A 72,089-nucleotide genomic window follows, 5' to 3' on the forward strand; every position below is an offset into this window, starting at 1 on the left:
AAATTCGCTCCTCCTGGGAATGAAGACAGATGATAGACATGGCAGAGTTCTGCCTGAAAATGCAGGGCTGGTGAGTGGCCCCAGACCCTTCTTAAACCACCCAAGACTCTTCTGACCCACGGTGATTGTCAAGTTCTCCAAGGAAGTGTTCCCACTCTAGCAGTTACCTGTAGCCTTTTATCCTTCCTTCCATCTTTCCTTCCTTCCTTCCCTCCCTCCTTCCTTTCCTCCTCTCTTCTCTCACTTAAATGTTTATTTACTGAACACCTGCTATGTGCCAAGTACTGTGCCAGGAGCTGGGAGATACAGCAGCAGACAGAACAGAGAAGGTCACTGTCCTTATGAATCTTAAGTTCATGTGAAGAACTAGATACTATACAAATAAATATACAAATACGCCTATCATTACTTGGTGCAAAAAATGCTATAAGGAAAAACACTGGGTCCCGTGAGAGCGTGTGACAGGAGGACATGGTTGGGAGTGGATCTGGGAAGGCTTCTCTGACAAGTCATAATTGAGACAAAGCCTGAAGGAAGGGTAGGAATTACCCAGGTAAAGAGCGAGGGAGAGAGGTTGGCCCAGTGGCGTAGTGGTTAAGTCCGTGCTCCGCTTCAGCAGCCTGGGGTTCACAGGTTCAGATCCCAAGCGCGGACATACACACCGCATGTCAAGCCATGCTGTGGAGATAAAGTGGAGGAAGATTGGCACAGATGTTAGCTCAGGGACAATCTTTCTCAAGCAAAAAGAGAAAAATTGGCAACAGATGTTAGCTCAGAGGCAATCTCCTTCACCAAAAAAAAAATGAATGAGGGAGAGCCTTCAAGGCGTATGCACCAGCATTTGCATAGACCCTGAGGTGGAAAAGCGTTCAACACCTTCCAGGCTCTAAAAGGAGGCGAGCATGGAGTCCAGAGACAAAGAGCAAGAGAAGCACCCAACAGGCTAAAGCATAACAGGAACTCGGTGATGCAGAGCCTTACATGCGTGTCAAAGACGTATTTTTCCATCTGTAGCCATTGAAAGGATTTACACAGGGAACAGATATGAGTGGATCTGAGTGTTACCATGACAACTCTGACTGTCCTGTGTAATATGGCTTGGAGGAAAAATCTGAGAAGTGAGGGTGTCAGATTGGGAGTTATTGAAGAAGTGGCAAGAGGTGATAGCAGCTAAATGGTGACAGTGAATGTGAAGATGTATTCTAGAGATAGATTTGCTGAATTTGCATAGTAGAAGAGAAAGGGAGTATTAAGTTTGTCTCCTGAGATTTCTGAAGGAGCGGCTTGGAAGGGGGAGGCAATTGTTACTGGGATAGACACCTTTAAGCAGGGATGACAGAATTTGGGAAGGGAACATTATGAGTTGTTTCACATATTAACTTTAAGCTACTTCTGGAATATTCACATGCAAATGAAAAGTAGATAATTAAATCTTTGAATCCAATGCTCAAAACTGGGCTAGAAACATTAGATTGGGGAGTCATAGGCATATAGATGGAAGATAAAGCCATAGTGAGAGCTGAGATCACCTGGCTAGGAGTGTTGGTGAAGAGAAGATGGCCTAGAACAGAGCCCTGCAGAACACCCATATTTGCAGGAGGAGCCAGCCAAGGAGAGCGTGATGGAGCAGCCGGAGAGAGGATCAAGTATAAAAGCTAAAGAGAGGAGAGTGTGTCAAGGAGGGATGGTATCTCTGTGGAATACCAGTGAGCGGTCTAGTTTGGATTTGCCAACATGGAGGTCTTACTGCAAGGGCAGTAGTAGCAGAAACCACTCCTGGGGGGCTAAAGAGAGAAAAGGAAGTGCCAAGTGTTCATTTGAGGGTGGTAAGCATAAATTTAAAGTAAAAGGAGCTTATTCAGTTATGCAATTTTTCTCTAGCAATGTTCAGTTGCTTGATGCAAGCATGGAAAAGATGGAGGGTTGGGTTTAGCCTGGCTTGGATTTCACCACACAAGCATGAGAGAGGGAAAGAAGAAAGAACAAGAGAGCTGAAAGAAGTAAAATGATGGGCCATGAAATCTAAGTTGGTCAAGGAAGGAAAGGAAGATAGGGGGCTGGTGGAGCTAAGGGATTGAAGGTCTTCAGGAGGTGAAACGGCTGTGTCAGAGAGCGCACTTGAGCAGGTGAGCTGGAAGTCCAAGAGATGGTAACCAGAGGAGAAAATCAGACTTTTGAGATTTCATAGTTTGTGTGATATCAAGTCCATGTAGTGACCATGGAAATCAGTGGCTAAAAAGAAGAGGTAGAGAGGGGCACTGGAGTTGAGGAAGACAAGGATCTGCAAAGTCAGAGAATAGAATGATGAGTTAATGTCAATGAGGTCAATGTCAATGCCTGGACATTGAAGTTGCTGAAAATTATTGGAGCAGAGATGAAGACAACTGTTAGGAACCCCTAATATCTTCACTGAATGAGAATGACCAGAAAGTCAGTAACACGGCAGAGAGCAGTTAGAGGGGATGGTATATGCCTCAAAGAAGAGGGATTTCTATTTAAGCGAGGTGAGTGGCAGTCTGGAAGCAACAGTGAAGAACAAGAATGCCTTTCATTGAGAGTAGGAGAGGAAATAGCCCAGGGAAAAGGTACTAATGCGGGGGACTTTATCCCTTTTGGAAAAGAACTCTGCAATCCTTTAGCAACATTTGCAACGGTAAGTGTCAGAAATGATAGTACCCATGCTAGGGATCTGCAATCACTGTCCTAAGATACTGTGTCCTGAAATTCAGGGGAGGCAGCATGGAGCAATGGGGAAAACTCTAGATCATATTGACAGCAGACTGCATTCAGGTCCAAAACCACCTCTCAAAGAAACAATAAAGTAAATGAAGACATAATTGAGCTGGAGGAGGCCAAAGAAGAATGGCTAAGATAACTGAGTAGGAAGGAGAGAAGTAGAGCACTACCAGGGGGCACCCAGACTAAATCAGGAAACTGAGGACCTTGGGCAGAGGTCGTTCCAAAAGTAAGTCATGGCATAAATACTGGCCCTAGTTGTGATGGGAAAAACAGTCCCACATGGAGGGGGAAAGACCTTCAGCCTGTGCACACAGCTGCCAGTAGAATATACCAGAGCTTCTTACTGCTCCTGGGGAAGGAAAAGGGAATGAGCTGGAAAGGGCACTGAAGGCAGAAGGGAGAGAAGGGGGGCTGTAGGTCATCTGTAAGCAATATAGCCTCCACAGCTATTAAGAATCTCTTAAACTCCCACTCAATTGAAAGACCCAGATCCATGTATACATATGAAAACAAAAATATATGTGCAACTACCTAGCACAGTAAGATAGTACAATGGACAATATGAAAGGCAGAGAAAAAACGTTTCAGTGACCAGAAAAAAAGAGAGACATTCATTCTAACTGGGTAGTCAGGGAAATCTATATAGCAGAAATGGACTTTCTTCTGGACTTGGAAGAATGCGGAGATTTTGAAAGCACAATTTTGAAAGGTCACATGGGTGGAGAAATGGCCCCAGGCCCCTCTGGTAGCACAAGCTACTGGAACAGGAGGTCCTGTGTGTCAGGACAGACCTCCTGCCTCCTAGGACCTCCATCCAGCCTCAACCAAGTCCCTCTGGGCCCCATTCTGACTCACCTGTTCTTTCCCTTTCCTCTCACCAGTTGCATAACCAATGAACGACTACCCACTGAAGGAGATGTCTGACTCTCACAGCAGCCCTCTCCTGGAAGAGCCTCTTTCCAGCAGATACAAATTCTACGAGTCAGAGTTTACCAGCCCTGGCAGTGCCTCAAGCCCCCAAGATACACACCCAGCCCTGCCCCTCCTGGAAATGCCTGAAGAAAAGGTGAGGAATGTCCCCAGGATGCTTCCTCCCGGGGGGGTGGGGGGAGGGTGGGAGGAAGGGTGGCAAAAGATGCTGTTTTCCCAGCTTCCCAATGCACATGTTACATAGTGCCATGGAAGGGCCACTGCCTGGGGAGATTCTGCCCTCAGTGAATACATGGTTACACCCATGATCAGTCCTACTTGGCCTTAGATAGAAAATGTGGCTCTGTACGCAACATAATTTGGAGGACAAGCAGGGAATGCACATACTCATGCACCAGTCTTCCAACCAGTCCCCTAGATTTTTCCCCTTAGACTTGCCCCAATGAAATATGCTATTGTCTCCAAAAGAAAGGCTTTTGTTCAAAGGAAGGCCCTTTAGCACTCCTTGAACACAGTTACGCAGAGGTAGCCTGGCTATAGCTCCTGAGACAGTGGAGAGGGATATAAGACTGCTAAGGTATTTTTAAATGAGATATAATTCACATACCATAAAATTCGCCCTTAAAAGTACATATTTCACCAGTTTTCAGCACTGTTCTTTCTTTAGTGTAAACTAAAAAACTCCGTTTTATCCACTTTGAGTTAATTTTTTTAATATGGTATTAGGTAGGAGTCTAACTTCAATCTTTTACAAGAGGATATCCAATTGTCCCAGAATCATTTGTTACAAAAACTATTCTTTCTCTATTGAATTGTCTTGACATTCTTATCAAAAATCAATTGACCATAGATGTATGGGTGTATTTCTGAGCTCTCAATTCTATTTAATTGTTTTATATGTTTATCCTTATGCTGGTACCACACCATCTTGATTACTGCAGCTTTGTAGTAAGTTGTGAAATCAAAAAGTGTGAGCCTTCCAACTTTCTTCTTTTTTATCAAGACCGTTTTATCTATTCTGAAACTCTTTTATTTGCATATGAATTTTAAGATCCAATTTTCAATTTCTGCAAAAAATGGCAACTAGGATTTTGATAGGGATTGTATTAACTCTGTAGATCAATTTGGAGAGTATTTCCATCTTAACAAGATTAAGTCTTCCAATCCTTTCCATTTATTTAGGTCTTTAATTTCTTTCAATGATGTTTTATAGTTTTTAGTGTACAAGTCTTATACCTCTTTTGTTAAATGTATTCTGAAATATTTTATGCTTTTTCATGCTATCAAATAGAATAATTTTCTTAATTTTATTTTTGTATTGTTCATTGCCAACATATATAAATAAAATTGATTTTTGTATATTGATCTTCTATCCTACAACCTTGCTGAACACATCCATTAGCTCTAATAGTTTCTTTGTGGATTCATTAAGGATTTCCTATATAAAATGATGTGCCATCTTCAAGTAGAGATAGTTTAAATTCTTTCTTTCCAGTCTGGGTCCCTTGTATTTCTTTTCCTTACCTGATTTCTCTGGCTAGAACTTCCAGTACAACGTTGAATAGAAGTGACAAGAGTAGACATCATTGTTTGTGCCTGATATTAAAGGGAAAGCATCCAGTCTTTCACCAGTAAGTATGAAATTTGCTGTGGGTTTTTAATGGATACTCTTTATTAGGTTGAGGAATTTCCCTTCTATTCCTAGTTTGTTGAGTGTTTTTATCAGGGAAGGTTGTTGAATTTTTCAAATGCTTTTTCTGTGTCTATTGAAATAATTATGTGGTTTTTTTCCTTTATTCTATTAATATTAATATACATAGATTGATTTTTATATGTTGAAACAGTCTTGAATTTCTGGAATACATCTCACTTGGTCATAATCCTTTTTATATGTTGCTGGCTTTGTTTTGCTAGTATTTTGTTAAGGATTTTTGCATCTATATTCATAAATCATATTGATCTGTACTTTTCTTTCTTGTGATGTCTTTGTATGTATCAGGGTAATACTAGCCTCATAGAATGCATTAAGTGGTGTTCCCTTCTCTTCTATTTTTTGGAAGAGATTGGTATTAACTCTTTAAATGTTTGGTATAATTCACCAGGGAAGCCATCTGGACTTGAGTTTTACTTTGTGGGAAGGTTTTTATTATTATTACTAATTCACTCTCTTAACTTGTTATAAATCAATCCAGATTTTCTATTTCTTCTTGAGTCAATTTTGGTAATTTCTGTCTTTCTAGGAATTGATCCAGTTCATCTAGATTATCTAATTTGTTAGCATACAATTCGTTTCCTTATAATCTTTTTTATTTCTTTAAGGTTGATAGTAATGTCTCTTCTTTCATTTCTGATTCTAGTAATTCCAATCTTCTCTTTTTGTTTCTTGGCCAATCTAGCTAAAAGTTTCTCAATTTTGATCTTTTCAAAGAACCAACTTTTAGGTTTGTTGATTTTATCTATTGTTTTTCTGTTGATTTTATCTATTGTTTTTCATTTATTTCCACTCTAATCTTTATATTTCCTTCCTTCTATTAGTTTTGGGTTTAGTTTGCTATTATTTTTCTATTTTCCTAAAGCAAAAGTTTAGGCTGTTGATTTGAGATGTTTCCCTCTTTTTTTTAACCTAGGCAATTACACCTATATAATTCCCTCTAAGCACTCTTTTAGCTGTATGCAATAAGTTTTGGTATGTTGTGTTGTTGTTTTCATTCATTTCAAAGTATTTTCTAATTTCTCTTCCTTTTTCCTACTTGATCCATTGATTACCTAGGAGTGTTTTGTTTAATTTCCACATATTTCCCAAATTTCCTTCTGTTTTTGATTTCTAATTTCACTCTATTGTGGTCAAAGAACATACTTTGTATGATTTCAATCCTTTTAGTTTTACTGATACTTTTTATCAATAAATTTTTTTAAATTATTTTATGGCCTAATATATAGTCTATACTAGAGAAGGTTCTATGTGCACTAAAAAAGAATATGTATTCTGCTATTGTTGGGTGGAGCATTCTATAAGTATCTACTAGGTCTAGTTTATAGTGTTGTTCAAGTCTTCTATTTCCTTGTGATCTTCTGTGTCATTATTTTATCCATTTTTGAAAGTGGAGTGTGGAATTATCCAATTATTATTATTGAATTGTCTTTTTCTCCCTTCAATTCTGCCAGTTTCTGCTTTATATATTTTGGGGCATATATTTGCTGTTAGGTATGTATATGTTTCTACTTGTTATATCTTCTTAATGAATTAATCCTTTTATCATTATAAATTGTCTTTCTTATTCTCTAGTAATTTTTGTCTTAAAGTCTATTTTGTATGTATGCCACTCCAGCTGTTTTTTTTCTTTTTTTTTGGTTACTGTTTGCATAGTATATCTTTTTCCATCTTTATAATTTATTTGTATATTTGAATATAAAGTGTGTTTCTTGAAGATAAGATATAGTTCAATAAGTTTTTTTATCCATTCTACCAATCTCTGTCTTTTAATTGGAGTGTGTAATCCATTTATATTTAATGTAGTTACTGATAAGGTAAGATTTATGCCTGCCATTTTGCTATGTTTTCTATCTGTCTTATGTCATCTCTGTTTCTCTATTATTCCATTATTGCCATCTTTTGTCTTAAATAGGTGTTTTATAGTGTATCATTTTAATTATCCTGTCATTGTTTTCTATATGTTTTTAATTATTTTCTGAGTAATTGCCCTAGAAATTATAATTAACCTCTAAATCTATAACAATCTAGTTTGGATTTAAACCAACTTAATTACAATAGTATTCAAAATCTTTGCTCCTATATACTTCTCTCCTTTATGCTGTTATTGTCATACAAATTACATCTTTATACATCGTATGCCCATCAACACAGACTTATAATTGTTTTATGCAGTCATCTTTTAAATCAGATAGGAGAAAAAAAGAGTTACAAAAAATACATTTATACTATTTTTTATATTTACCTATGTAGTTATCTGTACCAATGTCCTTTATTTCTTCATATGGATTTAAGATATTATCTAGTGTCCTTTCATATCAGCACAAAGGACTCCTTTCAGTGTTTCTTGTAAGTCTTCTAGCAACAAATTCTATCAGTTTTTGTTTACCTGAGAATGTCTTAATTTCTCCTTCATTTTTAAAGAATAATTTTGGTGGATGTAGAATAGATTGGCAGTCTTTCTTTCAGAGCTTTGAATATTTCATTCCACTGCCTTCTTACCTCTGTGGCTTCTGAAACCAGTTGTTAATCCTATTAAGGATTTCTAATACATGATGACTCGCTCCTCTCTTGCTGTTTTCAAGATTCTATATATAATTGATCTTTGTCTGTGACTTTTAACAGTTTGATTATGATGTGTCTAGGTGAGGATCTCTTTGAATTTATCCTATTGGATGTTTTGTGAGCTTCTTGGATGTGTGTATTACTGATTTTCATCAAATTTTGGAAGTTTTCAGTCACTATTTTTCAAATATTTTCTGCCTTTTTCTCTTTCCTCTCCTTCTGGAACTTCCATTATGCATATGTTGGTACACTTGATTGTGTTCCACAGGTCTCTGAGGCTATGTTCATTTTCATTATTCTGTGTTCTTTCTGTTCCTCAGGCTTGATAATCTCAACTGACTTGCCTTTAAGTTTTCTGATTTTTTTCTTCTGACTGCTCCAATCTGCTGTTGATCCCCTCTAGCAAGTTTCTTATTTCCATTATTGTACTTTTCAACTTCAGAATTTCTATTAGTTTCTTTTTTATAATTTCCTCTTTATTGGTATTCCCTATTTGGTGAGATATTGTTCTCATACTTTCCTTTAGTTTTTAGACATGGTTTTCTTTTGTTCCTTCATCATATTTAAGGTGATTAAAGTCTTTGTCTAATAAGTCCAATGTCTGGGCTTCCTCAAGGGCAGTTTCTATTGACTGCTTTATTTCCCTTGTTCCGTACTTTCTTGTTTCTTTGCATGTCTAGTAATTGTTTGTTAAAAACTGGATGTTTCAAACAATATAATGTGACAACTCTGGAAATCAGGTTCTCCTCTGTCCCCAGGGTTCATTGTCACTGGCTTGTTTGTTTGTTTAATGGCTTTTCTGAACTAATTCTGGAAAGTCTGTAGTCATTGTCATTTGACTCTCTGCTCTGTTAGCTTAGTGGTCAGCTAATGATTGGACAGAGATTTCCTTAGATGCCTGGGATTGATAGCCTCTCACTCTTTGCCAAGGAGATCTGTGTGCATGCTGGAGAATAGCTTCAACACTCACCCAGGCAGATTTCAACTCCACCTTAGGCTTTACTTCATGCTTGTATGGAGATTCAAACTCAGCCAGAGGTGAGAGCTTAGGGACTTCTCAAGTCTTTCTTGAGCATGCACATTGTCCTGGGCATGTGCCAGCCCTACACAGGCATAAGGCCTTCTAGATTCACAGGAATATGTCCAAGCTTTTTTTTTTTTCCTTTTTTTTTTTTTTTTGTGAGGAAGATTAGCCCAGAGCTAACTTCTGTTGCCAATCCTCCTCTTTTTTTCTGCTGAGAAAGACTGGGTCTGGGCTAACATCCGTGCCCATCTTCCTCTACTTTATATGTGGGATGCCTGCAACAGCATGGCCTGATAAGCAGTGTGTAGGATTGCCCCGGGATCCGAACTCGTGAACCCCATAGCCGCTGAAGCAGAGTGCGCAAACTTAACCACTACGCCACTGGGCTGGCCCCTGTCCAAGCTTTTTAAAGCCCCCTTTGGACATATCATTCCCCAGTTTTTCCTTTTAAGCTTTTTGATTAGCCTATTGTTTTTCCCAACTGTTATCTACCACCTCAGACACAATTTTTTCCAGTGTTTTCATTGCTTTTATGGAGGAGAGAATTTTTAAAGATCCTTATTCCACCGTTTTCACTGATATCCTCAAAACATTTAAGTTTTGATGCAGGGAGGAGGTTGGCGGAATCTGTAGACCAGCAGTGTACAATAGAAATATACTGTGAGCCACATATGTAAGTTTAAATTTTTTATTAACCACATTTTAAAAAGGTAAAAAGAAGCAAGTGAAATTAATTTTAGCCATACATTTTATTTAGCCTAATACATATAGGAATATATAATATTATTATTTCAATATGTAATCACTATAAAATATCATTGAGATATTTTACATTGTTTTTTCATACTAAGTTCTCAATATCCACTTAGAGCATGTCTCAATTCAGATTAGCCACATTTCAAGGGCTCAATAGCCACATGTCCTGTTGGCTACTGTACTGGACAGCATAGCTTTAAGGCAAGGAGTCCTGACCAAAGGGTCCACAGATAGAAATAAAGGGGATATGAACTTGGATGGGGAAAATAATTTATCTTTATTTCACTAACCTTCAATGAACTTTAGTCTTTACTTCAATTATAAATATAAACAATGAAGAACAGCCATATTAGTAGTACCTGAGATTTTTGTCACTGTCACAGATTGGGTTCTCCTAGAAAGCTGACTTTGAGATGGAGATTTCATGTAAGAAGCTTACTAGTGTGTGCCCTTGAGGTCAATATGTGTAGAGGAGTAAAAACAGCAGGATTAAAAGGAGTAAAAGGCAGAGGGAGAAGTTAGGCTGTGATGCAGTCACAGTAAAGGCCTTAGGTGATCCTGTGGCGAGTTCTGGAGCTGGGATGGCTCTATAGAGTTGTCCTGAGTTGGCGTGAGGAGGGCCCACATATTCGCTTATCACTATTTTGAAATTTATAATTGGTATTGGATCTGCTGCACCTATATGTATATTACAGTTTTTTTAAACATCGTGGTAACTACTTTTCAATATAATTGGTTTTCTTTGTAATCCTATTTATTTTATTTTAGCAAGCCTACAGGCTTGCCCAACTGCCAAAAGGGATCCAAGACACAGAAAGTTAGGAAACATTGCTGTGAAGAGAGTGTAGTTGTCCTGGGAGGAGCAAGCCTGCGTGGGACACTCTGAACAGCATTAGACAATGGACATGCGTCTTATGATACTTTATCTTCATCAAAAAACCTGATAATTTTCCCTTTCCCCAAATGCCTCTGCTCTCAAAAAGCTATATTAATTGATATTTTGTCATGACTTCTCCTGAAAGAATCTCCGGTCATCCAACGAAGATAGCCACATTGTGAAAATTGAAAAATCCATTGAAAGGAATAAAAGGAGAGAAAGCGAGGCAGCCCATCGGGGCTTTGCAGGCCGGGAGGGCATCAGCCTCTTCCAAGCAGTGGGCTACCTCACTGGTGAGATGAAGGAGTATAGGAGCTGGCTGAAAGGTAGGCAAATGCCTGGGGAAGAAGGAGCCAGGCCAGGCCAAGGAGACCTCTGGCTTGGACTGAGGAAACTGCTCCCTTACTCACCCATGACGAGGGCTTCCACAGTTGGGGTGCTCCAGCTCTGAGTTGACTCCAGTGGGCATAATGTACTCTGCTAATCTGGAATTCCCAGTTTCAAAATTAAATGCATTTCACTGATTTTGGTTGTTTGCAAATTCTTCACTCCTACATGGAAAGACATAGGATAATCACATTAGCAACATATAAGCCATTTCCCAAACAAGCTGAATGGTCATTCCTTCACTTGTTCCACAGCCATTTGCTATGTGCCAAGAAAATACTGGCTGCACCCTCCCCGGTGTTCCAGGGTTCTTTCCTTTTAACTTCTTTCTTCTCCTGGGTTCCCTAAACTGAATGCCGCAACAATCACCCCTAATCTCCCCACCTCCACTGGCCCGCTGTATAGGTTATCCTGGAAACTAAACTAGAGAATGAGGCAGGATGTATGGCTTCCCCTGGGTCCTGACTCATAACTTATTTCACAGCGGGGCTAAAATCATTTCTTTCTCAGCTTCCTATCTCCACACTACTTTCTTTGCAATTCAGATACCAGCCCTCAACTGTGTCGTACAGCACTATACAAAAAGTTTCCTTCGCTCCTCACCTCTTCCCTTGGACTAATAAATTTCCCCTGGAATGCCCCTGGGGCTTCCTTGCCAACCAAGCCAATGGCTGGAACAGCATTAAATTGGTCTCAGCACGGTGTCTCAGTCTATAGGGCAAAAACTAACAGCCACTGAGGACTAATTGCTGGGCCACTCAGAAGCGTGGGCTGGGCACGAGGCTGAATGAGGAGAAATGTCCTGGCTCATGCATCCTTGTTTGCCTTGGTTACCACGCCAACCAGTGGCCCAGCAGGGAAGCTCAGGCTGGCTCCTGCTGATGGCTCTGCCTGTCTCTTTCAGATAAATCCCTGGCCCTCCAGTTCGTGGACTGGGTCCTGAGGGGGACTGCTCAGGTGATGTTGGTGAACAACCCTCTCAGCGGGCTCATCATCTTCATAGGACTCCTGATCCAGAATCCCTGGTGGACGATTGCTGGGGGTCTGGGAACAGTGGTTTCGACCTTAACTGCCCTCATCTTGAGCCAAGACAGGTGGGTCCCTTTCTATGGGGGGTCTTGGGGTCTTGGGGCAGATAGGTGAAGAGGTGTTTACTTGAGTGATCAGCCAGCCTTATCCTAGTAACCAGCCCAAAGTTTCCTGAGTAGCAATTTTGAATAGGTCCCTGGAAGTCCTTACAGAATTAAACTACTTCTGTGCTTACAGCAAGTGACAGCACTAGGCTCCTTTTGACCATAGAGCCTTCTGGAAACACTCCCTCTGAGGCAGGTGCAAAGGAACACTTAAGCTGTTCTTCCCTCATGGAGCCTACCTTCTAGTTGAGGGAGACAAGACTAAGACAAGACAAGAAACGTCTCGGAATAATACAAGATAGTATTGGGCCGGCCCCGTGGCTTAGCGGTTAAGTGCGCACGCTCCACTCCTGGCAGCCCGGGTTCGGATCCCAGGCGCACACCGACGCACCGCTTGTCCGGCCATGCTGAGGCCTCGTCGCACATACAGCAACCAGAAGGATGTGCAACTATGACATACAACTATCTACTGGGGCTTTGGGGGAAAAAAGGAGGAGGATTGGCAATAGATGTTAGCTCAGAGCCGGTCTTCCTTAGCAAAAAGAGGAGGATTAGCATGAATGTTAGCTCAAGGCTGATCTTCCTCACAAAAAAAAAAAAAAAGACAATATACAATGTAGAGTTCAGAGAAGGCAGATAACACTAACTGTTGGAAAGATTACAGAGGGCAGTCTTTGAGCTGGAAACATTGGATAGGGGAGAGAGGAGGGTGGCGAGAGGAGGGGGAGGGCAGTGTGGGAGGCTGCATGCAGGAAAGGGAACAAACTTGAGCTCTGGGAGGCATAGAGCCTGGCCCAGGGGAGGGGCCAGCTCTGCTGCAAAGTTCAGTAATGATAACAACTAGCATTTTATAGAACTGGACCATTTCTTCACACTGTGCTGTGTGTTATTCCAATGGTTCCCAAACTTTCCAGATGGCCAGAATCAATCACCTAGGGTCATTGTTAATAAGTGTGGTTTCCCAGGCCCCCCACTCCTCCTCCCTCCCAGAGATAGTCCCATTCAGTGGATCTGGGGTGGGGGGGTTTAACAAGATACTCCCAAGCACTTTTGATGATCAGAGAAGTTTGGGAATGCCCACGTTCTAAGTGTTTTTCAATTCTAGGGTCACCAACCCATTTGTGGATCATGAATTAATTGCCAAAAGCATTTTTAAAAATTAAAACAGTAGAATAAAATAAAACATATTAGAGTAATCCATATGTAATACAGGTAAATTTTATTTTGTGAAATTTTTGTTTCATTCATGTTGAAGCGTGTGTGTGTGAGAAAGAGAGAGAACTGGGGCATACTATAAAATATATTCCTTCCTTGCCATTGGTTACTATCAAAAGATTGAAAAACACCATTGTGCCTTGTTTCATGTGCTTCTTACTGCCACTTCACAAGGCAGACAGCGAAGGTAATAGGGTCTACATTTTACAAGTGAGAGAAAGGAGACTGGGAGGGGGAAGGTGCTCACCCACTGTGCCACAGCCAGTGGGTGGCAGGGTTCGGGCTGGGTCTCATGACCTATACCTTCTAAGCTGAAGGTCACTGCTCTCCTCGTATGTGGACAGAGAAGACAGCGTGGCCAGAGGCCCCTTGGTGAGCCCAGAGCAGTGGGAGAAATTAGAGTTGGTTGTGTTGTAACCAACGTTGTACTTCCTCCAGGCCCACGTCACATTCCCACATTCCACCAAGGTAAATGCATGGGTTGGCTTGTCTCCATGAGAGGCTGCTCATGCACTTCTAAGATAGCCTTGGTGGACCACTCTGATTCGAGCAAGCCGGGAGGCCATTCAAGGTCAGATGGATGACAAAGTGAATTCTTTTGGGTGCAGGTCTGGTGGGTAAGATGAAAAATGGGCTCCAGCCAGGATTTTGTGTCTCTGTTTCAACCAGTGGGTTCCCTTTTCCTTGCTCCCATGTACCTATAGTCTCATGCGCAGCTGGCACAGAACTGGCCCCCTCACAGGATCAACTCTTGTCTTACTGCTTCATCACTGTTTGCTAAAACTCACCTGGGGTGAACTCTGTCCAGCCCTCCTTACCTTTGACTCCTCAGGCAAGCACTTCCCCGGTCGGCCCACTTGTCCTCATCTGTAAGATCTACGCTTCACCTCAGGTGAGCCAAGTTCCTTCCTGCTCTGACAGTCTGATTCTCTGATTTTCCTCCCGACCATAATCTACTGGTAAACTTGCCAATGCATTCAAACAGTCGCTTCGTGGACTTCAGTTTTACTAGAGAGACACAGCATGCCTGCCTAATCCTTCCAAACATTCTGATTAACAATTCAAGACAAATATGCACCCGATAAAAACACAACCCCTCAGCTCGTCTTCCAAAGCCTTCTCTGATGGGCCCCACCCTCACTCAGCATCACACTTAGCACTCTTGCTTCAGCCTATCTAATCCAACCATTCCTTCAAATCCCTCCTCCTCCAGGGAGCCACCCTTGATTGCCCCAGTGCACTCTGACCCCTCCTTTCTCTCTGAACAACCACAGAACATACTCAGTACTATATTGAATGGGTCTCTAATTGCTTTCTTTTTTTTTTTTTAATTATTTTTATTTTTTTTGTGAGGAAGATCAGCCCTGAGCTAACATCCGTGCTAATCCTCCTCTCTTTGCTGAGGAAGACCGGCTCTGAGCTAACATCTATTGCCAACCCTCCTCCTTTTTATTCCCCAAAGCCCCAGTAGATAGTTGTATGTCATAGATGCACATCCTTCTAGTTGCTGTATGTGGGACACGGCCTCAGCATGGCCGAACAAGCGGTGCGTCGGTGTGCGCCCGGGATCCTAACCCGGGCCACCAGTAGCGGAGCGCATGCACTTAACTGCTAAGCCACGGGGCCTGCCCTCTAATTGCTTTCTGAGTCTTCTCTCCCTGGCTATGTTCTAAGCGTGTTCAGGACAGGGAGTCCATTTCAAATGTTCCATATTCTACCACAGTGCTTAGAAAAGATGCGAGCTTCAGTGCTAATAGGTCAGTACCATGTTCTACACCATATGCTCAAAGCTCTAGGCACCCTATACGACATCCATCACATATGTTCTTCCATGGAGCCCCAACTTCACCACTGTCCCCAAGAAACCACTGACTTGGCTGCATGTCCTAGTCATAACCTCCACTAGTCCTACTCCCCTACCCCACGGCCCCTCCAGCACTCCTCTTCCCCCACTCCTATCCCTACTAGCCCAACCCCACCCCCGCTAGCCCGAAGACCATACTTTACAGATAGTAACTCAAGGTCGGCAACACTGAGGCTTCCAGTGTCCTGATGGAAGGTGGACCTAATGAAGATTTTTTGGGCATTGGGTTGAACCTAATTTTATATTTTTGATGGTCAGGGCAGAGATGTAAGGTAATAGGTTTCCTTTTGATAGCCAAGCCCAGAAACCACCAAAGTTTTGGTAGAGAAGGGTTCTGGGAGGGGACTCTCCATGGGGGGACAGCAATGGAGCAGCCCTTAAATGTCCCCCTAATTTTATCTCCCCTGGGTTCCCTTATTTTGAATCCTGCTACCCCTACTACACCCAGCCAGTGAGGCTGCAGGACCTCCCCCAGTATGGACCAACTGTCTTTGCTCAGTTCACCTGAAGCAACTGGTATTAAAACCAAAAAAAGTGCTAAATTCTAACACAAAACACAATGAGAAAATGCAGAGAAAATGCAAAACACTTAAAAATAATGATTTTCCCAAAACACAGGTTTCTGCTCCTCAGGCAGTTATTGTGAGGAGTCCTGAAGAGATTCGGAACCTCAGTGGTCTTCCCTGCAACCCCTGTTCCCTCCCAGCCCTCTGCCTGTCTCGAGCTGCCCCATACCTTCCTGGCCTCTGGAACAGCTAAAGACCCTGCTTGACCTGAGTCCAGTCCCTTCACAAGGGCCCCGTGTTCAGCTTTTCTTGTTGGAAACTGTCTAGAGACTCTGTCTCTCCCACCCTCTTCACTGCTCCCACTCTCCCTCATCCAGGTGAGCTGATCTCCTGGTCACTCCAGAGGTGAAATGTCCCTCCATTCCAGACCTAAGTCATGGCCTCTGCCAGGCAAGAGCCCTCCTTTAGCCATCCTTCATCCATCACAGGGCGCCCACACTTCTGAATGCTTCTGTAATGCAAGAACAGTCAAGATAGATAACAGTGATAAGATTTAGCATGCACACGCATTCATTCAACAACCACTCGCTGAGCGCCCTCCATGCACCAGACAGGCTTCTGCGTCATGCAACTTACAGTCAAGGGCAAGAGGACAGATCACGGCTCACAAAGCTCATTCTCTAGCAGGGGCTTTGCATTGGGATTTGCCCAGTCCCTCCTTCACACCACTCCTCTCTCCTCTCACTCAGCAGATCTATGGGAAAGGTCAAGGGTAAGGTTTCTTAGAATCAGGGAGAGAAGTTTAGGTGCACAGAGGCTTCCCTGAGCCCTAAGTCTGAGGCGATAGACTCAAGCTTGGATCCTACCACACCTCTGGGTGGCTCCCTACTGTGCTATGGGGAGGAGCACCTGCGCATCCACAGCTGAGTCAGCTCTTCCGTGCTGGGCAGACATCAGAGTGAGAAAAGGCCAATGTGCAGACAATTATAGACACTTGCATGTAATGCAGTCAGAACACACTCTCTGTCCTCCTCCTTATTCTCTCTCCCCTCTCCCTCCCTTCCTTCCTCCCCTCCTCCCAGTCTCTTTCACACACACACAAAACTTCAGATTTCTATTAGATTTCTGTCTATACCTAGCAGTCTCAGACTCCCCTGAAAAGCAGAGGAGAGGTTAGACATGGAGAAGGCAAAAGTGCATAATTAATTCTAGACCAGCAAGGGTAATCAATGGGGGTGTGTGTGTGTGTGTGTGTGCGCGCGTGATCTAGAAAGGTGCTGGCAGCCATGTGACTGCCCAACATTCCTCACGTAAACTGACTTGTTTCTGTGAGTACCAGGAGGGAGCGGCCCCATGAGCACCGCACAAACACCACCAAATTCAAATGCAAAGTAACTGTGTGTCACCCCCAGGTCCGCCATCACCTCAGGACTCCATGGGTACAACGGGATGCTGGTGGGACTGCTGATAGCCGTGTCCTCTGAGAAGTTAGATTATTACTGGTGGCTTCTGCTTCCTGTGACCTTCACAGCCATGGCCTGGTGAGGTGCCTCATTCTTTCTGCCCACGGACTCACAGGGCCTGAGGTGCTTGTGTCTTACGCTGGGTGGGGACATGCACTGTCGTGGGGCTGTGTCTTTCTGGTCAGGCTGGTTTGTCTCACAAGACCCATGAAAATCTACGAGTTCAGTTGCAACACAAGGAGTCATTTCTGAATTTGGGATAACAGGGACGCTTTAAAGCAGCAAAGGACTACATTTTTTTTAATTGTGCTGATAATCTTCCTTGAATGATAGCCTTCATAATAAAGACAAACATTTATTGAGTATTTCCTTCATGCCAGGCACAGTGCTAAGCAAGGCAGGGTTATTATTGTCCTCAATTTCCAGAAGGGAAGACCAAGGCCTGCAGAGGTTCAGTGACTTGCCCTTGGTCATATCTGTAAAAGTTTGTGGTGCTGGCATTCTGAACCCAGAGTCTGCACTATTAAACTCCAGGCTCCCGGGAATCATCCATCCTGTGGCCTAACCAGACCCAAAAGGAGAAGACTCGCTTGTGATAGAATCAGAGAGCTTTCTGGGAACAGAATGTCTACATTTAAAACACAGAATCTTTGAAAGAGAAGCATCCATTGAGATCTTGCTGTGCAATCACCTCTTTTTGCAAAGGAATAAAAAAGTCAAGATATTAGGAACAAATATTCATTGAGTGCAGGGGTGTGCTAGGCCTTTTACATATATGATCTTTAGTGCACTTGAATCTGCAGCAGGTCTGTAGAGTGTCCCAGGGGCAAGCAGCCTGAAGTGAACCCATGTCCCCCAACCCCTGTACCCCATGACTCTCAGACACACTGAATGATTTTTAACATCTCTGAGAAGAAATGTCTTTCTTTGGTTTCAAAGTTGGAGTCACTAAAACCAGTTAGTTTAATTTAGTCTAAGTACTGTTCCATTACTTTTTAGTAGCGCTTGCAAATAAATTACTACATTAAGCATTCTGGGCAATTTATGTTTCTTCTTAGGGTTTCTGTCTTTCTTAATCCGTTGGGACAAAAAGCTACAGCAGTCCGTTCTGTGGGGATTTCCTTAATGTCCCTTCATGCCACGCAGGAGGAGTGGGGGAACTTGTCTTCATTTGCATACATTTGGTTGATAACTAAATAGATTAAGGCCCTCTGCACAGCTCCTTAGCCTCATGGCTCTGGGTGGCAGTTTTTCTACAGTGCACCCACCCCCACCCTCACTTCCCAATTTAAAAGACAAAAAAACATCGATAACCTCACTGGGCTGAGCTCTGTGCTACCACTCCAGTAGTTCACTGTGCCATTCAGGTAATCTTTGGAATCCAGTCCATAAGGTAGGTATCAGTGGTGCCATTTTCCTGATTTATTGAACAAATAAGTATTTGCTGAGTGCCTGCTATGTGCAGGGACTATTCTAGATGCTAGATGCCGGGTATAGTTATGAACAAGAGAGGGTCTCCATGCTCGTGGAGCTTACATTCTTCTTGGCAAAGATAGAAATAAACTCATAAACTAATTAAAAAGGTCATTTTAAGATGTGATAAGTGCTTTTAGGAAAGCAAAAGGGGACAGAGATTGGTTCCAGATGTGGGTGGTCAGGGAAGGCCGCTTTGCAGAGGGGACATTTGAGCTGTCACCTAAATGATAAGAAGGCACCTGCCATCTGAAGATCTGGGTGAAGGATGCTGCAGGTTGAAGCAGCAGCATGTGCAAAGATCCCAAGTGGAGAAGTGGAATGTGTTCAAGAAACAAGACTAGTGGGCTGAAGCCCTGATTGAAGGAGGAGTGGCAGGAGGTGAGGGCAGAAGTAGATGAGGGCCAGACCCTGTATGCTTTGTAACCCAGGAAGCCTTTTTGATTTTTATTGCAATTGTGATGGGAAGCAGTTAAAGGGTGTTAAGCAGAAGAGTGATAGGCTATGGTTTAAATTTAAACAAATAACTCTACTTGCAATGTGGAGAATGGATTTTAACTGGAGCAGGAGTGGATGCTGGAAGCATAGTTAGGAGTCTGCTGTAATAACCCACAGAGGGATGAGAGTGGTTTAGACTAGAGTGATGTCCATGAGGGTGGTGAGAAGTGGTTGGGCTTGGGGTATATTTTAAAGAAAGTAGAGGCAACAGAACCTTCTAGGAGACTGTAGAGTGGGGGGGGGAAGGAAAGAAGATTTGGTACACTCCTATAATTTGCCCGAATAACTGGGTTGATGGAAAAGACTAAGAGAAAAAACAGGTTGGTGGTGGGATACAGGATGCAAATCAAGAGTTCTGTTGGACATATTAAACTTTAGAGTTCCAAGTAGAGATGTTGAGAAGGTGATTTGATAAACAAATCTGGAAATTAATGATATGGTCAAGATTTGCAAGGTGGAAGCTTATGGAAGATATTTTGTCCATGGGACTAAAGGATATCGCTCAGATAGAGAAGATAAAAAAATAGAAGACCCATGACAGAGCCACAAGATCTTCTAGTATTTAGATGTCTGGCAGAGATGGGAAGAGTCACCAAAGGAGACTTGAGAAGGAGTAGCTGAGGAAGCAGGAAGGAAACTAAGAAGGTGCAGTGTCATGGAAGCCCAGACAGAAAGTGTTTCAGTCCAGTTGGAGGGTCCAACTGTCAAATGAAGGGGGCAAGGAATGACCATGGATTTGGCAAGACAGATGTCATTGGTGAACTGGACAGGAGCCATTTTCATGGCGCAGGGAGGACACACACTGGACCCACGCTGATAGAGTAGGTTTAGGAAAGAATGGGAGCAGAAAGATTGGGGATAGCAAGGATAGACAGTACTTTTGAGAAGAATTGCTATGAAGGAGAGCAGAGAAATGGGGCAGTAGCTGGAGGGGACATCAGGTTAAAGGGGGAGGATTTTTAAAGGTAGAAGATACTAAAACATGTTGTATACTTATGAGAATGATCTGGAGAAAGAGGAGAGATTGAAGGTGCAGGAGAGAAAAGAGAAAATTGCAGGAGTGAAATCTTTGAGACAGATGGGATCCCGAAGTACAAGGAAAAGAATTGGCCCAATAAAGGAGCAGGGACATTTCCATTATATGAAAAATGCAGAGACAGAATATTTGGGTACCAAGCAGTCAGAGTGTGGATCTTCTGGTTGGGAAAACGAAGCATTTCTCATGTTGTCATTTCTTTTCTTAATAAAGTAAAGCACCGTGGTTAGCTGAAACTAAAGGGAAGCAAACAGTAAAGATATGAGGAGAAAGGAGAAAACGTAAAATAGTTGTCTCAGCAAGTTGGAGACTTAATTTGCTAGGGATGTGTAGTAGGGTTTTCAGGCAGTCTTAAAAGCCCATTTGAGATTCGTGGTCATTAATTAAAGGTAGACCAATCAACCAGATCATGTGATTTCGTGTTTTGTCCTACATCTCACTGAGTGTGGGAGATGAAGGGTGTTAGGTTTCTAGGGTGGTGGGTCCCTTCCAGAAGAAACTGAAGCTAAGGGAGATTAATTACCTAATGTTGCTCACTCAGTCTGTAAGCGTAGCAGTTAGGATTTGCACCTAGCTGCATCTGTCTCCAAAATCCACACTCTTTCCAAAGAAGAGGGCAAGAAAAGAGAGGACACAACAACTGAAGGTTCCATTTTCACGTGGCGGTTCCCATAGTAGCTCAAAGTACTTTACTGAATCCAAGCCTGCACAATACATATGTGCCATAACAGCCTCCTCCTAGAAAGTCAGACTTCTAAAATGTTATCAGAACCCAAGACAGTAGCTATTGTACATCTTCATTATCCAAAGGCAATATGTGATATTTTATAAGGATTACATTTTGTTTGGTTTTCCTGATTTAAGAAACAAGGAAATATTTTAATTATTTTATAAATATTTCTGTTCAAAACAAGTTATAATCCTTTTAAAATCTGTTTCTCAAAGCTGTAGCCTTAAATTAAACAGCTTATTCTCAATCCCAGATCAATGGACCAGTAGATTCTCAAGGGAGCCAGGAATGGTTGTGCCAAGGAAAGGAGACAGTGGATGGCACAGTGGCCAGAGCTGATGAGATGATGTAGACCTAAGGATGATCACAGTGATTAGCTCTTTGTCTCTTCCATCTTCAGCCCAGTTCTTTCTAGTGCCTTGAATTCCATCCTCAGCAAGTGGGACCTCCCGGTCTTCACGCTGCCCTTCAACATTGCTCTGACTCTGTACCTGGCAGCCACAGGCCACTACAACCTCTTCTTCCCCACGACACTGGTGGAGCCCGTGTCTTCAGTGCCCAACATCACCTGGACAGAGATTGAGATGCCCTTGGTAAGTTACCCAATGGCAGATGAGTCGGGAACCCCTGATTCCACTGCAGACCTTCTCACTAACCAGTTTGTGGATTACCCAGGGTCTCAGCTTCTCTAGATGCATCGCCACCAGATGATGGGTCTTAATGGAGAAGAGGACAGGAAAGGGTCACTGCCACCTCCTTATGTTCCTTCAAAAAACCCTTATTGAAGACCTAATATGTGCCAGGCACTTTATTAGACACTGGGAGTACATGGGGAATAAGACAACATCCCTGCCTTCATGAAGCCTACACTCCAAACAGGGAAAGAGATAATAAAAAAGTGTACAGATAAGTGTTAAGTTGACAATACACAATGATGGGATTGAGGGAAAGATATTAAAGAAGATGGATAGTTAGATGAAGGGGCAAGACACTAAAATAAATGTTTAAACTTAGTATTTTAAAGATATTATCAATCGAAGATGGTGAATTTTCATGTACTTTCCATATCAGTGGTTCTCACGCAGGAGTGATTTTCCCTCCTGGGAAGGGCAAATGTCTGCAGACATTTTTTAATTGTCAGACTGTGGGGGAGGGGGTGCTACTGGCATCTAGTGGGTAGAGGCCATGGATGCTGCTAAACATCCTACAATGCACAGGACACCCCTTCCCCATAGCAAAGAATTATCCAGTCCAAAATGTCAATAACACAAAGTTGAGAAACCCTGCTTTATAACCTGCGATCACAAATGTACATATTCGTTGATTATACTGATCTCTAGACATCAGAGATAAAGGGATCTGAGAAAAATCTAACATAGGATTAAATATATAGAATTGTAAAAATTTGGCCTTGTTAACAAACATTGAGAGAGCTAACAGCTAACACTAAAGCAAGTTTGTTATGTCTTAGAGACTGTTCCCAGCTACCCTCCTAATAACCCAATACTGTAAGTACAATCATTATCCCCATTTTACAGATGAGAAAACTAAGACGCAAAGAGAGTTAGTTGCCCAAAGTCAAATTGAAGCTAGTGCCTCAAATGTTGTTTGTGAGATATGATTCCCAAGCCTTCACCACCCAGCTGTGCCTGTTGTCTAGATGTGCTTAAACCTCTGCGTGGCCCTGCTCCTGGGTGCTCAGCTCCAGGGCCATGGCCCGGGATGGAGTGGACAACACAGGTCCTCGAGGGACAGCCACACTCTGAACCTGAATCCACCAGAAAAGAAAAGGCTCTCCTGCTCCTAGTGGCAAATGCTGCTGACAACAATGCAAAACCTTTATAAAGTTTTTGTCTTTTTAAAAGCTTTGTCTGGGGCTGGGGCTGGAGTAGGGTTGGAGACAGGGTTAAGGCCAAAAATCCAAGAAAATGAAAAGACAGAGCCCAGCATTTAAGGGAAAGCCCACCCTCTCAAATGGAGAACAGCTGGGAACAGGGACAAAACTAACTTTGATAGAATCACCAGTGATCAGCCATCTGGCAATTAGGCCCACTGCCTTAGGGGCACAGTCTGGCTGGGCCTGAGCCCTATCCATGAGGCATGCTCCGAGAGAGAGCTGCAGGGGCATGTGGCACTGCCAGAGAGAAAGGCCCATGGAGCCCCCCACCAACCCTACACTGTGAGGCTGTACAGTCCAGCACTCAGGGGACCAGAGTAGAGAGGGCCACAAAAAAGGGGCGCCTTTTGATCATCTTCAAAATAAGCAATAGGAAAGTGGTTGGACCCAAATCCGTGTACCCTGAGGCCCAAGCTCACCCTCTGAGCTGTCCACCACACCACTGTTCTGACAATAGGCTCGTTTTCTTCCACACCATCCAGATCTGAGTTTTGAAGAATCAATGCAATTTTGCTCTTCTTTAAAACAATGGGAAGAGTGACTTTCTTTTTGTTTAACTGGCTTGTTATTGTTACACGAGGATTATCCAGACTATGGAAGAGGCTGGTGCTCAGTAAATTTCCACTGCACACCTGACTGCCCTTCATACCAGGGTGCTGGCTGTGGCCTGAAGAGCAGCTTGGAGGGGACGGCGGGCCAGCCTGGGGCTGCAGTTCACCAGACTGAAATATGGATCCCAGTGGAAGAGGCTGCATTCTAAACCCAGGCTCCATTCCAAGGCAGCTTGTTCCCTCATTCCTCTCATTCTTGACTGCTTGGGCTTAAAACCTTTTTCCCAGGTGGGAAGGTGGGAGCTGGATTCCCCACAGCGTCCTACATTCCTCAGACTTTGGGAAGTCATGGAAGATTTACCGAGTAGATTTCCATCCTGTTCTCAACACTTAAGCTGAGTCCCCTGGACTGGAGCAAAGTGTTTTCAGGGTTCCTTTAAATAAGATGGGGCCTCAAACCCTGTCATTCATTGCACAAGTCTATAAACTCTGGCCCAAGCAGTGCTTGGGTATTAAAAGACCACCCCTTCGGACACAAGGATGGGCAAAGCTTAGAAGCTCTCTGGGAATCCTCAAACACTATCCTCTAAAGAAATCAGACTGACTCCAGAATTAAATCAAGTTGTTCAAAAGTACAAAATTTCATCCAATGGAGAAATGCAATTAACTTCCAACATCTACAGTAGATTATCTCTAACTAATCTAGTGGTCCCCAAACTCCGGTGCACATTCGAATCCCCTGAGGCCCAGTCATGCCCCACACCAATTAAATCAGAATGTCTGGGGAAGAGCTAGGCATCAATTTCTTTTTAAAGACCTCCGGGTGATTCCAATGTGCAGCGAAGTTTGGAAATCACTGAGCTCATCAATACACTTTATTAAGCACCTATTATGTACCCAGTCATAAAGGAGCCCTGTCCTCAAAGAAGTCACATGACCAGGTAATAGAGAAAAGAGTTTGAAGAATTTTAAGGCTGCTAGGGCAGCCTCCTCGTGTTACAGAGGAGGGCATCAGAGCCCAGCATGAGGAAGTAACATGCCCATGGTCACACAATGAACTTGTGCTGGAGCCCTCAACTCCCAGGCCAGTGCTCCCCCTATCCTGCCAATCTCCCTCTTTTCCTTTTTGACCTCAAAGGACTACCAAAATGTAGACAACTCAGCTTGGACAGAAAAAGATCATCTGACATCACTGCCAAATTACTCATCTCAAATTCCAACCCCACAAAATGACACCCAGGCTCAAGGATGTTTGGGCTTCATGCTGTTCTCCAGATGTTCCACACACTACCTTTCTGCAATGCAAAGTGCTCCTTGAGAGCAGGGGAAGTGCCTCCTCCTCCTTCCTGGGGCCCCACAATCTCCAGGGTGGCACTGAATATGCAGCAGCCACCAATAGACTAGGGGTGAAGCTCAGAGGCTGTAGCCTGGGGTTGGCCACCAATGAGCTGAGTGACCTTTGGTCAAATCATCCATCAAAATGGCCTAGATTATTTCCAATATTCCTGCAATATTTCCAGGATTTCAGGAGGTCTATAGGAAATCTGGTGCCCTGAAGCCCCCAACGGCAGTCTAGGGAGAAGGTGCCCTCTGGTGCCCTCAAAACAGAAGCCATATGTCCCTCAGAAGCACCTGTGTTCAGCCCCTGTGTTGGAGAACCCTGCCCGGCTTTGCATGAGGGATGCTCAGATGCCTGCTGGGTGTTGAGGTGAGGAGCTATTTGTTCCAGCTCACGCCCTCCCATGTTCTCTCACACCCTGGAGGGCACAGCCATCCTCCTGTTCCACCCCATTACCCACCCGGGAATGGCTCAATCCTGGCCCTGAGGCCTGGGCTTTGTATTGTCATCCCACAATCCAGTGACCTGGATTCTATTGACTTTGCAGCTGCTACAAGCCATCCCCATTGGAGTTGGCCAGGTGTATGGCTGCAACAATCCCTGGACAGGCGGCTTGATCCTCGTGGCTCTGTTCATCTCCTCACCGCTCATCTGCTTGCATGGAGTCTTTGGCTCAATCGTGGGAATACTAGCAGGTAGGACAGCACTGCCTCTCTGCGGGGAGGACTTTGGGATAATTTTCCTGAGGTCATTCACCTCCATGGCAAATATTCTAGACTTATTCTCTTCACTGGCATTTATAAACACTGTCAGGGCTGGGGACTCATTTTTCTCTTGCTTGAGTCTCCAAAGGGGGCAGATTTTAGTGGCAGGACATGTGGAGGGATGCAAAGAGACTGAAGACCTGGTTGGCCTGCAAACTGAGCCCCTGGGAGCTGAGGGATAGGGAGGAGGAGGGTAACCCCGTGAGGGTAGAGAACAGTAGCAGACCAAGCAGGGGCATAAATAACCCAGAAACTGGAAATTTGGGGTAAGCTAAAAGAAAAAAATTGTCTCAAAAGTTCAACTGCCATTTGACAAATGTAATTTAATATTTCTACATATATGAATATGTATGTATATGCATTTATGTGTGTACATACAGACAGTAGAGTCAGAAATTGGAATTCGGGGCGTTGAGAATAGGAGCCTGTTGACTTATCACAATATTTTTCAAAAACTTCTTGGAAGCACAACTTAAAAAAATTTGATTTGGAAATAATTTCAAACTTATCAAAATTTACAAAAATAAAAATAGTACAAGAGGCACCTATAAATTCTTTACCCAGACTCACCTATTGTTCACATCCTACCCCTTTTTCTGTATGATCCCTCTATCTCCATATATCTATGTGTGTACATACACACTTTTCCTCAACCATTTGAAACAGAACTTTTTCAGTTGAAATCTTTCCTGCTAAAAATGTAGCTGCTCTGGCCAAAGGAGTGGGGAGGGCCCAGAGTCCCTGGAAGTAGTCACACTTCTGTGCGAAATCATTGACAAACAGTTTGGAAACCACTGCTTGCTTCTCGTTGTTGGTTCCCAAAGACCAGATGCCATTTGCAGAGGCTCCTTTGATGGGGAGGAGATGGGGGAGAATGGCAGGAGGGAGGCCACCCTGAGTCCTGGCACCAGCCACAGGGTGGCCTTTGTGCTGTGACCCCGAACTAGCCAGAAACACTACATCTTTTCCCACAGCCCTGACAGTGGCCATGCCCTTCGAGATAATCTACATGGGCCTCTGGAGCTACAACTGCGTCCTCTCCTGCATCGCCATCGGGGGCATGTTCTACGCCCTCACCTGGCAGACCCACCTACTGGCCCTCATCTGTGGTGGGTATCTGGGAAAGCTGACAACCAAGTCACTCTGCTTTTCCTCCCCCCCCCCTTTGGTTATGTGAAACCCATGGTGACCACTAATCAGAACTGAGCAGCAGTGACAGAAGGACCAGTGGCTTGGGTCCTTAACAGCTGGGGGATTTGAGATTCCTCTTCTGTCAAATGGAATCACAACCACTATTACTACAATTATATTCACAGCATTGTAAAGTTCACAAGGAAATCACACATGTGTTTCCTCGTGTGCTAGTAGCAGCGTTCCTGCTCTCAATAACTCTTCATTCAACAGTTTTTGTGGGGCACACTAAGTGTCAGACCCTAGAATAGGCATGGAAGATACAGTGCTGACCACATCCTCATGAAGCCACAGTCTAGCAGAAGAGAAGTAATTGGGTAATTATTCAGGCTGCAATGTCTAAAAATATTGTTGGAAAGATCCAGTGAGATGATGTACCTGGGAGCACTGAGAGCTCAGAAAATCATAGCGTACCACTATGGAAGTTTGATTTCCATTGAGTAAATAGAGGATGCACTGTCCGAGAAGATGTCAGCCACGGTCCTTACTGTAGCAGCACCCCAGAACCACACTCTGTGCTATATAAACATATGAACTCACTTAATCCTCCCAAGATCACTACCAGGCACTGTCAGCCCCATTTTACAGGTGAGGAAATGAGATTCAGAGGGATTAATGAATTTGCCCTGGAACACATCTATTAATTTCAGAAGTGAGATTCAATCCCCAGTCCCATCTTTCCCCCAGCCTTCCTGTCCAAGAGTTGCTTATATTCTCTGGAAACAGCAAGACTTAAGCAATATTAGAGACAAGGGCAGAATAGCATCCAGAAGAGCTTTTCTTTTGTTTTTCCCCCACTTATGTTTGGGGACTCTAAAGGACTTCCATGTCCCTTGTATCCCCCTCAGCAGCTGCCCTGAGGCTGGTTGTGGAGACAGTGGGCTCGCTAAATATTTGTTGTCAAAAATTCCAGATATTTTGAGGTTCAGGCTGTAACTGCCTTTGGCCTTCAGACAAGTGGCAGATTCCTGTGGCTAGAACCATCTGGGAAGGCTTCAAAGGGAGGCTGGGGTTTATCTCAACACTTTTGGGATTTGGATAGACAAATAGAGGAGGAGAAGCTGTTCTGGACAGAGAAACAGAAAAAGCAAAGTGTGGGGGCAGAAGGAGCTTGTCCACAGGGACCAGGGGTGTGGATAAGCTCCCCTAACCATCCTGGGTGCCCACATCATGTGGTTGAACCCAGATGCCTGGCTCCTAAGGACCAGCCCAGGGCCCCAGTAAGGTCCATCCCTGATGGGACTTGATGAGGGTCCAACAGCATCGTGGCTGCTCAGAATCTTGGACAGGAGGGGCCTTATTTGGAACTCATGTAGTCTGACCATGCACTTCCCAGACAGATAATCATGCAGCCATCCAGCCCATGCTAGACCATTCCAAAGGTCAGTGTGGACAGGCAAAAGATGCTTATTGACCCCTGACTCTATGCAAGGCCACCATAGAAGTGGGAGGGGATAAAAGGATATGTAAGCTTTAATCTCTGCCCTCAGAGAACACACAGTCTGGTGGGAGATAGACCACACCTACCTATAAAGATAAATAATAATGTCAGGGAAACATGCCAAATGTCAGAGCATGGTGCAGACCTTGAGACTGCTGGAGAGAGGGTGAGACCGTGCTCTTGGGGAGGGCTGGGGTTGAGCTCTGGAAGCTCACTCTCAATGATCCTTGTTCCTCCACAGCCCTGTTCTGTGCGTACATGGGAACAGCCCTCACCAACATAATGTCAGTGGTAAGTTTGGATTCTCCGGTCTACCTCCTTAAAATGCCTTTCCTCAGCCAGTACTTCAGGACATCTGGAGTCTTGTGGAAGAATCATGAGTGAGTTGTGGTAGCTGACACTCCACACAACACCTTTGCCAAGGTTTATCCAGGGTTTGTCCAGAGAAGGACTGACGATCGCGTACATGTGCCTCTGAGGTATGTGTGTGGAGTGTGTGTGTGTGTGTGTGTGTGTGTGTGTGAAAAAGAGAGATGTAACCAGCAGTGGAGAACATGGATGAACAGATGGAGGCACTTGTGTTTGGCTGTATGTGGGAGATTATCCCAAGGCTGATTTTCAGCTCCATCATTAAAAGATTCTGATCGTGCCCAAATGTATCAATACATCAAATTCCCAGACCAACTACTCTGACATTGTGAATCTAGAAACCAGTGCCATCACTAGGGGAAGATCCCCATCCTCAACCCTTATCACATCCTTCTCCCCCAGGGTCCCCAGAGCCTGAGGACATTTTCAGACCCCAGTGCTTTTGTTTCCAGGTTGGTGTACCACCAGGCACCTGGGCCTTCTGTCTCTCCACCCTCATCTTCCTGCTGCTGACAACCAACAACCCCGCCATCTACAAGCTCCCACTGAGCAAAGTCACCTACCCAGAGGCCAACCGCATCTACTACCTGACAGTGAAAAGCAGTGAAGAAGAGAAGTCCACCAGCGGTGACTAACCAAGTCCAGGCAGAAGTGCTCTGTGCCTGGACCTGGTGTCTGCTCCCTGTGGTCTCAACTCTGGGTCAATCAGCTGCAGCACTCACCTCCTTTGCCTCTCCTTGCACCTGTGTAGAACCAAACACACCTGTAACTCTCCTTCCCTGAGGCTGATTTTCTCTCTCTGCCCAAATTGCCATGACTATCCATTGCGCGACATTAGAGGAAGTTGGTAATGAGCTTGCTGGAGTTAGAAATAGACATGTGTTTTAAATGTCATCGACTTAAAACAAAAACATTATTTATATTTAGTCTTTTGGGAAAGTGATTATGAGGTGATCTCCTTGGCATGTTTAACTAATAATAGATGCTGTAAAATTGAACTTGCTGGGTGGTTCCTAGGCAGACACAGAGTCGGTGAAAATTCAGGGGACACATGCAAAGAATTGAAGGTGCCATACTGCACAGAGCTAGTGGCTAATGGGCGCATATAGCTTTATATAAAAGAGTGAAATTTCATGCTGATAGAGTTTTCAAGTCAAAATAAGACAATTAGGGCACTGAAAGTGTCTAAATAGGGAGTCTCGAACATTCTGTGGTAAGAGTACAGGGCAAGATGATATTCCATAGCAGGAAGGAATTAATTAATTAGAATCCTATATATGACTTTTATTATGAAAGATAAGCATTTCTCAGTGTAGGTCAAACCAGCAACTTTGAGCAGAGATTTCAGTTGAGGAAAGTACCTGAGCTCAGCCTGTGAGAAGCTGGGGAAATGTATTTCATTTTCCTATTTTCTTGTGGGTGTTGGAGGCTTTATGAGGTCAAAGATACTTAAAACGAATGGTTATCCCTGACCCTAGAAGAACAAACAATGATCCATGAATTTCATAGGTTTGACTTCCCAATTATGGTCATTAGCTTGCATTCAGCCTTCAGTTATATGTAGACCAGGGGTTGGCCAACTTTTTCTGGAAAGGCCAAAATACTAAATATTTTTGGCTCTGGAGGCCTTGCAGTCTCTTTTGCAAATACTTAACGCTGTCATTGTAATGACAATATGTAAAACTGACAGTATGTAAAAACAGCCTTAGACAGTATGTAAATGAATGAGCGAGGCTGTGTTCCAATAAGACTTTATTAAACAAGCAGCAAGCTAGATTTGCCTACAAGCTGTAGTTTGCCAGTCTCTGATAGAGATGGTCAATATAATAATGCTTAGGAGCTGGCGATCAACATAATAACAGTTAGGAGCAGGTGGGCAGTGGGCAGGCCCAAAGGACGCCCCCAGGTTCTTTACAACAGACATAGCCACAAAGGTATTTACAAGCTGGGTGATAGTGTGAAGAGTCTTAGGAAAGTGATGGTAGTATGACCTGAATCAGGAAGATCTGTTCTGAGGCTCTTTCAGAGAATTGACAGACCCAGTGATGTGCATTAGGGGGTGCAGTTTTAAACCAGGCCCTCCTCCCACGTAAGTGTCTGGAAACCGCTCCTAAGGCTCACCCTCCCCTGGTTTCTCACTCTGTTTTCCCCTCTACCAGCAGGCACACCACCACGGGAGGAAGAAAAAACTATGACCCTTCAGTGCAAGAGTTTCCAGCAGGAAGAGCAGGGAGACCCAAAGAATTTCAGAGTTCGAAGGGTGCAAGGGCCAGGTGGTCCCACTATCCTATAATGCATGAATCAATCTCTCTGTATGGAGGATGGGGGCTTCAGTTCCCTGACAGGCTTCCAGATGGGGTTCAATTACCCAAAATGGTGGAGAGACCCCAAGGTAATCTAACAAGAGAGAACAGAACCAGAGATAACCCCATTCATTCCTTATGAGCAAATTGCCCTAGGAAATCCCCTCTCCTCTCCATTAAGCCCTTGAGAATCTCTACCCAAGAATTGGATTTGATGGAAACTACCTTTTAGCCATGCTTTTCATTGAATTTCCAGGAGAGGCAAAACATTTGGATATGAAAAATCCTTTCAGCTCACTGAGATGAGATTCTCTCTCCCCCTCTCTTCTCTTCCCACCCCACTTCACAGTTTGTCATTTATCAGGGACCACTTTGGTCACAGGTATCTGGGTTTTTTTTTCCTCCCAAGCTCCCACTTTAATCCTCATAGGAATTAAAAGTTAACTGTATTACAAGCTGCCAAACTCATTTGAAGACAAATGGATAAAAGCTAAGTTATTCAGAAAAAGGAAAAAATATGTCCAGCAACTCTGGAAAAACTACAGGGCCCCAGAAATTCTATAATACACTGTGATCAAGATCACCAGATATTTATGTACAAATAGGAAAACAAATTATCTACTAGTGTGATATAAGCAAGAACTGCCTGGACGAAATACTGTTAATCACTGAGTTAGCTTGGCAAGAGAAGTCATATGGGAGTGATGTAATGTTTAAAAAAACATCTTTTTGGGCTAAGCGGCAGAAAATCAATGGTATTTCCCAAATGTGGTCCAACAAGCTCCTCCTGGAGGTGGAAGATATCTCATTAAGCGAGGCTGGTGGACAGATGTTGCGTCTCTCTTGTGGGCAAAGGTAAGGGTGGGGCAGAAATGAAAATCCCCACCCCTCTAAGAAAAGTCTGCCCAGTGCAGGTCACCCTGCCCACAGGCCATGGACAGATGCCCAGGTGGCCTGTGAAGTAGCTCAGATAGTCTTATGGGACTGGAGAGCGCCCTGGATTGATCTTGACATACCTTCACCAGTGCTTCCCCGCTTCCCTATCTCACTGACCCTCTGAATGTGTACGGGCAGGAACCCTAAACTTACCTCAACATGAGGTTGCATGGGAGCAGGACACCAGGAGGGAAGGAGAAGGGCTTTGGGCCCACGTTCATCTGTTCTTCTACTATCACCCCAAACTACAGGCAGCAGTTCTTGGTTGTACAAATGATAGTTGAACATAAATATTTATGGCTGAATATAACTAAGCAGCCATTAAAAAGAGTAGGAATGTAAGTGTGGGGTTGGGGAGGAGAGGGCTTTAGAAAGGCGGTGCTGTCTTAAACTCTGTCCCTATCATACCTCCCCTCACCCTTTCTCCACTGTCTATTCCCCAAATCTTCTCATCTTCTCTGTCTCTGACCTCACCATCTTCCCCTCCCATTTTCCTCTTCTCTCCTACAACACTGAGGAGTTCTACTGTCAGCATGAAACAGTGTTGTCCTGCTGCATTTTTAAATGATCAATCTTGAATTATCTTTTCAGTCTTTTCTATGATAATTGACAAAGTCAAGTTTTCTATTTCTTGGTCAAACTTGGGAGTTTGCTAGGAAATAATCCATTTTCTTTAGTTTTAAAATTTTGTTACCATACTGTTACTCATAATATTCTCACAGTAATTTTAATCTCTCCTGTATCTGTGGCCTTGTCTCCTTTCTCAATTCTAATCTTATGTAATTTTGCTCTCTCTTTTCCTTATTCATTCATTTTACTGGCTTTTGAAAAGAAGCAGTTTGAGATTTATTTGTCCTTTCAACATGTTTTGGTTTGTTTTCTGTTTTATTGATTTCTTTTCCTTTTTTTCTCTTGGTTTATTTAAATGTTCTTTTTTTCCTAACATTTTAAAACTGATGTAAATTTCCTTCATTTTAGATCTTTCTCCTTTAACAACAATGGCATTTAAGGCTATTAATCTTCCCCTGAGTACAGCTTTAGCTGTGTACTATAAGTTTTGAGATAAAGTATTCTACTTTCATCAGTTTTTAAATAGTTTGAAATTTTAGTTTTGATTTCTCTTTGATCCAAGGATTATTTAAGAATATTTCTTAATTTCCAGCACTTAGCATCTTTTGGTATTTTTTAACTTTCTCTATCTAGTTTTATTAGATTATGAGCACAGACTATGGCCTGTAAAATCCCTATTTTATGAATTTTTCTTTGTAGCCAAGTACTTGATTGATGTTGGACATATAAAATGCAAATTTTTGATTTGAAAGAAATACATATTAAATTGATTTATTAATTGCATCATTCAATTCCTCTATGTGTTTATTTATTTTTTCTCTGTGGGATCTTAATTGTGAAAAGGGTTTATTAAAATTCAACTAGAATTGTATAGTTTTATTAAACTTTCTTTGCATTTCTAAAACATTTGTCTCATATATTTAGCAGCTACATTGGTGCCTATTGACTATGATTGTCATTTGTTCTTCATAAACTTTATCTTTTACTATTACAAACTACACATTTTTATCCTTGTTAGTGCTTTTAACCTCATTCCAACTTATCTGACACTAATGTTGCCATACCTGCTTTCTTTCTAGTACTTTCTTATTTCTTTAACCTTTGTCATTTCCTTTTAACTTTACCATTTCCTTTTAACTGTATTTCTTAAAAATAGTGTAGAGCAATGTTTTATGTTTAACCTAATCTTAGTGTTTCTGTAATTTAATAATTCAACCTTTTCATATTTAGTGTAACAATCAATATACTTATTTTATTTCTTCCATCTTACTTTATTTTTTACCATTTGTTTTTCATCCCTGCTTTTGCTGTTTCTGACTTTGCACATTTTATCATATTACTATCTTTTTCTTTCCTCCCTTTGTTCATCTGGAAGGTCTACTCTTCTTTTCCATTCCACTAGTGGTCACTGTCCCCTTCCCAACACACATGATCAAAAGTCTATTTCTCTATTACTATATAAAAACAAGATGCCAAATAGTTTATCCTGACAAGATCCCCCATTTCTCCAATCCTCCTTCCCTACCCTGAGGAATGGAAGCCTTTATATTATTTTCACTATTCTCTTCCCCAGGGACCCCAGCCTTCACATGCTTTTACTTCTCTGGTATCTCCCACTCCTAGATTTTGCTGAGATAAATTATCAATTTTAATTTTTACCCCTTGCAATATGCTTCTTCTTTTTACAAGAATCTTTACTTAGCCCCTATATCACACATTCCTGGTAATTCTATCATTGTCATATATCTATCATTGTCCATTTGGAGTTTACCATTTATATTGGACATGTTACCTCTTATCACTGTTTCCTCCATTCTTCACCTTCTCTTGTTTTTCAATCTTTGTTCTGATTCATTTATCACTTATTTAGAACACTTTCTTGGGTATTTTTTTCAAGTACTATACAAGAGAGTATGGGTGACATATTTTCTGATCTGTTTGTCCACAAAGTCTCTTTCTCCTGGCAAGTGAATGGTATTTTGGCTGGATGTGGGGTCCCTGGGCTGCAGCCTTTCCCCTCAGTTGTCTGTAGGTGTTGTCCCTTCATTTTATAGCTTCCAAGTGTTGCAAATGAGAAATCTGATGTCTATTTCATTCTTTTTCCTTTGTAAATAAACTGTTCTTTCTTTCTAGAAGATTGTAAAATTTTCTCTTATCTTTAGAGTTTGGGAATTTTATGAAGTTAAGCCAAAGTGTTTGTCTTTTCTCATCAATCCTGCCTTTCAATCTGCAAACTTGAGTCTTTCTTCAGCTCAGCAACATTTTTCGAACATTTGTTTGATTATTGCTTTTCCTCCATCTCTTCCTTTTTCTCTCTCTGGAATGCCTGTTATCCACATGTTAAGTCTCCTTGATCTTTGTTCCAAGTTGCTTATCTTCTTCACAGTTTTTACCATTTGTATTTTTGCTCTGCTTTCAGATGTTTCTTCCATTTGATCTTCCAGGCCACTGATTCAGATCCCAACAGTAACATTTCTTTCCTTCAATTCAACAGATAAGTTCAATTTTTTAGTTCAAAAATCATGTTTTTCAACTCCGAAAATCTTTGGGTGGGAGCCAAAATTGAATCTTTATGTGTGTTTATATTATTCTTTTCTTGTTGTCTATCTCCTCTTGCTTCAGAAATCAGATACAGCTTCTGGTAACTCGTGGCCCCAAACTTCTGCCCATTCCCCTTATTCCATGACTGATGGGCCCCTGTGTTGGTTGCCCAGGGCCACTTGCCAACTTTCATGAGCCAAGCCCCTTCAAACTCTGCCCTGTGACCTGACCTCATTCACTCATTCACCCAGAAGACATGTATGAGGAACTACTATGTTACTCAGAGCCCCGCTTGACAACAAACCAGGAAAAGTTCAGACCAGTTCCTGCCTTCAAGGAAGTCATTTTATGGGGATTTGCCTGGCCAGGTGAGTAGTCTCACCTGAGGTGAAGATGAAGATGGCACCACAGATTGCCTGAGCCACGTAAGTCTTTCATGGCACCAGTTTCATTATTTTGAGTGAATTATCTGGTTGGGGTTGCTCTTCTGTTCAGGAAAAGTATCAAGCATGATTTTAAGGGTCCCAGAAAAATTTCTTTGCCTCTTCTCCTCTTAATTTCTATCTTGCCATTACCTGCTGCCTGATCCTTCCCAGCCATCCCTTCAGTTTAAGGCTTTGAACCTGTTAAAATGTAAACAGTCCTGGGAAGGTAACACAGTAAGCATGATCAATCATTTGCATCTTAGGTTGAAGGAGTCATTTCTGAGAACAGGTTGGATGAAAAAGGAGGGGAAAGTACAAAGAAAAAAATGGGTAGCACATTTTGAGAGAGGCTTTTGCAAGGGAGGGCATATTGAGACGAGGCCAAGCTGGGTGAACGAGGTCTGGAGCCCCCTGATTTCATCAGGAATGATTTTGAAACTGCTATATTTAGCTTGGAGAAGAGAAGAAATGGCTGGGGCCATGGCTGTCTGCAGTATGAGGTAACACAGACAGAAGAAGTCAACTTACTCAATGTTACTTCAGAGCATAGAACAAGCACCACTAAGTGGGTATGATAAGCAGGCAGACTTTGAATCAATAAGGAACAGTGCTTTTTAGTGATGGAATTTGCCTGAGAAATAGTTGTCCTGTGAGACCTTGAGTTCCCTGCTCTGGAAGTGTAGGAGCAAAGGCCGGAGGCTTGTTAGGGAAGCTTGCTTTGGTTGAGGGTAGACCAGATGACCACTGAAGCCTCTCTTTTCCAATTCCAAGTTTCTGTGGTTCTATGGCCCTGAGTTCCTACATAGGAATGAGGAGAAGGCATCATGGAGGTGGTAAAAAGTTAAAAACATGGAGATCAAAAGTGCCAGAAATATACCATTGATTGTTGCCTTTACAGCTTTTCCTATAGCTTGGCCAGTTAGCCATTTGGTCAGTTTACCAAAATGCTCAACATGCTTGTTTGTGTGGGTGCAAGCTGAGGGGCCAACATCATGCAACTGTGCCTTGGCCTTGACCTTCTTCTCCCCGTCACTCTCCCTTCTCAGGGGAGTTCTTCTGGGCAGTCCTCTAAGACCTGCCCATTGAGAAACTCAATCTTCCTATCCTGTATTTGTGGTTACATCAAACCCATGTGCCCCAGTTTGTTTGTGCTTCCTGTCTGAGTCTGAGCTTTGTTTCCTTGGGTCATAAAGGTTATGAGGACCTGGGGATAGCTATAATCTAAAACCAGTTAGGGGCTGGCAGTTTCAGTGTTGCTATGATTTCTACTCGATAAACCACAGTCTCATTTGGCAACTTTAAAGGCATTTATTTTTTATGTGAGATTTTTTGACTTATCTAGCTTTTCCTGCCTCCTGCCATTCACAGAAGATAGAAGAATCCATAGGGAACACTCTGTCCCTAGAAGAACTAGAATTCCGAGGCCTCAAGGAAGGAGGCAGGGAGATTGCTAGAAAAGTCCTTTTTACCCTGTGTAAATTGATAACTAAAAGCCTCCAGCCCCTTCCTGTAGCTGCACAGTTTGCTGGAACAGAATGAAGAAAAGCAAGTAGCTCTTTGGAGAACTTCTAGCTCAGCTTGAATTTATTCCACATGAACTCTGGTCTTTTTCCTGGAGGAATCTAACCTCCCCAAGTTTAGCCCCAAATGGTCAATGCAATCTTTCTCCTACTACAAGGTTAGGAATGTAGAGTTGAAGCGAGTCATGAGCATTGTGAAGAAAACTTAGTTATGCAATGAATTCTGATTGACCCAGCCTTCGAGGAAATAATCTGTAGGCATAGACAGATCTCTTAAGGAGCCATTGGTATCTGAGCTGCAGCCTTCGGTAGGACCTGTCAGGGACAAGATTCAATTTTCATCTTCTGCCTTCCGGGATGGCACTTGATTGCCCCACCCTATGTCTAGAGTGTGTGACAGATACTCACTACACTTCTAAGCACCACAGTTCCATTTGGCTCATGGAACGTGGGTGAACTTCCTGGAGGCTCCTCAAGGGTAATCATTTCCTGTCTTTTCAAATTGGTTACATGTTGTGCGCAGATGGTGGCATCTCCCTGTTCCTTTTAGGGTGGATGGATGCTGAGGGGACTGGAGGGAGCATACCACAAGAAGTTCAAGAACCCTCAGGAGAGGCCAGAGCAAGAAGACAAAGGATGGGCATGCAGGGCTGCTGAGCCAAGAGCCAGCCAGCTGGGAGACAAGGAAATGTGTTGTCAGCAAACAGCCATGGACCCTGAACTAATAGCACCAGGGGAGGCCCACGGTGCAGGGAAGTGGTCTGTGGTCAGTTCCCCACCTCTCCCTGGAATGTGGGCCCCTCTGGTTCCTCCCCCGCTTTGTTTGCTTTCCTTCTTCAGAAGGCTGTCCGTGATCAGGACTCCTCTTTGGCAGTTCTGACACACCTGGCACGAGCAAGGGGGCCTTTGACGTCAGTAGGGAGTTTGTCTACTCAAGTGTAGCTAATTTCCTCAGTGTGAGGTTTTGTTTCTGAACCCAGGTAGGTCACCTCACACCCCATCACTGAGCTTGTATGGAGGGGGACAAGCGGGGAAGGTGGATGTTTGACCCATCATACTCACAAAGCCAAGCAAAACATGTTTGGATTGGACCCCCTCCCCAACCTCCAGCTCACCAGACCCCATGGCCTCATGGGACTTGGGAGGGCCGGCTTCCCTAATATATAGTGCTCAGAGTCCTTTCTGGAGGCCGGGGTTGGGTCATACACTTCTTGCTCTGAGAGGGTCCCATGGTGAGTCCCCAGAACACTGGTGAGCAGATGTCAGAAGGAGAAGAGGTCTGAAAATTTCCACAGAACCAGGAAGACAGCATCTAGTATTGGGCTGTACAGAAATTTCCATGGAGACGCTGATGGCAATAATGTTCCCCAGTCTGTGCCCTGTGTGTATGGGGAATTAAGGGAGTTTATTGAGGTTGGAAGACAGATTGATCCCTTGAGGAGACAATACTTAGATGCTTGCTTTAAAGGCAAATACTGAAGAGAGAATTCTAATGAGAGGAGTAACTAGGAGGAAGTGTCTGAGGGAGGACAAGGAAGCTACTACTAGACAGAGCTTTGCTCTGCCCCTTTAAAGGAAGCCTGCCTGATCAAACCAGGTGGGGGAACCATGGTAGTCAGAGTCAGTCTTCCCCAGGGAGTTTAGGAAGTAATCTTTCTTTTGCCAGGAAGGCCAGAGAAAGTGTGAGCAAAAGAGCATTTGTCTTTCCTCTCCTTCCTCCTCCATGGTACCCTTCCTCAACTGGAAGACGTGCACTGGGCATAGGGTTAGGGAATGCAAAGTAAATTTACAGAAATTCAGCAAGAAGATGGGCTTGAGGGCATAGGGAAGTGAAGGGGTTCTGGTTTAGGGAGAAGTCCAATGCCTGGAGTTGAGGACCAAAGACACCGCCCAATTGGAAAGAAGTTTCTTGCCAAATCCTGATGGTCTAGGTTCCTCCAGATCTGTGCAGGAAATCAAAAGGAGCCCAGGTAAGAGGTCCTGGGGGAGAGAAATGAACCAAGTAGACCCCCTAGCCAATAGGACCACCTGATTTTTCAAAGAAAGAGATAAAACAAAGGCTGCTCTTTTTCTGTTCCTTTCTTCTGTTGAGCTGTGGTGCCTGGGGAAGCCAATCTTGGGGCAGGGAAGCTTACTAAGAACTCCAGAGAGTTTAGATCCTGGAAGCTTCAAGCTGGAAGAGCTCTTAAATAGTTATAGTGCAAACCCCTCACTTTATAGATGAGGAAACCATGGCTTGTCTAGGGACCTGTCAAGGTGATAAAAGAGCCTGGACAGAAGTTCAGGTGTCCTAACTCATAACCCTGAGCTCTTCCTGATCATCTGGTGATAGAACCAGTTTAGTCCATCAGCCCTCAAATCGCCTTATCACCTGCCCACTGGACAAGCCTTCATATTATTTGTCATCCTTTCCACAGCTTTGTAACCCACAGCTCTGACACCAACATGGTTTCCAAGGCAGCACTGTGTTGAGTTGAGCCATGGGGACGCTAATGAGGCAGATTTGTATACTCTTGCCGGGAGTCATTACTTGCTGTTTCCAAGGTGGAGGCACCTGGTCCAGGCATCCTGGCCTCTCAACTCAGGTTCAGTACCCCTTCAGTAGATATGCCAATAGAACTAATCCTTCTCAGTATCCACAAACATCTTAACATCCCAGCTTAACAACGTATCTTCCTGGGGCTCCTCTCTTACATAGCCCTCTTAGATTACTATAGACATATTCTGTGTAGCTACAGAGAGTGGATGTTTCTGGAAGACAGATAGCCGTGCCATAAAGGAAAAAATTCCTGGATATTGATGTCATCTGATGATAGAATGGACAACATTATAAGGTATGTAATCGCCTCGAAAAGTGGCACCAAAGGACATGATCCTTGGTGAACTTGCTGAGGGAAGGCTATTCTGTGAGGTTTGGAAGTGCGTGTGGCTAGGCCTCTGCCTGCTATCAACCCCCTGGCCTTGATATACCCCTTCTCTCAAACTTGTATAGCATCCACACCCTCCTTTAAAGTTAGAGGGGAAAAATATGTATAAGTTTACTCTCAAGTGCCAACTCTGACTAATTGGTATTGGTTTTCTGGAGCATTGTGTTAAGAAGCATTCTGAGGCTGTACTGAAACTTATTGGGAAATAGTGCTATGATCAATTAGCTATGTTTGCCATAGATAATGAGAGAGAGGTGTGACAGGGAAGAGGACGTGGGGAAAAGGAGTATGGAATGTGGTCACAAGAGAAGAGGCTGGTGTACAATGGCCCAGAACTTTCGTTGACATTTCAGTGGGTATCACAAATGTAATGACACACAGGTGTTTTTTTCTTTCTTTTTTTTTTTTTTTTTTTTTGGTAACTTTTGTTACTCTTTTTGGGATAGGAAATAATTCATATTTTTTTAATAAAAAAGTCACAAGTCCATTGATATCATTAGGAAGGCTCCAACTATCTATAAAACACTCACATTGCAGGAGTAAAAAATCAAAACCAGGAGGTCAAAACTGGCTCCATAACTGACTAGATGTGTGGCCTCGGGTAAGCCACTTCTCTCTGGGCCTCAGTTTCCTCCTGCCAATGCCTAGACTCAAAGGTCACTTGGTTATCAAGGATTGATCATTCTAAGTCCTGTCATTGTATTGGAAAGCATTTATTGAATACTTTTCATGTGCATTGTAACTATCAATACAGAACTCCACAATGGCTCTGATTTCAAAAGCTGTAGACTAGAGGACATTCTGCAAATGAAATTCAAAGAATGGAATGATCCATATGGCCAAATAAGCCAAAGACGGCTTCATGAAGGAAGTAGAACATAAACCCAATCTTGAAGGGTGGATAGAAATCAGGCAAGAAGAGGAAGGAGGCACAGAGAGCCAGCGATAATGCTAGAGTGCCAAGGCAGGCTGTATGTTGGAAAGAGAAAGGATGAGTTGGATGATGGAGTCAGCCATATTGTGGAATATCTGGAAAGCCAGGCAGAGGAGTTTGAGCATTCTACTCTTGGCAATAGGGAGCCCTGTATATTGTTGAGTAAGAGAGTGACATAATGATACAGTCTAGCAGTTGAAGCATAGAATGGAATGAAAGGGAAGAAATCAAAATCAGGAATATTGACAATGTAGACATGCAATTCTGAGGATGTGGGCTGGAGTGGGAGTGGGGGGAGAAGAGTGCAAACTCATTCTGGAAGAATGTCAGTCAGGTGTTACCCCAGGTATAGATGGGGCACTCGACCCTTTGCACTCTCTTTAACCTCATTTATGAGGTTATCATATAGTATCAGAGGTTAAATGAAGTACAACCCATTTATGTTATTAATGTCTTCTCCATGGAGTGAGCCAAAGACACCAAAACAAAGTAAAACAAAGCACAATCTAGGCAAGTCCATTGGCCAGCTAGTGAGCTGTGTGCAACAAAAGGGATAGAGTTAAAGCGTTTACTATGAGGATGAGGGCTTGCTTCTCTCAGGATTACAGTGACCCATACCCCACCTTCTTAAAAAATAAAAAATTGGCTAATTAAGAAGTCGGGGTTTTCAAACAATTTATCTCCAAGTGCTGCCGTGGACCTGACTGCCATTTTTACTCTATCCATCTCTCCCACAACAGACCTTCCAGTCCAGATATATTAGGAAGGCTCAGAAAGACTTTTGGGTTTTTCTTGAATCCCCAAAGGAAAAGGAGCCATTGTTTAAAGAGAAATGGATTCTAGAATACCTAATTAGGACATTACATGCAAAAGCAGAATTGAATTGATAGACCAAAAATAAATCCCTAGTGGGAAGTAAGGTTTAGGGAAATAAATCCTAGACTAGAAGGCAAGAGACAGAATGGACCTATATCATATCTACTCCTGACTCTGCCAAGAGCTGTGTGGCCTTCAGCAAGTCGCTCCATTTCTCTAGGCCTCAGTCTCCCCATCTGTAAAATGAGAGGGCTGAACTGGATAATCTCAAAAGTCTTTTCTAATTCTGACATTCAATACCTCTGATAGGCTACAGAATGATCTTTGAAGATGTCAACTAAACACAACTCCACAGAAAAAGATACCACCCCATTTACCACACACAAGCATCCATATCACATGCACAAATAAACATACAGACTAGCTTGGAAATTATCAATCACAGGCAAAGCTCATCTTCCACATGGGGAGACATATGCCCAAATTGTGGCCAAAGTGTAATCATGTAGAACTTGATGTAGAAAAAAATCAAATTGTATAAAATGTGTCACTTAAAAAAAGTCATTCTGGCATAGTCGCTAGGAAATTGCCTCGTGCTGTGTGGGTGTATCCACAAACAGTAGGTTTGAGGAATAAGAAACCCAAGGAGCTGGGGAGGGATGACAAATGGGTCTTGATGGTAGGTTCCAGATGCTCTATATGTTAGGCATATGTTGCACAAGTGATGTATGGACAGCGTTGATCCACTTGCAGGAGACAGTAAAACCTGTTCAAAACCTGAGAAAGACAACTTGTAGAAAGTATATAGGCATGGACCTGTTTGAGTAAGTGTTGGCTTTCAGCAAAATAGACCAGATCATTTTTTCACTTCTGAAAGATGTCCTCTATGGTTTGGTTTGGTTTTATTCCCCTCAAAACAATAGCAGTAAGCTTCAAAATTGTATTTGGCAGGTGAGCTCTTCTACAAAATCTTTTTTACCCTTGATATTTGAACAGTTGGCATTTTCTGCACATTAGAAGTCAATAGAGTCACGAGTACTATGAGACACTACTCTCCAGAAAAAGTGTTTCTGAATATATCACTGTGGCTCATAACTGTTCTTCCTTCTCTGAGTCAACAGGAGGAAAGCATTGCTGGACTCTTGCCTATTAAAACACAGGATGGTGGCAATCCTAGAGGGCAAGAACCATGCCCCTGAAATGGTCCTGAACGGCCCCCAGTGTGAAGCTACATGCACTGGGACACTTAATAAGCCTTGTTAGAGAAGGAGAGAGCAGTTCCTACATCAGGCGGGCATGCCGAGGGGTTACTCAGCTGCTAAGGTTTACCCACAGATTATCAAGGACAGAGCTTCGCAGCCCCTGTGCCACAGCACATGCATAGCCTGGCCATGAGGGCAACCTCCCTGGCCCTCTAAACAGCCAGGTGGGGCCTGGTGGGGCCAAAGTCCCTGGGCCCAGGTCCTCTGGCCATAAACGACATCATCTTTTACTACACCAAGCCACATGTACACTTTTCTATGTGTGCCAAGGTGTTGGGGGGGGGGGGGGTTGGAAAGAACCCAAAAAAGTGAATTATCATGAACAAAATTTACTCTTGAGCTGTAGAACGCCCAGCCCCACCTCCTAGCGGCTTAGGGATTTATGGCCACATGGAATGAACCTATGTAGTATCTTAGTAACAAAAACAAATCACATTGAGCAAGATCTCTATCTTCAACGGCTTCTTTTCTTTTCTCTCATTAACTGAGTTCTAGACACTCGTGCAGGATTTCTGGGTATCTGGTTGGTAGGTCATAGAAGGCCAACCATTTTATCACTATCTATAAACTTCCCTTCTTTTATCCAAGTAACACTGGAAATAATCAGCTCTTACTCTGCAATTCAGCTGTCGCCTTGGTTAACCTATGAAAGACTATCACCATTATTTCAATATTTATCAAGCATTTAACATTTACAATGAGATATTTTTTTAAATATTTCATGCCCTGACATATCCAATGATTATTTCATTCAGAAATTAAAATGAGTAGTATAATTATCTCTCATTAATTTTTTTAACAAATATTTTTGAGTGCCTACAGTATACCAGGCTCGTGCTAGGTGCTGGGGGTGCCAAGGCAAACTGGTACAATGCAGGCTGTCAAGGACCTCACCATCCTGTGAAGGTGACAGACAGGAACACATAACTGACATTTGGTAAGGTAAGAGTCAGTGCAAGTGTAAAATACCAGGCATGCACTGAAATAAGGAGCCATCCTGCCTGGAACAGAGGGGCATGTGCCATCAGAGGGAAGTGGCCTCCCTGAGGAGATACTTGATATGTGAGCACTGCAAAATTATTTTCCAGAGCATTTTGCAAGCATTATCTCATCTTCATAACAATATGAGAAAGAAATGGTACGCATCTGTCTGAAATATCTGTCATCATTCTATAGGTTGAGTTGGCAAGATCAGCCTTATGGGGTCTGTATATTTCTTTCTAGGAGCCATGCCTACAATGTCAATAAAATTGCATGACTTGCCATGCAGAAATTAGTGACTTTTGGTTCCCAGCCAGTGTTATTGTTGTTTTCTTTTTTTCCTATAACACCAATGGAATATTTCTTTCCAGAACATTTGATAAATGTGTTCATGATATTCTTGAAATTGCCTTTATCCATTATGAAAGTCCTGAGAATCTGTCCCAAGGGTAGTGCTAAATTGCTATCACCTTGGCTTTAAGAATTTTCACAACCTCAGGAAATGTGTTACTTTATTCTCCAATCTTCTTCATGGCGTCTGTTCCCCACTTTCATTCTCCACTCTTGGCTGGCACATCCTGAGGGGCTGCTGCCCTCCCTGGGTGGTCTGCAGCCCAGCACTTCAGTATCACCCACGTGAGACCCAGAACCAATACTGTGTCACCTCTTCAACTCACCCCAAATAAGGACAAAAAATGTTTCCAAGGGAAAGAAACTTTTTGTTTTTGTTTTTTGTGGCTGGGACATCAACTCTAAAAATACATAGTAATATGGGCCACGCCCCACTCTTCTGGGATCTGAGCAGGCAGCAGAATCTGAGGTGCTACAAGTGAAGGGCCAGGGCATGAATGGTGAGCCAGGCCTCCTGCAGCCATCTATAGAGCAGGAGACCTGGGTGCAACTCCTGTGTGCCATGATTAATGAACTGTGTGACTTGGGAGAGCTGATTTCTCTGGACATGAGAGGTAAACTGTGATCTTGAAGCTCCACGCAGTTCTGAGCCTATGATGCAAAGGTCAAAATATTGCTCTGCCTAGGGGGTGGCTGGGGTAGCACTTGACATATGAGGAACAAGAAGCAATGGGCCCCAGAGGTGCCCTTCCAACCTGGCAGATGTGCACTGGGGATTGGCGCAGTGGAAGAATGCTCTGCTTTGTCAGACGATGCAATGATACCCTATGGTCCCACTCTCCCTGCACAAAACATGTCTGCAAAGGTATCCTAGGGTAGGCTGACATTTCAAGTGTCTCTGAAGCACGGGGTCAAGGGGCTTCTCCAGACTCGGGAGTGATGGCTCAATGCTGACCCACAGACAAGATGCTGAAACAGGAGCTTCTTCCCCGTCTGGAGCCTGGAGGGAAGGGACATGGTCACATGTCTTACCTTTCAATCTGAGAGTATAGACCAGACCCCACATACACATCCCACACACTCTCTGGTTGTTGGTCCTGCTATATTCTGAGCGTTGCTGAAGTCATTTCTACATGAGCTGTGTGATCTATACCAGTTCTTACAAACTCTAATGTGCACGCGAGTCAGCTGGAGATCTTGTGAAAAACACAGATTCTAGTTCGGTCGGTCTGGGATAAGACCTGAGAGTCCGCATCTAACAAGGTCCCTTTGACATCTGTGAAGCTGGTCCAGGAACCAGTCTCTGAGCAGCAAAGATGCAGAGAAAAGAACTGGGGGCTGAGAGGCTCATGGCTCGCTGCCTGTAGGATGCTTCAGAAATCATTCTGAGCCTCAATCTTCCACGTTTTGGAGATAACAATGCACAAGTCAGTTAACTTAGAAAGCGTGCAAATGTAATAATAGTGTGAATGTTCTCCACTATTCCAAGTAGCCACTAGATCATCTAATTCCAGAGTGCACTGGAACTCCAAACAGAAAGTGTTAAAACTGCATACCTCGGGGACCACCAAGTACTCCACTTAATCGACCTAGGTGGGCATAGGACCATGCATTTTAAAGAGCCACCGAGGTGACTTGATGCTGTCGATGCTCAGACCACAGTTTGAGAAACCCGGTCCCAAGTGATGAGTGCTCTGCTCTTCCCCATGTGGAAATTTAAGATAACCAGGTATAGCAGAGGGTTTTTTGTAGCTGATCACAGCTTCAGGACTCTTACTTCCCCATAGATTGGTGTCTGTCAAACTTAATGTGCACAGAAATCACCCAGGGAATCTTGTTGAAATACAGACTCTGATTCCACCAGTGTGGGTGGAACCTGAGATTCTGCATTTCTAACGAGCTCCCAGATGAGGCTGATGCTGCCGGCCCAGGGACCACGCTTTGAGTAGCAAGAACCTAGATCAGTGGTTCTCAGCCCAAGCTGCACATTAGAGCCATCTTTTAAATACTATGGGCATTAAAAAACTTTTATTTTTAAAATTGGTCTGGGGTAGGGTTCAGGCATTTTTTAAAGCACCCAGGTGATTCTAATACACAGCCAGCATTGAGGACCCCACACACACACACCTTGCCACAGATGGAGGCCAGGGCACTGGCTGAAGAACAGAAATGGGCAGCCAGCTAGGGTCCACCATGCATGCCAGTCCCAAGTCAGATTAAGTGGGTCTTAGAGTAGTTCCTTACTGGTGAAATAAGGCAGACTGGCTCATCGGTCTCTTGACGCCGATAGGTGTCTGTGATACGGTTTCTGGGGGAAAGGAAGGGAAAGTTTTAGTGGGAGGAATAAAGAAGCTGGGTGTTTTATGCAGACACTGACGCAATTACAACTGCAGCTTCAGACCGCACAGCTCTTTCCTTTGACTTCTGCCTGTGATTTTTCCCGCGCTCTCTGCTTGGCTCTCACAGGGTGTGGACCAGGGTGGGGCACTGACCTGTCTCATTTTGCCCCTGGCCAGGCGGCGATGGGGAGCAGCCAGCCGCGACGAGCCCAAAGGCTGATGAGGGCTCAGAGGCCATGCTCCCCAAGCCCAGGAGTGTGTTCCACATCGAGTGGTCATCCATTCAGAGGAGGAGCAAAGGTGTGCACTTCCTCCCCCTCGCTCTCGGGTCCTTGATTTACTCATCTCCAAAATGGGGACAATGGCAGTACATACTTCACAGAGTGGTGGGGTGAACCACGAAGCTCAGGCTCATTCTCATCACCTCTCACCTCTGACCACAGCCACAGGTCCCAGTGTCTAGACTCTCCCTGGGTGGGGGAGGCTGGAGCCGGGACAGGCAGTGGGCTGTGTAGGTCTAGGCCAGGAGGTCTCAAACTTGGCTGCACATTGGAATCACCTGCATCCCCTCCCCGCAGACTCTAATCTAATTCTTCTGGGGAGCAGCCTGGGTGGGCACAAGGATCTTTAAAAGCTCTCCATGAGATTCTAACTTGCTGCCAAGTCACAAACCACTGGTCTCAGAGGCTAGAGATGAGAAGTTCTCACCTGCAGCAGAGGTGGAGTTGTTAAGACCGAGGGAACAGGTGGAGAGCCATGGAGAGGAGGGGACTCCCCAAGGCCAAGAAAGAGATCCAGAGGGCACGCAAAGCTGAGCAGGTGGGGAAGCCAGAAACTTGCTCGAATTTGTAAGCTGACTACATCCTGTGGCAAACAGGGAGGAGTCGGGGCAGGGGTCTCTCCAACCAACTGCAAGGTTGGAGCAGCCTTGTGCAAAGCCAAGGCAGAGGGGCAATCTAATTCTGCCCTCGAACTCCAGAGAGGAGAGCCAACTTGCCCAGAGTCACGCAGCAGGCAAGGGGCACTGCGGGGGATAAACCTGATTCCCAGGTTAGAGTCCTTTTTACAACAGCACATGCTTTCCTGAAGGTGCATTAGTGACTTTCTTCCCTCAGTTCATCTGAGCCTTGTCATTTCATACCAAAAGCAGTCAACCCAGAGAAACTGGCCTCACATCAGGTGGAGAGGTCATTGCAGATATCTCAAGGGCAAACCTAGTCTAGTAGTTTGTCTTTGACAGAGGCCCCCACGCATGGCGAGGGAGACAGCATGATTTGCCTCAAAAGGTTAACAGTCTCCCCCCAACATCCTCTTAGGATAGTGATTGGGGGCTGGGGTGGGGGAGGGCAGAGTAAGAACTCCATGCAATGGAGTCTGGAGGCGGAGGTAGCTGGAATTGCTGAAGAGCTGGCAGGCAAAGGGGAGCTTCAGACACAGGCAGCAGGTCCATCAGGCCATCACACACACTGGCCTCAAAGTCTAGAGGAATCCTCTTTGATTCCTACTCTTCCTTTCAAAGCTTCCATAATTAATTTGTTTCTCCTGCATAGTGTAACTTCCCAACCACACTGGCGCTTGTAGTCCCTGCTCCTTCAAAAGTGGGAACAGAGTGCCTTTGACGCATCCTTTCCAGTGCTTAGGTATCCTCAAGACTCATGAATGCAGACTGGGAGCGGCCAATTCAGTCTGAATGTTCAGGACTTGAGAGCCCACTCTGCCATTCTCACACTTGACCACCAGAGGGAACCAGAGCATCAAGACCGAAATTTCCAAGGGCTCTAACTTCTTTCAGGATGCATAAAATCCTACTGAAATTGCTCATGTTTAAAAATGAACTCTCTGGTAATAATGAAAAATATGTTTAAAGTCACATTACAATAGTTTTCTAGAATTACAAAAACATGTCAAAATCTGTTTTAAGTAACAACATGGATATCACTTGTCTTAATACAACCAGAAATTGCTACTAAATTACCTAACACTCAGAGCCATACATCCAAAAAAGAGACCAAAACAGCCCGAGGTCATCCAGTTGGAAAGAGTCATAGTCAAACGCAAACAGACCTTGCATGGCTCAGACAACTTAATACCTTATGAGCAGTAGGTCCAAGTTCTTTTCTTTGCATACCTACAAGTTCTCTGAGAACTTGGTGAAAGAACTCTGGATTGGGGATGGTGGACAAGTCACTGTTTGCTCATCTGAAAAATATATGGGTCGAGCTAAATCAGAGCTTCTTAACTCAGGTCAGTCAAGTCTCTGAACTCCCTAAGTTCCTGTAAAATATCCTGTTTACACAAGGATGTGCATTTTTTTTCCCAAAGAGAGAGCCCAAATGGGTTTGTGACCAGTAAAAGAGAAAGGAAGGCTTCAAGCTACAGGATGCCATGGTTCTGGGCTTCCTCAGTGGAAAAGGAAATACTGGATATTCCAACTCTAGCCTTGCGAGAAATTTGCTGCTAAGGTGTCCAAGTAGAGACATCCTTATTGATGGTGTTCTTTCCCTCCAACTCCAGTGTCTGGAAAAGGCGAGCACCGGGAGAGACAAAGCAAAGACCTATTACCCTATCAGTACCGGAAGCCCACGGAGGAGTTGCTGGTGAGTACTGAGTGGCCCGAATCGGGGGCAGGGTCCCCAAGTCAGAGAGCCTGCAGCAGATTAGGGAGCTGAGCCTGGAAAAGACATCCTCTGATTTAGGCAAACTTTTCTTGAATTCATGCTTCCAGAAACGTAATTACCTGGGATAAAAATGTATATTTTTCAGTTAACTTTATAAAGTTTCATATTCCTTTTATTTCAGTTATTTATTATCCATCTTCCTCTAAATCCCACATTCAAGCATTTATAAGATAAGCTGGTGCCAATTTTCAAAAAGGGAATCTTTACATGTTGAATTTCATGCACAGATCAATTTTAAAGACTAGACATGCTGGGGAGGGGGGATAATTTCTTCAGGAAAGAGCGTGGTATAAAGAAAGTAATAGCTTAAAAAAAAGAATCTCAAGATCTGTAGTTAAATCTCAGTTCTACCGTTTGACCTTGACCTTTGCAAATGAGAACCTCGCCATCCTTACCTGAGCCTTCATCCACAGAATGAGGATGAAGGTATTGTCTTGTTTACTACAAGGTTGTTGCCCCAATTAAATGAGGTAACATGTCAAACTAAAGAGAAGATATTGTAGTCAATAGAAACACAGAGATGAGTTTTCTGGGCAGCAGTTTCACTAAATACCAAATGAAAATCTTAGCTTGGTCCCTGAGTGAGCACAAATGTCACTTCTCAGTTTGAGAAGCACAGAATTTGGGAGCTTCTTGCCCATCTTTTGTCCCTGGACAGGATCTGGACACCATGGAGGACAGCTCTGAGATAAAGGTGGAAACGAACATTTCCAAAACTTCCCGGATTCGAAATACCATTGCTGCCAGTGGGAAAAGGATCAGCAAAGCCCTCAGCTACATCACAGGAGCGATGAAGGAGTGTGGAGAGGGACTTAAAGGTAAAGCTTCTGTGAAAGCAACCCCTGACCCCCTCCCAAAATGGTCACCTCCTGTTGTCCCCCAGAAGACACATTGCCACAGTTCTCTGCAGACCAGACCGAGTTCTGTTTCAATGGTCTTTCAAAGATAGGAGTTTCATTGTTAAGACAGACATACAGTCTCTTGGGATGTAAATACAATACATGTAAGTGTGTGGGCTCTCATTTCTGAACGTAACTGTTATGCTTTCTCAAATATGCCATCAGAGTGTTGCAGTCAGGCATTTCAGCACTGGGATTCTAGAGCCAGCATTCTAGAAAACATGCCTGTCCTCTGGATGGCTTGTGGGAGAACTGAGTCTACTATTCCAATAAGTTCTCTTTAGCAATCTCTCCGGAGCTCAGGTCGTGGGTTTGATGCCATCTATGCAACAAGAGAGTTTTCTTTCTGGATCCACCTTCTCGAAAATTCATGCCACCCTTGTGGGGGCACAGATAGCTCAGCTTTGAAAAACAACCTAAATAAAGACCACAACCAGCTGGCAATGGATCTGAAGAGTTTTCTGGGCAGTCAAATGCCCTCTTGGGTTCTTGGTTTACTCTCCTCTGTGGCAGGTGACAGCAGGGGGCTGGCTCCCTGCGAATCCACCTTGGATGTGGCGATTCCCTCACATCTTAGGCCCGCCCGGGGGGTCCTCACCCGTGGCCATCACACCTAATCGTTGACTGACTCCCTACCCCGGTTCCGTTTCAGACAAATCCCCAGTGTTCCAGTTCCTGGACTGGGTCCTCCGGGGCACATCTCAGGTGATGTTTGTCAACAACCCCCTCAGCGGCATCCTCATCGTCCTTGGCCTCTTCATCCAGAACCCCTGGTGGGCCATCTCGGGCTGCCTGGGCACCGTTGTGTCCACTTTGACAGCCCTCATCCTGAGTCAGGACAAGTAAGTTCCAGGAGACCCAGGGTCCAAGCAAGAGGCCAGAGATTGCTCCCTGCTGGGACTCTTCACCACCTCCCCATCCCCTCACTGCTTAGCTCCCAGCTCAGAAACCCCTCAAAATAAGGACATTGATAACTAAGAACAACCATTCCCTGATTATTTTGTAATAGCCATACATTGTCTAAGGGAACGTGATGTGTTGGCGTCTTTGTTCCCCAATCCCAGAGGGGCCATCTGTTTGAAGATGTGTGTAGTCAGCATCTTGTTGAGAAAAATCTGACTCAGAAGGAAAATCAAGAAGGCAGTGCCCCTGCATTAGGCCATGGGCAAGCCCCCACTTCACCAGCCCTCCCCTCTCTTCCCCCAGATCAGCCATTGCGGCAGGACTTCACGGCTACAACGGGGTGCTGGTGGGGCTGCTGATGGCTGTGTTCTCAGACAAAGGCGACTATTACTGGTGGCTTTTGCTCCCCGTCATCGTTATGTCCATGTCCTGGTAAGTTTGCTTCTGAGGCTGTGGGTGCAGACCAAGGGCTGCCAACCTTTTCATCCCAACTCCGTGACTGTCTGTCTAAGCTCGAATTTAAGACGGTGATTACTTAGCTTGCACATCAGAAATATCCACTGGAAATAATTACCCAGGGTATACAGTGACAGCATTGTGCTAGGTAGTCTATATACAGTATCTCATTACCTACCGTCCTTTACTCTTCATCTTTAAGATGTAAAAGGGTTTCTTGTCCTACCCTGCTGGAGCACAGGGAAAGAAATGGAGGTCCACATAGGTTATAGGTTAACAGCCACACCATGGGGTCGTGTCAGTTTCTGGAAATCTTCTCATTTCTGCTGCCCCCCCCCACTCCCAGCTTTTCCCTGTCCTTGGGACCCCTGACCAGACTGGAATAAACCTCCTAGTGTAGGATGAAGGTCCAGCCACCGGGCACAGCCCTCAGTGTGCCAGGGCCCCACTCCTCCCTCACCTCCAGAAATCTCAGGGCACTCTGGCCATGAGGCTCAGTGCTCTCAGATGCTCAACAAACACTTGTTGAATGAATAAATGTGATTCCATCCCTGCCACTCCCCCAACCTATCCTCTCTCCCCATGCCTGGGGATGGAGCTGTATGACTCTTCAAGGAGGTTTTGACTCCCTGCCTTACGACTTCCCCTGGAAAGCCCTCCTTCTGAGGCTGAGCCTAGGCATCCACCCTGTCACTATGCTGGGCATAGGGAGGAGACTCAGGGAAAGACCTGCTCAGAGCCAGTCAGGCTTGGAGAGGGTGCCCCGTAGGCTGCTTTTCTCCAGAAAGGTGCAGAGAGACCCCTACTCCCACTCAGTCTAGCATCAGGGCCAGGGTGCTCTTAAACAACATCTCTTGTGCTTCTGCCATCAGCCCCATCCTCTCCAGTGCCCTGGGCACCATCTTCAGCAAGTGGGACCTCCCGGTCTTCACGCTGCCGTTCAACATCGCTGTAACCCTGTACCTGGCAGCCATGGGCCACTACAACCTCTTCTTTCCCACCACAATCCTGCAGCCTGTGTCCTCCATGCCCAACATCACCTGGTCAAAGGTCCAGGTGCCCTTGGTAGGTATCACGGAAGGCGGAAGGGCAGCGTCTGTCCAAACTCCATGTTAAAGTGGCTTTTACTTATTTTGCACATCAGAAAGATCCACGAGTAATAACCATTAGCAAGTATACAGTGCAAGGCACTCTATATACAGCACCTCGTGAGCCACCATCCTTTTCTCTTTCTAAGAGCTAAAGGGGCCATTTTTGGTCCCCCCATCATAGCACAGAGGAAGAAACTGAGGCCAGATCGAGAGACCTCCCTGAGGTCACATAGCAATTAGTGAAGAGCAAAGTCAAAAATAGACCTCCAGCCTCCTGACTTCTAGACCTGGGTTCTTTCTCTTTTCTTTTTTTAAAGTCTTTTTTGATGCTTTATTCCTGTTTCAATCCAGCTTATGCTGTGTATTTTCTTTCATTCAGTCTCATTGAATGATTAAAGACGTTCACATCACACTACCATCTATTGGCTTAAGAAGTCTCTGTTCCAATCTCCAGATCTGATTCCATTCGCTCTTTGAGGCATGCTAACACAGTAAAGCACAGGTGTTCCTCCAGTAAGAAATATATGTATAACAGAGCTTTTAAAGTTTTCTACAAGTATTCTGCATATAATGCTGGCTTCTGGAAATCTGCCAAGATAATTAATAAGAAGTTACACTAAAAGCATTAAACCAGCATGGAGAAATGTGCCCATTAGCCTCCTTATCTAAAGGGACACGTTCTTTCTGAGGCCCTCCTACCTTCCGTTACACTGAACAACCCCACAGTCTGAGGCTCACTCTGAAACTTCGTTATTGCCAATTCATCATCTAACCACAAAGTCACTCAGGCTTGTTGAAGGAACTTTCAGAAATAATGATGCCCAGTTTCTCTTAGCGTTTCATAGTATGCAGCAGCATAGCAAAGGTGAAAGAGTCCTGCATTTGCACTAAGAAGCATCACTATTTAGGAAGAGAAGCATTGATGTTAGCCCCATCCTTGTTGGTTTGTGTGTGTGTATGAAGACCTTCAAGGATCAGAGGCAAGAAGAGGTGCCATGTTGGCAATTCAGCTCCTTAGGGCTCCCTTTCATGGTATTTACCCAATCGATATCTTTTGAAGGCAAAATCACTCTAATTGGTGTGCTATGGGGACATGATATTAGAAAAGTCAGGTTTAAGATATTTTGCATTCTCCATGCTACATTTTCAATTGAAAAGATATCTAAGAATTTTGTAGAAATGAAAAAAAAAATTGGAGAATCCTGTACAAAGACTTCAGCACCCCAAAGTTTCAGGAGAGAAAAATTCAATTTTGGGTGGTTGTTCTTTAAGAAATAATTTTCTGGCCAATTGGTGGATTATGGTGATGATTAATAAGTTTTGTCTTTCTGACCATTGTAATTATAGCCTTGAGCTTTGGGGAAAAAAGTGGTAAATGTTACAGAAAGGATCTAAAACTCTCAACAATTTTGAGTCCCCACGGGTTCCTCTGCCCTTGTGGCCACTGGAGCGCCCCCCTGGAGGGCAGGGCCAGCTGGGGAATAACCTGCCCAGCACCACTGCCTCTGTATAAAACTCATTTGCCTGTCCTGTCTTTCCCCCGCATGGTGATGCCAGAGCCCCCATCCTCTTCTCTATCTTGCGGTCGTGGAAGACTGAGCCCGGAGGGTTAGCCCACTAGACCAACCCATGGGCTCCTGCAGTGTCCTCCTGTCTCCGCAAACTCTCACCATGGCATGAGGGCCCTTGAGCCACAGGATCTCGCTTCCCTGATGCCCCCAGAGGGCAGAGTCCTCTCAGAGGATGACTCATCATAATACATACACACACTGATCCCAGTACTCTGCTTCTCCTGAGCTCTCTGCCCAAAGGGTGACACGAACCCCCGTGTACCCCAGCATGGCCCACAGCCTCCTCCCTTAAGCACTTTCCTATCTCAAGGGCCTCTGGTCAACCTTCCAAAACACAGGGCCCAACCCCGGGCACTGGGGAAGCCTGCTGCCCAGGATCCTTTTCCCAAACTCCAGAGCGCATGCGCAACTGCCCACAGGGCATGGACCCTGGCTTCCTCACACTCTTTTTCATTCACAGACAGGCCTGCTACCCCTGACATACACGGAGGCCCGGCTCAGTAGGGTGCTCCTCTATCAGTCATCATTTGATGGGTTTATCCGTCAAAAGGGCAGATGTGATGACGGCGCTACATTTTTAGGGGCTCTTGTGTGGATAGGACGTCAGTTGCTCACCCAGAAGGGACTAACATGACCACAGCCCAGACATGTTGTTCTTGGAAACAGAAAGGACTATCTAATCCGTCTAATATCCATCTAATACTTAGCCTGCTAATCATCCTTTCAGCTTTAAAAAAAAAATGTTACAAGAGAGTTTTTAAACCACAACTTCCATCAGACATCTGTTACTTTTCTAATGAATGATACCCTCATTTGAAAAGTTCTCAGTTTCTTTTCACTGGGAGTTTAATGCCTTACATTCATGTTTCTAGATAAAGGAAACAACATCCTAATCCCTTAGGGTTCTAAGAACTCAAGATTAAAACAATAAAGCTTGCCTTCCTTTTAGAGTTAACTTATTTGAATAAAAATATCTTGGAAACATGTTGCAAAATGTTAGTGTGGAGGGTTTGGCACCAAATCTTTTCCAGCCAAGGTTCAAGTGGTCTCTTTTGCCTCCATAATTGCATGTGATCCTGTTGTACCTACAGCTCTTGAGAGCCATCCCTGTTGGAATCGGCCAAGTGTACGGCTGCGATAACCCCTGGACTGGAGGCATTTTCCTTGTAGCTTTGCTCATATCTTCACCTCTTATTTGCTTGCACGCTGCAGTTGGATCCACCATAGGGATGTTAGCAGGTTGGTGTCCTCCTTGTTCCCTTATTAATGAGCCATAAAGCTGTTAGTGACTGGGGCCAGCTCAAAGAAAATGGAGCTTCAACACTCCACGTGCTTGTTCCTGTAAACTTTCCCTCCTTCGCTTGTACCACGTTGTTCCATTTTAGATGCCAGTGCCCTCAGGCTCCCCTGAGCAAAACTGCCCTCAAGGAAGGCTTTGATATTAGCTATTTATACCTTAGTATAAATTTAAACTTTGGGAGGGTTTCCTCTAGGCACGTTTATATTTTAAGTCTTCTCTCTAATCATGATAAGAAGGATTCCATCTCCTTTATAGAACATTAAGATATTAACGAAAAAGGAGAGGTTCTCTTTATCTGACAGGGGAAGGACCTTCCCTGAACTGTTTAAATCAGACTTCAGAGGCCTTACTCAAAGGGTCTCGTACCCATAACAGCTTAGCCATTAGCATTCATGTGGCTTTGTGGCCTTTTTATTCCTTTAGGTGTTTTTTGACTGAATAAAATCAGAAGTCCTTTTGCGTAAATACCTCACCTGATAGCTAGGCTGGGCTTTGAGTACCGCGGTGGGTTTCAGCACTGACACCTGCCTCTCTCCCAGCGCTCACGATCGCAACACCCTTTGACTCCATCTACTCCGGCCTGTGTGGCTTCAACAGCACACTGGCCTGCGTCGCCATCGGGGGCATGTTCTACGTCATCACCTGGCAGACACACCTGCTGGCCATCGCCTGCGGTAGGTACTGCCCACGGATTCCCTTCCCGCCTCGAGTGATGCCTATGTCTATCTCCACAAGGAAAACCTCCAGTGATAATTTTGGCTGATCCTCCAAAGACAAATAAGAGGAATTGCTTGCTTTATAAAAGGGTTTTTATTTAAAACTGTTTTGAATGGTTGTTGAGTGACTAATACATTAAAAACTATTTTCACTGAACACAAAGTGTTCAGCCATGTGAAGACAGATTTTTTAGATGGTGTTGGTTGGTGTTCGTGGGCTGTCTCTGTGATTGCTACTTTCCTGGTGATTGAAACTAATTGACAGAGCAACTCTTATGCAAATAATCTCTATATTTGGAATTGGGCCATTTACATCAGATATAGCAATTAACCTTAAGCACCCAGACATCGACCATAGGACCTTCAAACAGTGCTTACGTTGTAGGAATGCTGAAGGATGTGGTCGGGATTACTACCAGCTGGGCGCTCAGTAACTCTCGAATAAGGGTTTGCTGTTGTTAATATTCTAGGGACAGTTAGGCTGCTTTTAGTTGAGAAATTGAGAGTTCAGAAGGAAAGCCCTATTACAATGGTCCATTTTCACAGAACCTCACCTCTGGCCTGCACTTGGCTCTTCCCAGGGGCCAGCATGCTCGTGCCCTCTGCACGCAGAGCCTAGAAGATGAGGCAGTAGGTGTATTTGGTCTTTCTCAAGCTTACAGAATGCTGCTCCTCCCTGGAAACCCATATTCTGTTAATAACTTGTGATGAAATATTCCAGCAGGGGTTCTGGGAGTCACTTGCCTTGGCTGTATAGTAAAATTTTCATTTATGGTTTATGCTGCTAAATATTCCTTTGCTACAACGCAAGGTGGTGGGACCCAAGAGAACTGTAACAGCTCAATTCTGGCCCCGTTTTACAAAGTTCATCTGCTGCCTTAGTTGTGCAGGCGTTTGCGTGGAATTTAACACTTTTCAAAGCTGCCAAGCAATGGAAACGTACTTCAATTTTTTTTAATCTAAGAGAGAGCATTTGTGGCATAAAATGTATGGGGAGAGAATATGTAGACTAAGCTTCAGATGCTGTTAGTCACTGGACTATTTCTTGGTTCTTTTTCCAGCACTGTTTGCAGCCTACCTGGGTGCTACCCTGGCTAACATGTTATCTGTGGTGAGTCAACATGGGCTAAGAACATGCCGCAGCATCCTTCCTCATGTTCTCTCAGCTCCCCAAAGCCTCCAGGAAGCCCTCCCCAGTTCATCCCTCTTGTCTCAAATCACACTACTCACCTCAGCACCCACTAGACAGAAAGAGCTGGGCCTCAAAAGTTTAAATGTCAACTGTTGGTCAATCAGATCCCATCCTCAGTGGGCAAACAGCGTTCCTTATAGAAGGACAATTTGAAGAGCACTATCTTGTAAATCAAACTCCTTTCAGTTGTATCATCCTCTAGAATAAGTTTTAAATCTTTATTATTTAATATTTTTTGTATGTGTATAGATCATCTGCCCAGCTAGCTTGTGGGCCAGTGTACATCTTTGTTTATCCCATAGCAACTAGCACAGAGTCAGGAGTCACAAGGCAAGGCTTTAGGGAAGACAGGGAGCTAAACCCCAGCCACACCTGAGAGGAGCCAGAGCTGGTGGTTGTGGTCATGTGCAGTGGTCCAAGAACCCCTTCTTTAGCTGGGTCCCAGTGTAGGGCAGGTTGTGAGGTCAGGAGCAGCTGCATGGCCAACCCCAGTCCCCCACATACACTGAGAGGGGCCCAGGTTCCAGCACAGAGCACTCATGGCTCAGCCTGCAGTCCATGCCTCCCCCTCTTGGGTAAGGGTTCAGGGGCACATCTCACATAGGCAACCAGGAAAAGTCCCGCTGGTCCTGCTGGTGAGGTTAGAGGTGAGCCTTCAACTCACACCTGTCTAAATCCCTCCTTCACTCGTAGTGAAATTGAGCAGTTTGTACTTATCATAGGAAGGAATTTTCTAAGCAAGAGAATTGGCATTCACTGATACCATCGGGTGTCCCCCAATGGATCAAGTCCCTCCTCTTGGCCCCATCACATTTTGTACGTGCATCTGCTACAACACTTAACATACAGTATTGTGACGAGTCTGGTACACATCGGTCCTCTTCCACCTTCAGCCCACCTTCAGAACAGGGGCCCGATTGTGTTCTTATCTTTATCTCTAGTACCTATAACAGCACCCAGCACATAGTAGGTGCTCAAGAAATACTGAATGAATGAAACCCTAAGGTAATGAACACCCTCCCCTCCCCCCACATGTGGAATTCCAGAGCTGGGGCTGTCAGCCTACCATCAGAAACACTGACAGGAGACAAGAGGATGGAATATGGCCTCTGCGGCTCATGTCTGCTCCAGGCTTTCCCATCTCTTCTTGCACCCATCTTTTCACCCAGTCATCCAGCCAATAAATACATGTCTCATGCCTTCCTTTGACAAGGTCCTGGAAGGGCTACGAAATAGGTGGCTTTGCTTCCTGATTGTAGGCATTCCCAGGGTGACTGGCCCTTTACTCTGTGCACAGAGAAGTTATAGGCTATACCACTCAAGCTAGACATTTTTCAAAACAAAATCAAATTTACTTTCTGTGTGCCTACTATGTTTAAGACACTGTGCTGACCACTCTCAAGGAGACCAAATGTGCAGGCTCTCAACTCACTCTGAAGGAATTTCCAATCTCCTTGAGGAACAGGATATAAAAATGTTGAATGACACTTATGGGACCATCCAACCCATCCACAGAAGGGAGCGCTTAGGGGCTGCACTCTTTTCCTTTCTAACTGGTACATGTATGTGCAGCCCTGTGTCTTCAACAATGCCACCCTCTACTTGACCATGATGAGCACATGCTGAGGACCATTCACTGAGCACTCAGTATGCATTAGCCACCAACTCCCTGAGTAGGTATTACTATTCCTGTTTTACTATTAAGGAAATTGGTCTCAGAAAGATGGAATGACTACAACAAGGGGATCACAGATGAGATTTGGATCTGGGTCTATGGAACTCCAAACCCACATCCTTTCCACTAGAGGACTTGAAAAAGATGTTTCCCAAAACACCCTATGCAGTCTTAGCAGGACTTTGGAAAGTCTCACTGAGTGGAATTCATCATTCATGGGTATTCCTTACAGCCACTGTTCTGATGCTAGACTCTCATTATTCTTCTCCCAGTCCCATCCCATCCAACAGTGCCATCTTTGAACACACATGTGACTGGCATCATTGCCCCCATGGTATTACCTGAGATTTTTTACTGCTTATAATAAAATGATATTTGGGGGAGGGAGGCATGATTGACTCTGCCACATAGCTGAATTTGCAGGCTCTTTGTTAACAAGCTTGAAGTTATCTCAAATGAAGAGTGGGGAAGGGTACTAAAAAAACCTCAGGGCGTCCTAAGGAGTAAAAAACAGGTCAACATCATGAGAAAAGGAGCTGAGAAGGGGACAACCCTTGAGAAGAGAAGTAGCTACCCTCTATCTCCAGCTTCCTGGGGCTAGGATATCACATCTCTGCCTCTCTCCAGATGTCTGCTCTATTTCCCTGCGTCTCTCTGTGATGAGTTTCTTTTGCTGCACACAGCCCCCAAATGGCCACCCAGCACTGGTTGGCTCTCTAGTCCTTTCAAATCAAGAGCCTCTGGACTCAGTCTTTGTTCCTCTTAGTTCAAATTCTCAAGAGAGGGATTCTATTCTTAGGTCATCTCCCTATGGGAAGCTGCATCTGAGTCAGGTGCCTCACCCTAATCCAGTTAGCTGTGACTGAAGAGCAAAAGGAAACTTGAACTACAAAATGGCTTCCAAAGCCATTCCTTTAACAGGGACTATGGGAGAAGGCAGGGAATGGCCATAGTTCCTAGAGTTGGAGCCTGGCCAGACATCCCAAGACAAAACATGTCTTCTCCATAAAGGGATATTATAATAGAGTTCCAATGGCTGCATTTTGAAGAATGTGTGCTCACCTGTTACAATGCAGGCTGATACCACCAGCAAGATTTTATTTATATTAGTCATGAATTAAGCGTTATTCCTATTAATGCCCACAAAGTGTCCCTTCCTCTATCCAGGGCTGGTAAAAGAGCTAATGAAACAGGCACAAGCATCTGACGTAACCAAGGCTTCTCTTGTATTCTCCCCTCCCCCCAGTTTGGATTACCACCCTGCACTTGGCCCTTCTGCCTCTCAGCACTCACCTTTCTGCTCCTGACAACCAACAATTCTGCCATCTACAAGCTTCCACTCAGCAAAGTCACCTACCCAGAGGCCAACCGAATCTACTACCTGTCTCAGGAGAAAAACAGAAGACCATCAACTGTAACAAAGTACCAGGCCTACGAGGTCTCCTAAGTTGCCCTTTCTAAAATATGTCACTGTAAACTCAGCCTTCAGTGGGCTATCCAGGCCCCCAGGCTGAAGGCCACTTAACCTCTCCTTATGTCTGTTCTGCGATTCTTCCCCAAAGCAAGCTTACACCCTTGTTATTCCCAAACACAGAGAAATATGTGTGTATTCACCATTTAGGAACCTCTCTGTTCTAAGATGCACAATACTTATCAAAGATATGCTTAGTTTAGAGTTTATACCCATAGCTCACTCCATAAGAGGTCCCTTTAAGGGGAACTTGCCCTCTTCTGTAAAATAAGCCACATCCCTAGAGAGAACTCACCAAGAAGGGGACAGAGATTGATGACGTTGTCATCCAACTCAGTCATTTAATGTAACAATGCACAGTGTCAGGAAATGTGCATTAGCCTGGAAAGCAACGGACTGGTCTTCCCCAGTTCTGCCACTAATGAATTCCCAGCACTCAGTTGAGTCCATCCCCACTCTCAGCCTCGATTTCTTACTGGTTTCATGACAAGGAGGGACTCTATGGTCCCTGCTACCTCAGAAGTGTTGATTCTTCTCTCTTTCCTGTAAACTGATGAAATCAGCATGACCAACAAATAATTACTTTGATTTAAGTAAAAGATGGAAGGGTTACCTGGAGAAAAGGCAGTGCAATTTTAATGTTCTATGGAGATTTACTCTTGAGTCATGAGAAGACGTTCTCCAGACCTGGGGTTAGGAAACTAAATTCACTGGAAATGCCACATGCCTTCCTTTACATAACAGAAATATTTCTGGAAATGTCATAAGATGAAAACTGATCTTTTTCAACATTCAAATCATATTTTAAACAAATGTCTTTCTTCTCGTAGTATTCACAAACATACTCTCATTAAACTGTTCAGTTTGCAACTTGGTATCAGGGTTTTCTTAAAATGGGGCTCACCTGCACTGTTCACACATTGTCCATTGGAGGGGTTTCCCACAGTCAAGCGTGTGTCTGAAAAGAGATGAGAATGGGTTAAAAATTATCAGAAGAGGATTTGATTGCCTTACAAAGGGAATAATACAGAAATGACCATGGTCATTGTTTTCTGTTTGAGTTGAAATGCAGGCTGTTAACAACCCATCTCACTTTTTAAGGGTAGTCTTTTAGTCTTGCACCCCAAAATTACAAATCCAGCCCCTCTTGAACATCCAGTAGCTATTATTATTTAGTTACTCCAGTTATAGCATTGAGCTCCTAAACCACAGCACCCCTTTGTGGGAAGCCATGTGGCTCAGCCTTCCCACTCCTCCCCCAGAGGAGGGCAAATGAACCTCTTATAGACCCTCAGTGGGACCCTCACCCTCATATCACACACTTCCAGTTTAGTGTGATGGGCTGAGGACATAAGATGAGGGAAGGAGGAAAGGGAAGGGGACAGACCCTCTATAAATGCAGCTTGAAGGAAAGAATTACATTTTCCCAAAATCCATCATTTGGAAAAAGTTGGCGTCTGCATTTATCTTTTCTTTTCTCTGTCTGCCTTGAGATCCCAGCCATCTTCTGCCAGCCCAAGAGCACTGGGCTGCCTCTATCTCTCCCAGACCATATCTAGCTAATTACGATTTCTCCAGGAAAATGAACACTTCTCGCTGGAAACAAATCCCCCCCCCCCCATAGGAAAGAGAACAAGTCACACTCCAGAGGCTACCTCTGAGTTTGTGATCACACCTTGAGGCCAAGAAGGTCTCAGGCTGTATTTTAATGACCATGGAGTTATGGCTTTCTGAAGATTAAGCATCCAGGAGTTTCACCAGAAGGCTGTTTATGCTTACAGCTCATTCAGCTGCCCAAGAAACTCTAAGTGATGACATAGAACTATTAAAATACCACTTTTCATGCATTTTCCACCAAAGTGTTATAATCTGGTTTTATTAACAGCAGGAAACCCTCCATATGCATGCCATTCTGATTATTGACCACTAACAAATCCCTTCGGCTGTTCTAAGTATTTCAATATCTTCATCTATAAAGCAAATTGAGTTGGCCCAGGATACCAAGCAAGGTGGAAATAGATGGGATAAAAGAATTTGACTCACAAAAATGTACAATGTCCATAGGATTTCAGAGTAGTCACTCTATTCCAGCACTTCAATTAGGTGTCGACAGAAGAGAGAGGGAGCAGCTCACACCAGCCCCTGAGAACTGATTGTGCAAGTAAGCACAAGTCTCCCAATGCCATTCAGTGACATCATTGATAGCTTGAAATCAGCCATAATGGGAGTATTTACACCACAAAAATCAGCAAACTACAAATCTGGGCTTTTTTCCCCCAGATAACCAGCTTACCAGCACACCATTGCCAAACCAATTTGGTGGGAAGAAAAGAGAACAATTGCAGGTCTCTTAGCCAAAGACTCAGAAACTACAGCCAAAATATTCAACCCAGCAATGCTACATGGATGCCACTCCATATGAAAAGGGCATTTGAAAGAATAACAAATGTGTTCTCAGGCATGAAAAAAAAAGCTCAGAGATTTACCCACAGAGTCCTACACTGAAAATACTCTAAGTGGAAGGATCCAAATAAAAATATAAACAAATCTAGGAAATGCTGCCAGGGACATAAGAAGTATAGGGGTGATCAAATACCTTGGTAATGTTTATAATTTATTAGGACCAAAGCACGAAAAATAGAAGAAATATACGTACAACAACCTAGAACTGGAATATTAAATGATGGTGGAGGGGGCAGGGAGGACAAAAGAAACAGGAGAGCCTGTTCGAGTATTGAGCTTATATAAAAATTGATAAGTTTAAAAAGTCTATAGGGAGGAATAAACATGAATGATAAGGGCAACCACCATGGGAACAAAATCAGAATTATAATTTTTGAACCAGAAGAAAATTCTGTCTTTCCAATGGAAAACAGAAAAGGAGAAAAATATTATAGAAAAAGTCCCCCCAAAAAGACAATAAGTACAAAAAATAAGTAGAAGGCAGAAACTAGTCATAATATGACAGTAATTGACCAAAAAAAATGTTAACTATTAAATTTACTAGTGGAATACAGAGACTTTCAGGTTGTACTTTTTTAAAAAGACCTAACAGGGGATTCTGGGAAGATGGCTGTGTAGGAGGACTCTGAAGTCACCTCCTCCCATGGACACAACAAATCCACAACTACCTGTGGAACAATCTCCTCTGAGAGAGATCTGGGAACTGAATAAAAGGAACCCCCACAACAAGGGACAACACTGAAGGGGTGGAAGAGGCAGAAATACACCTCTGTTGAGGACCAAACCACATCCTAGCTGTGGAACTTCATAACTGGGAACAATCTCAAAGGTATGAAGCTTTTCCTAGAGGAATGGGGGGATCTGAGGCTGGAGCAACCCAGCCTTTAGATTCAGCACAACCAAGATGAGATCCCATAATACCTGGCTTTGCTAGCTTTGAAAACCAGTGGGGAATACCCCCAGAAAAACTATTGGCCTTCAGATAAAGAAAAACCTGCTCTTAAAGAGCCCACACACAGATTCACCCATTCCAGAAACCAACACAGAAACATCAGAAAGAAAAATGCATAGTCCATTGGTAAAGGAGACTCACTGTAAGCTTTGAGCACATTTCAGAGGCAGGAGGCAGCTGGGCCCACCCCCTTAAGGAATGAGACACTGATAGCAGCCATTATTATGACCTAGTTCAGTTACATTGACACAGACACTGGCAGATGCCATTGGATTCTTCCTCTAGCCTGTTAGCGCAGGGATTTGTCCCACCCACTAGAGCATCTATTTAAGTGAGTGCAGTTAGGGCAGGCAGCCCACCCCAGGGACTGGCCCCACCCACCAGCAAGCCCACAGCAAACTTGTGGGCCGACATAGGCGGGGTGTGTGGGACCTCTGAAGCAGGGCAAGTGGGTCCACCTCAGCAGGACATGCATGTGGGCAGGCCTGTGTTGGCAGAGTGTGTGGGCCTATGGGCCATGGGGTGTGTTGGCCACAGCAGACTTGTGCCACTGGTCATCTCAAACAGCCACACAGGGGATCTGCCCTGCCTTCTAACACCTGAAACAATTGTGTACTACCATGCCTTGGGACAGTCCACTCATCTGTGCTCCTGAGAGAGCCAACAACAGCTGTGTGCTGCAGAAAGCCTCATCAGAGGCCTGCAGCAATTGTGAGCCCTTGAGCCTAGCAACCAGCCACACTGGGAGTCTGACTCACTTAACAGCAAAACAGCAGTAGCTGTGTGCTATTAGACCTTGCAGCCAGTGATTCCAGGGCTTGCCCCACCCAATAAAGTGACCATAGCAACCACACATGGCTGAGCCTTACAACCAGCCTAGCCTACTCATGCACCCACAACAAAAGCAACCCCAACACAACAGAAGGGCACAGGTAGCCCACACAGCGGACACTCCTGGAACATTTGGAACATGTGATGAGAGGGAGGCACATTGCTGGGCCCATAAGACATCTTTCACATAAGGCCACGTGTCCAAGATCAGGAGATGTAGCTGATCTACCTAATACATAGATACAAGCACAGAGAAGTAGCCAAAATGAGGAGACAAAGGAATATGTTCCAAATAAAGGAACAAGATAAATCTTCAGAAAACAAACTAAATGAAACAGAGATAAACAATCTACCTGATAAAGAGTACAAACTAATTGTCATAAGGATGTTCACTGATCTGGGGAGAAAAAAGAAAAATACAGTGAGAACTTCAACAAAGAATTAGAAAATATAAAAAAGAACCAATCAGAACTGAAGAATACAATAATAGAAATTAAAAATTCACTAGCAGGAATCAACAGCAGAGTAGATGATACAGAAGAATGGATCAGTGATCTGGATGAAAGAGATTACCTCATGGTAATCACAAACCAGAAACCTATAATAAACACACAAAAAATAAACAGAAAGGAACCCAAACATAATACTAAAGAATGCCATCCAATCACAAGGGAAAAGAGCAAGACAAGAAGAAAGGAACAGAGAAGAACTACTAAAAAGTAAGAAAATGGCAATAAATACATACTTATCAATAGCAACTTTAAATGTCAATGGACTAAATGCTCCAATCAAAAGACATAGAGTGGCTGAGTGGATTAAAAAATAAGATGCACATATATGCTGCATACAAGAGACACACTTCAGACTAAAGATACTCACGAACTGAAAGTGAAGGGATGGAAAAAGATACTCCATGCAAATGGCAATGAAAAGAAAGCAGGGGTAGTAATACTTATATCAGACGAAAGAGACTTTAAAACAAAAACTAACAAGAGACAAAGAAGGGCATTGCATAATGATAAAGAGAACAATCCAACAAGAAGATAAAATGCTTGTAAATATCTATGCACCCAACATAGGAGAACCTAAATATATAAAGCAATTCTTAACACACATAAAAGGAGAAATTGACAGCAACACAATAATAGTAGGGGACTTTAACACTCCACTTACATCAATGGATAGATCATCCAAACAGAAGATCAATAAGGAAACATTGGCCTTAAATGACACATTAGATCAGATGGACTCAGCAGATATATATAAAACATTCCATCCAAAAACTGCAGAATACACATTCTTTTCTAATGCATGTGGAACATTCCCCAGGGTAAATCACGTACTAGGTCCCAAAACAAGTCTCAACAAATTCAAGAAGATTGAAACAATATTAAGCATCTTTTCTGACCACAAAAGAATGAAACTAGAAATCAAATACAAAAAAAAAAAAAACCTGGAAAAGCCACAAATATGTAGAGATTAAACAAAATTCTACTGAACAACTGCTGGGTCAATGAAGAAATCAAAGGAGAAATCAAAAAATACCTGGAAACAAATGAAAATGAAAATACAACATACCAAAATTTATGGGATACAGCAAAAGTGGTACTAAGAAGGAATTTTATAGCAATACAGGCCTACCTCAAGAAACAAGAAAAATCTCAAATAAATGAACTAACAATACATATAAAGGAACTAGAAAAAGAAGAACAAACAAAGCCCAAAATCAGTTGTAGGAAAGAAATAATAAAAATCAGAGGGGAAATAAATGAAATAGAGACTAAAGAAACAGTAGAAAGGATCAATGAAATTAAGAGCTGGTTCTTTGAAAAGATAAACAAAATTGACAAACTTTTAGCTAGACTCACCAAGAAAAAAAGAGAGAAAGCTCAAATAAAATCAGAAATGAAAGAGGAAATATTGCAATGGACACCACAGAAATACAAAGGATTATAAGAGCACACTACGAAAAACTATATGCCAACATATTGGATAATATGAAGAAATGGCTAAATTCTTAGAATCATAAAATCTTCCAAAACTGAATCAAGAAGAAATAGAGGATCTGAATAGACCAATCACTAGTAAGGAGATTGAAATCAAAACCTCCCAAAAAACAAAAGTTCAGGATCAGATGGCTTCCCTGGTGAATTCTACCAAATATTCAAATAGACTTACTACCTATTCTTCTCAAACTCTTCCAAAAAATTGAAGAGGATGGGACACTTCCTAACTCATTCCACATGGCCAACATTACGCTGATGCCAAAACCAGACAATGACAACACAAGAAAAGAAAATTAGAGGCCAGTATCACTGATGAACATAGATGCAAAAATCCTCAACAAAACATTAGCAAATCACATACAACAATACATTAAAAAGATCATACACCATGATCAAGTGAGATTTACTCCAAGGATGCAAGGATGGTTCAACACCTGCCAATTAATCAATAAGATACACCACATTAACAAAATGAAGAATAAAAATTACATGATCATCTCGATAGATGCAGAGAAAGCATTCGACAAGATCCAACACCCATTTATCATAAAAACCCTCAATAAAATGGGCGTAGAAGAAAAGTACCTCAAAATACTAAAGGCCATGTATAACAAACCCACAGTCAACATCATACTTAATGGTGAAAAACTTAAATCTATCCCTTTAAGAACAGGAACAAGACACTGTCACCACTCTTATTCAACATAGTATAGTATTGCTCCTAGCCAGATCAATCAGGCAAGAAAAAGAAACAAAAGGGATCGAAATTGGAAAAGAAGAAGTAAAACTCACTATTTGCAGGAAACAGGATTTTATATAGAGAAAACCTTAAAGAATCCAGCAAAAAACTATTAGAAATAATAAATGAATACAATAAAGTTGCAAGGCACACAATCAACATACAAAAATCAGTTGCATTTCTATAAACTAACAAAGAACTAGCAGAAAGAGAAATTAAGAATACAATTCCATTTATAATCAGAATAAAATACCTATAAATAAATTTAACAAAAGAGGTGAAAGAGTTGTACACTGAAAACTATAAAATGTTGTTGAAAGAAATCGAAGAAGACACAAGGAAATAGAAAGATATTCCATGCTAATGGATTGGAAGAATTAACATAGTTAAAATGTCTGTATTGCCTAAAGCAATCTACAGATTCAATGCAATTCCTATCAAAATCCCAATGACATTTTTCATGGAAATAGACCAAAGAATCCTAAAATTTATATGGCACAACAAAAGACCCCAAATAGCCAAAGCAATCCTGAGAAAAAAGAACAAAGCTGGAGGTATCACACTCCCTGATTTCAAAATATACCACTAGGCTCTAGTAATCAAAACAGCATGGTACTGACAGAAAAACAGACACATAGATCAATGCAACAGAATCGAGAGCCCAGAAATAAAACCACACATCTATGGACAGCTAATGTTTGGCAAAAGAGCCAAGAACATAAAATGAGGAAAGAAAAGTCTCTTCAATAAATGGTGTTGGGGAAACTGGACAGCTACATGCAAAAGAATGAAAGTAGACCATTATCTTACACCATACACAAAAATTAACTCAAAGTGGATTAAAGACTTGAAGGTAAGACCTGAAACCACAAAGCTTCTAGAAGAAAACGTAGACAGTATGCTCCTTGACATCAGTCTTAGCAGTTTTTTGAATACCATGTCTCCTCAGGCAAGGGAAACAGAAGAAAAAATAAACAAATGGGACTAGGTCAAATTTAAAAGCTTCAGCACAGCAGAGGAAACTATCAACAAAACGAAGACAACCTAACAATTGGGAGAAGATATTTGCAAATTATGTATCTGGTAAGGGGTTAATATCCAAAATATGTAAAGAATTCGTACAACTCAACAATAAAATAATAAACAACCCAATTATTTGAATACAAAAGAGTGCAATAAGATATACTAAATAAATATGAACCAAAAGAAAGATTAGGGTATCAATCACAACACCTTGAAAAATGAAATTTAAGGCAAAAAAGGTAAAGAACAAAGAAACGATCTATGTTGTTAATCATCAGGGAAATGCAAATCAAAACTACAATGAGATATCACCTCACACCTCTTAGAATGGCTATTATCAAAAAGACTAGAAAAAAAGTGTTGACAAGGACGTGGAGAAAAGAGAATCCTGTGCACTTTGGTGGGAATGTAAATTGGTGCAGCCATTACGGAAAACAGTATGGAGGTTCCTCAAAAAATTAAAAATAGAACTACCATATGATCCAGCTATTCCACTTCTGGGTATTTATCCAGAAGAAAATAAAAACACTAACTCAAAAAGATATATGCACCCTCATGTTCATTGCAGCATAACCAAGATACGGAAACAACCTAAGTGTCCATTAATGCATGAATGAATAAAGAAAACGTGGCATATAATATTATTCAGCCATAAAAAAGAGTGAAATCTTGCCATTTGCAATAACGTGGATGCATCTCAAGGGCATTATGCTAAGTGAAATGTCAGACAGAAAAAGACAAATACCATATTATCTCTCTTATATGTGGAATCTCAAAAAATAATAAGTTTAAAAAAAAAAAGCTTATAGATACAGAGAACAGATTGGTGGTTGCCAGAGGCGGGGGCGGGGTGGTGGTGAGAGAAATGGGTGATCTGTTTTTGTTTGTTTTTCTTTGAATAAATTGAACAAAAAAATAAAAAACAAAGAATGATGTAAAAAGAACAATAAGACAAAAACACATAATCATCATAAACACATATGTACATAAACAATCAACCACAAGATACATCAAGCAACAGCTGACTGAACTACAGGGAGAAATAAATCAGTAATTATAGATAAGATTTTACCAAAACCTCAGAACTTGATACATCAAGACAACAAAAAATGAACAGAGATATCAAAGATATAAACAATAGAATTAGTAAGTATGAACTATTGCATTCACGTAGGATTCTAAACCCTTTCACTCAATACCCTCCCCCCAAAAAACCAATAGAGAACACACATTCTTTTCAAGCACCTGTAGAACATTTACAAAATAGACCAGGTATTATGCCATAAAACAAGCTTGGGATCATCATGCGATGCCGGTGGGAAGTTGACCAGTGCAGCCATTTGGAGAGCAAGTCTTCAGTATTTAGTCAACGTTAAGCATATACACCCGCTATGACCTAGAAATTCCCCTCTATAGAGTATATACATTTCCCAGGAAGGCTGCTCAGCACAGCATTCACTGTGACGCAGAGAACTGGAGGAGAATGCAGAGGCAAAGCAGGATGGGGCACACCACGGAGTCCTACACAGCAGATAGAAGCCCAAGACCACAGATAGAGCACTGTGGATAGATCTTAAAACCTAGTGCTGGGGTAAAAATAAGAAAATGACATTTATAACCAATGCTATTTGCATAAATTAAAAATGCATGCCCTCTAAACGACAATACATATTTTGCAAGGGCACAAACGAAAAAGGTGCATTGGAGTGCAGGAGGGAAAAGAGAGTGGAGTATAAAATTGAAAAGACATACACACTTTTATACGTTGAAGAAAGGGGCCTTGCACGGACCAATGAAAAGAATATGCAGGGACTAACCCAACATGATTAACTCAACTCTGCAAGAAAAACATTAAAATAGGTAGGGCATAGTGTGTGTTCTGCTCAGCCCTGTCAGAGCCTCTGGTTGTCAGTGTCAGAGTGACCCCAGAATTGGGGCAGGGTCAATCTGCAAAGCCCCCTAGAACTCCCTTCTGCCTCCACTAGCATTTGGAAGCATTCCTGCCTTGCTACAAACAGCTATACACATTTTTAAAAAAGTTTCTGCACTTTGTCTCCAAAATATGAACATTTTAATCCCTAGAGTAACAATAGTAATGAACATACATATTTATTTCTGCTTTTAGTGTGTTTTAGAATCTCTGATGAAATGTGGAAGTAAGGGGAAGGTTTTTTTTGTTGAGATTGCAGAAAGGTAGGAAAGAAAAGACGTTCCTGAAAATGAAAGTTGTAGGAACTGAGGATACAAACGGAGTTTGCAAAGAGCATGGACCTAGGATAAAAATAATAAATTCACATAACCTCCTACAGTCATCAAACCTAACTGGTGATTCAAACAGCAGGTAGGTGTGGAAACGTCCCAGTTCTCAAGACAAACCTGGTTTGGAATCCAGCCCTTCTCTGTTACATACTGGCTGGGGGGTTAATCTCTCAGAGCCGGCAGCTTATTATCTACAAAATAAGGATCATACCTGCCTAAGATCAGTGTTCATGTGAAGGCTAAAAAAGAACCCCTAGAACATAACTAGTCCATGCCGGGGACCATCGGCACTGGAGGATGGAGGAGGGCACTCTCTTACCCACAATTCCCAGGCAGCCCCAGTGACCAGAAACACCCAGCAGAGCCTGGGCATCATCTCATGGGTTTTCTTTAAAATGTGGGTGTCCAGGGGCAGAGGGGCCAGATCAGAACCCTTTCTTAGCTTTAGGATGCTAAGGAAAGGACTAGCTGGACATCCAAGTGGGGAGGCACTAAGGCTGTCCCCTCATTTCACCATTTGCACTATCCCCCTTCCTTCCTCTTCCTACCTCCCCAGAGCAAAGCATCACCTGTTTTAGGAAAACTTCCTCTAAACGAACACCTTAGAGGCCCCCTGTTCTCTTAATCCCTTAAGGTCATGACCATGGAGTGTGCTGCACAATTGTTCTTGGTTTCAATTATGTGTGTGTCTTTTCTTTCCAATTACATTGTAAGTCCTGTGAGGATAGTGGTTGGAATATACACACCGACACATACACACAACACACACACACACACATACACATGCATACATACATACACACATGCTATATATATACAAGTACATACACATGTGCATGCACACAGAGAGATATGCACATATATGTTCACACATGTGTTTATGTATTCACATATATATATATATACCCACATAAATAAGTACATCTACATAAACACATACACGGTTGTTTTTGTTTTTTGTCTCTTTTCTTTATAGAACTAGCCCACTGATGGGCACATAGTAGTCCCTCCAAAATAATTGAGTAATTGAAACATCCTCCCATCCCCACTCTCTCCCTCCACAGAGTCCATTCCCTCATACTGGCCGGAACTTGACAACTTACAAACTGTTTCACACACACAACCACATACACATAATAAACACGCAGAATCTCAGGCAGGCCAGCTGACTGGAATCTCGGCTCCAAAACCTCCTGCCTGCAGCCTCCTCTCCGACATAGTTTCCTGAATAGTGTTCAGGGAAAGAACTCTTCAGAACGATACACACCATTGAACCCTAATCATGTCATCATTTTATGGCAATAACTTCAAGCCTCCAGAAATGTCCTTTGCCACCATCCTTTCCTTACAGAGCCTCCACAGTTGGAACCCGAATCATGTAATGGTGTCAAGTGAGGCAGGTAGATGGGAGACTAATAGCTCTCAGACTTGAGCAAGCACCAGAATCACCCAGAAAGCTCATTAAGCACAGCTTGCTGAGCTCCATCCCCAGAGTTTCTG

At 43.4% G+C, this 72,089-nt stretch overlaps 1 protein-coding gene across 1 annotated transcript; it reads left to right on the plus strand.

Moving 5' to 3' along the window:
* The first annotated feature begins 3,623 nt into the window (after positions 1-3,623).
* SLC14A2 (solute carrier family 14 member 2) lies at positions 3,624-60,292 on the plus strand. Its single transcript, XM_004422488.3, has 19 exons — positions 3,624-3,805; positions 10,748-10,928; positions 11,894-12,083; positions 17,120-17,248; positions 21,308-21,500; positions 25,242-25,389; positions 26,433-26,567; positions 28,332-28,381; positions 28,912-29,086; positions 46,542-46,664; positions 48,879-48,961; positions 49,701-49,860; positions 50,594-50,783; positions 51,148-51,276; positions 52,173-52,365; positions 55,054-55,201; positions 55,802-55,936; positions 57,040-57,089; positions 60,092-60,292. Exons 1-19 carry the CDS (start codon positions 3,632-3,634, stop codon positions 60,290-60,292), a joined length of 2,787 nt encoding a protein of 928 aa, XP_004422545.3. The 5' UTR covers positions 3,624-3,631.
* The last annotated feature ends 11,797 nt before the right edge of the window (positions 60,293-72,089 follow it).

Source organism: Ceratotherium simum, chromosome 14, assembly GCF_057802395.1.
Source record: "Ceratotherium simum simum isolate JZ-2026a chromosome 14, ASM5780239v1, whole genome shotgun sequence".
NCBI classification, from domain to species: domain Eukaryota; kingdom Metazoa; phylum Chordata; class Mammalia; order Perissodactyla; family Rhinocerotidae; genus Ceratotherium; species Ceratotherium simum.

Bases quoted from the DNA above. Each gene is read 5' to 3' on its own strand.
- SLC14A2 (XM_004422488.3), top strand. From the start codon at position 3,632: ATGAACGACTACCCACTGAAGGAGATGTCTGACTCTCACAGCAGCCCT. The intron at 12,084-17,119 runs GTGGGTCCCTTT...TGTCACCCCCAG, and splicing joins CTCATCTTGAGCCAAGACAG to GTCCGCCATCACCTCAGGAC. The intron at 46,665-48,878 runs GTGTGCACTTCC...CTCCAACTCCAG, and splicing joins CATTCAGAGGAGGAGCAAAG to TGTCTGGAAAAGGCGAGCAC.